Raw genomic sequence first — 54400 nt, 5'->3', positions numbered from 1 at the left:
CTTTTTCTTTTTCAACACACGTATACCCACAGAGAAGTTCCTTCATCTCTGTCTTAAAGCCCCAGTACAGAAAGTGGAAAATTTTCAGTAATGACTCCAATAACATGCTGGGGAAATGGCAGTTAGGAACGTTTCTTTTGAGAAACTCTGAAGGCTTTAGGTCTAAAATCTCATAACTGACAACCTGTGCCAAAGGGTTTAGCATCTGAGATGAGGCTGAAAGCAAATTGCAACAGGCTATTCTAAAGAAAATATGCTTAAAGAAAAGTTGAATTGTTAATAATAGTTTTCATCTGTTATAATTGATAGAACTCATTGGATTGAATTAGGATAACTGGATTCCACAAGGAAAAAAAGCCTAGGGAAAATCATTGGACACCCCTGATTTCAATTTTTTTTTCTTTTTAAAAAATGTTTTTTACTGTGCACATAATAACATTCAAATTTAAGTGTTTTAAATATGGATGTTAAAAACATTCTCGTCAACTAATATATTTATATAGATCCAGAATTTTTCTCTATAATACACACTTTGCTTGTAAAAGCTGGTTTGTACTATGTATACTATTTTGAAAATGTATTGTGGATATATTTTCATATCCATCAACATTATTACTCCCAAATACAACATAGCATGACACAGTATGACCATATGATTCCTATCTTTTGTTGTCTGGGCATTTCTTTGGATAACAAAAGCTTCTCTGTCCTGCAAAGAGCCTGACTAGGTTAGCTGGTGTCCTCCAAAAATTTACATTCACGCAGACCCAGAGAATGTGGCTTCATTTGGAAAGAGGGTCTTTGCAGATGTAATTTGTTAAAATAATATGAGGTCACATAGATTAGAGTGGACTCTAAATCTGACATGACTGGTGTCCTTATAAGAAGAGGGAAATTTGTGCCCAGAGATGGAAGCGCAGACAGAGAGAGCACCATGAGACAACTGAGGCAGAGACTCAGCGATAAGTTTCTACAAACCGAGGAATGCCGGGGACTATCAGAAAGTGGGGAAGGCCTCGAAAGAATATTTCCCTACAGGCTGTGGAGAAGGCATGGCCATGCCAATACTTTGATTTCAGATTTCTAGCCTCCAGAATTGTAAGAATAAATTTCTGTTGTTTTAAGCCACCCAGTTTTGGGTAATTTGTTACAGAAAATTACAGTCCTTGGAAACTATACAGGGCCCATTCTACTTGGTTTGTGTGAGATGTCTTCATCCTCCATTTTCTTTCTCCCAGAGGCCACTGAAGTAAGCACAATGCTGTGTTTGATTTAAAACTGGAATAAAAATTGTTCTTTTTAAACCAAGAGGAAAATGAATAAGCAATTTGTGGTGTATTTATAAAATGCAATGGAATATTACTCACTAATAAAAAGAAGCAAACTATATTGATTCATACAAAATAGGTGAATCTCAAAAAACATGTAGGAGGAAAGACGCCAAAGGCGAAACGGAATATATGGCATGATTTAATTAATGTGAAGTATAAAAATAGACAAAATAAATTCATGGGAGAGAAGAACAGTGGTTGCATGGAATGGCAGAGGAGAAGGGGTTGGAATTAATTGCACAGGATTATGAGGGAAATTTCTGGAAGCATAGAGCAGACGTGTTAGCAATGGTTTTCTATGCTAGGATTTAAGGTTATGAGTTTTGTTTTCTTCTTGTTTTTCCTCTTTATGAAATTTACTGTGTAAGTGGTCTGTAGGAACATTCATTCATGACTGGTGACAATATAAATGGTACAGCTGCTGTGGAAGACAGTTGGCAGTTCCTCAGAAAAATTAAGTGCAGAATTCCCATGTGATTGGGCAATCCCACTTATAAGTTTATATGCAGAAAAACTGAAACAGATATGTACACACCATATCTGTTCATAGCTAAAGATGGAAGCGATCCAGATGACCATCAACTGATAATTGAATAAAGAAAATGTGATATATGCCCACAGTGGAATCTTATTCAGCTGTAAAATGGGATGAAGTTCTCATACATGTGACAACATGGATAAACATTGAAGACATCATTTGAGTGAAATAAGTCAGACACGAAAGGAAAAACCTGTGTGATCTCACTGATAAAGAAATAATTAGAATAAGCAAATTCATAGAGTCAGAGTCTAGAATATCAATTACCAGGGCATGAGATTTAAGTAAGGAATAGGGAGGTAAGGCTTAAAATGTACGGCGTTTCTATTTGGGACAAAGAAAAAGTTCTGGCAATGGGTGGTGGTTCAGCATTGTGAAAATGATTAAGGGCAGTGAATTACGTATTTGAATGTGGTTAAAAGGGAAATTTTTAAGTTGTATATATGCAACTAGAATAAAAATTTTTAAATATCCATGGAAGTGCATAACACAAACAGTAAACCCTATGTTGAACCATGAACTATATCTAATAGTACAAGTGTAAAAAATGTGTTTTCATCAATTGTAGCAAATGAGCCGTACTAAAGCTAGGTGTTACCAATAAGTTGATATACAGGAACCCTATATTTTAAGCATGATTCTTCTTTTAACCCATAGCTTCTCTAATAAAAAATAGTAATAACAACATGGAAGAGAGTCAAACAGAAGCAAAGTGATACAATGTAATATAGACTCACTTTCAAGATGAAGAAAGTGGACCACTCTAGAAACTGCAAAAGACAAGGAAATAGATCGTCTCATAAAGCCTACAGAAAGGAACACAAGCCTACCGACACCTTGATTTTAGACCGATGAGTCTCGTATCAGACTTCTGACCTTAAAATATGTGTTGATTTAAGACATTATAAATTTCTGGTAATTTCTTGAAGCAGCAATAAAAAACTAATAAACAGCCAGGCCACAGTGGCTCAGTGACAGAATTCTCGCCTGCCATGCCGGAGACCCGGTTCGATTCCTGGTGCCTCCCCATGCAAAAAAACTAATACACTCTCTCTGCTGATTTTCTGCCCCTTTCTCTATGCTCATGTAATGGCTAAACCCTATATACTTTGTGTGATCCTAAAATTATGCTATCGTATATCCTATATTCAGGTTTCACACTGAAATAGATTTTTTGAAAAGACATTAATTCTTGGCAATTTATAATTTCATCCTGTAACTTACTTTTTTGTTTGTTTGTTTGCATGGGCATCTTCAGGAATCAAACCTGGATCTCTGGCATGGCAGGCAAGAATTCTGCCACTGAGCCACCGTCACACCGCCCGTAATTTACTTTTAATAGTAGCTCACATCCAATTAACACAGTGCATTAAATTGGAAGTATAATGGGAAAACATTTTAATTCCTCTCTAATTATCAGAAAGAACAAAAGCAAAATTTGCTATTTCCATCATATCTTCCTTAGTTAAAAGAATTTTTTATGATTAGAATAAAAAGAAAAGCAGAATAAAATTATATTCTTCTTTTTTTTTTCTTTGAGGCTTGAGGAGTACATTAGTAAAAAATTCTGTTGACTACCATATAAAATTATCCAGGATGATGTTAAAAATAAACAGCTAGGAAAACTATGCCAGAATAATGCAGGCTTTAATTTTCTGCAGATAGAAAAATTAATATCCAAGTACTTTGTGAATGAAAATTTGATTTTTATAGCTGTAATTGGCCCCATATGTATGGGTTCCTTAACTCTCATAAGAAAGGATCAATGCTATAAGGTATAAGCATATATAATATTTACACACAGTAAGCACCAAAATGCACTATATTTGGTTTCTGGCTTAAGGTTTTAAATCCTGATAGTCTATGATAATAATGTACATGTTTTTCTTAGCATTTTCTTTTAATTTGCATGATAAAATAGTTATTAAATAATTCATGGTTTACTTTCTTAAAATGAAGAATTCTAAGAATTCTAAGTATTCTAGGGAAAATCCTCTCATTATTTTTGCATAAGTTGTAACATACATGAACACCCATATTCCAAGTATGGCATCATCCAGTACAATTTATTGTTCATATCCCCTGCAATAGGCTGAAAACTATAAGAATTGGGGACCTCCTCCAAGAAGAGTCATTCAACTTTAATGATTATTGGAAATATTGTAGTCAGGTGAGTTGATTAAAATGGAATAGTCCCACAAAATGAAGCATTGGGTTGCTTTACCTTTAGTTATTAATATATTTAAAAATCATTAATGTAGTTCTTCTCTATCAAAACATTTTCAAATTTGTCCACCAGAGGGAAGTATAGGTTAGATTGTGACAGTCTCGTGTTATAAAATGCAAAACATCTTTTTTTTAATTTGGGCTACTCGTTTTCTCCAACTCTTCTCTGAAATGACTACAATTTGCCATTTATTGACTTTTTAAAATCTGAAATAGGTTCAAAAACAATTATTATCTTTCTTATATTTCCTATGTTCTCAATCTGATTCTCATTGTGGTATCTGCTTTTCGGTCATTGGATTTTCATTACTTTTTAGACTTTATTATTTGAAATTTATCATTTAATTTTAGAAGTTGAAAGCTTATTACAAAATAAATCCATTTTCAGACTTAAATAGAGAATGTGTTCTTGCCTTAGAATATTCAGGACATAGAAGAATGCTTTACATTCAATGCTACCAACATTGGTGAATATTGCTGAATAAATTCTAAACTGAAGCCATATTATTCTCTTACCCAATGACACAGACATCATTACTAAATCATTAGGCCAAATGGCCTCAAGTTTCTCTAAAATGCTCTAACAATTCTTTGGCTTTATTAAACTTTTTAGGTCACAAAGACCTAGGACTATTTGCCCTGTTATTTTTGAAGACCTTTTTGCAACGAAGAGGCTGAAATGTTTTCCCAATAGGATATTAAATCAATCATTTGTTGTAATTGGATGTTTATTATATATGGATTCTTATGGGATTAACTCTCACTGGTAGACTGGATTAAGGAAGGTGTGTCCCCGATTCCTGTTTCTTGGGTACAGAGCTATGCTTTGTTAGGAAAATATGTGAACTAATGAAAAAGAGCAAATGAGCCTAATGCTTTGTTTCAGTTCTGAAATTACCAGTGGAAAATTTCTACACACACACACACATATATTTCCATGGACAGGGGAAAATTGGGTTGTCTAAAATGCCCAAATCATGAATCTGAGATATTTTCCACAATATTCATTTTTCTTCATTTATATGCTAAAAATCCTCTGGAATTGTGTCCCCTAGCTTAAATTATCTTAATCCTGATGATTCTTGGTCTGAAATATGAAATCATATAACATATATGTGCCTTCTTATATGCAATACAAGAAGACCAGTAGCTTTAATAAGGAAATGTAACATAGTCTTAAATATGAGATAACAAAACATATAAAATTAATGCTCACAATAGATCCCAAAAGATTTGTATGCATTTATTGTTGGGGAGGGAATGGAAGGAAACTTGATACTGTACACTTTCGCATATGAGGAATTTTCTGTAGGACACCAGGCTCTCTCTACCTGCTGTGCTATTTTATGTAAATGTGTCTCTCTTTTCTATTGCTGCTGAAAAAATTCTAAATGTCTAATCATTGCCAACTTAGATGCTTTCTTCATGAGGCCGATTTCTCCTTCTAAAAAGATGTTTCATGATCATAAACCAAATGAAGAAAACGTGGTCATTATCCCTCAATTTTTGAGAGGTTTTCCTGGGTTCTACAATCCCAGCTGTTTGACTTACTATTCATTCAGGCCAAGTTTTCAAATAAGGCTATGAAAAATCTTGCAGGAAGGATCAAAGTGATCCATTCACATGCAGCTACTTGCCCATGAGAGAGAAAAGCACATTGACTTGAGTTGCTATTCCTCTTAGTTGAGTTCAAAAATACATTAAAAGTAAATTCTGTATAGAACGGGATTCTGTTTCCCCCTTTTTAAAATGTTCCTTCTTGTGTCCATTAAATTCTCTCAGGAATGGACAAAGCTTTGGTTTCAAAGAATATTTATTTCTTTTGTTTATACATAAAACAAGTTTGGCTTAAATATAATGAGAAAGGAAGAAAGTTTAAAAATAAAGCCTGTAGTTCTTTGACTCTCTCTCCCAATCTCCCAATTTCTTTCTTTCTTACAACACACACACACAGAGTCTTAGAAATCAAAATGTTGCTGTGAATACCTATGCACATATATTTTTATGCATTTGTTGTATATGTTTGCAAAGGATATTTTTAGAAGTAGAACTGTTTTATCATAGGATAGATACACTTTTGCTTTGGAGGTCAAGATCTATACAAAACCGTATAACTAAATTTCTCCATGAATTTGCGAACTGATTTTCATCAATATTTTAAATATTTCCCAGTGTGAAAGGGTGGCTAAAATAGCATCGAGGAATCTAAGTGTATCTATATATGTGTTATTTTAATTTTTTGAGCAAAAGTAATCCCTTCTTTCTACGTTTCTCTACCCCTGTATTTTTTTTTGTGACCTTCCTTCCTGATTAAATCTCTTGACATTTTTCCGTGAAGTTTTGAGATTTAAAATGATAATTTGTAAGATCTCTTTGTATAATAAAGGAATTAATCCCTTTGCCTGCGGTATAATTTTTGGTAAATATTTTTCCCAGTTTGCTTTTCTTTTTTCTGTTTTGTTGATGATGCCAGTTACCATACAATTAACTTTTTTTCATACAATTAATTTATATGGCCAGATGTATCAAATGCTCCTTTTTAACAGATAGATTTTGGTCATTAACTCAATATAATTGTAATCTCTAATACTTTTCTTAGCATTTTTGTTATTGTATTCCATATTTAAATCTTTAATACATTTGGAATTAGCTTTGGAGTAGACTGAAGAGTCACCTTTTTTTTCTTAAACACCTAATTAGTTATCCTAGCAACATTCATTAACTAATTCTGCTTTTCTTCAGTGTCTTGAAATGTCATCTTTAATGTATGCCACATTCCTACAAGTACTTGAATCATTTTTTGGACATTGTAACCATTTTTTTGTTGTTGTTTGTATGTGTGCTAGGATCTCAGAGTTGTAATTACTGTTTTAATAATGTATCATAAATCTGTTTAGCTTGTCCACTCTCATTACTCTTCTTTTTCAGGTTATTCCAGAGTATTTTCACATGTTCATTTTGCCAGATGAATTTAAAGATTATTAAGTTCCAAACAAATACAACACCAGCAAAACATGTGTTGGTATTTTGATTTGACAATATCTGAATTTATAAATATAATTTAGGGACAACTGGCATCTTTCAAATGTTGTTTTCATATTCAAAAGCACCCAATATCTTTGCACATTCAAATAATGTTACCTCATAGTTTTAAAATTTATTATTATTGTTATTTTAAAGTAATGATTCTTGGGTGCATGGGTAGTTAAGCGGTTAGAATGCCTGCCTTTCATGCAGGAGACCCGAGTTTGATTCTTGGACCATGCACACCACCCCCTCCCCAAAAATAGAAATTAATGATTCTTGATTTTCTTTATCAACTCTGCTTATATAATTACAATTTTTATACTTCTTTTTACCATTTTTAATCCTCCAATTTTACTGTGCCTGAGCTAAATGCTTAATTCATTGAATTTGTTATACTTTTAAAAATATATAATTTAGAAAATTTAGTTAACAATACTTAGGTCTCAATATGTTTATGAATATAGTTTTAGACAAATCACAACAACTCTTAGAGTTTCCATTTTATTTCCTAGATATTCTGCACTATCAGCTTCCATATCCTACTTTACACAAGAATAATTAAGATAGCATTTTAAAATTTCTAGGTGGTTGATGCTTTTAAATTTTTAGTTTTGTGTAATTTCAATTTTTCATATAATTAACATAATCTATATTTATTAGAAATTATTGAAGCTGTTTTGCATACTAATATAGAGTGAATTTCTGTAAATGCTTAATGGAAATTTGAAAATAAGGTATGTTTAACAGAATATACCCATTAAATCAATCTTAATGCTTTTTCCACGTCCTTTAAATTAAGTATTTATTTTTTGATCTATCAGCTAATATTTCCTGTAAGCATTGCTCTTCTAATAATCTCCCTTTGTATCACTGCAGGTTTGCTGCATGAATTCTGGTTTTACATTGCTTAGCGTAGAAAGAATTATTCCAATGAAATCTTCATTACGAAAGGTAAAATTTATTTTATAGCATTACACTCTTTGTCTTTTATTGTGCTTTTCCCCTTAAAATCAGTCACATCTGAAATTAATTTTGCAAGCATGCATTATTTTTATGTATTGGGCTTGGATAGCTTTCCCCATGTTTTTATTTTCAACCTTACTGAATCACTTCACTGTAGATGAATTGCTTGTAAGAAGCATATAATTGAGATTTGGATTTTGATTCAGTGTGAGTCTTTTTATTTAATACATGACTTTATCCTTGTTCTAGTTTGCAAGCTGCCAGAATGCACTATACTTGAAAAAGGACAACTCTTAAAAAGGGGAATTTATAAAGTTGCAAGTTTACATGTTCTAAGGCCATGAAAATGTCCAAATTAAAGCAAGTTTATAGAAATGCCCAATCTAAGGCATCCAGGGAAGGATACTTTGGTTTAAGAAAGCCAATGATGTTCAGGGTTTCTCTCTTAATGGGAGAGGCACATGTTGAACATGGCGACATCTGCTAGCTTTCTCTTCAGGCTTCTTGGCTCATGAAGCTCCCCTGGGGGCATTTTCCTTCATCTCCAAGGGTCTCTGGCTGCATGGGCTCTATAGCTTTTTCCAAAATGGTTCCCTCTTAAAGGGCTCTAGCACTCCACCTTAAATGGGTGGAGACATATCTCCATGGAAACCATCAAAAGTTACCACCCACAATTGGGTAAGTCACATGTCCATGGATAATCAAAAAGCTCCTATCCAGCAATATTGAATGAGGAGTAAAGAACTTGGTTTTTCTGGGGTACACAAGATTGAAACTGGTGCATTCCACTCTTTGGACCCCAAAAAGACATGTTCTTTCCAAATGTAAAATACATTCATTCCATCATAATATCAGAAAGCCATAAATCTTTTCAGTACCAATACAAATACAATACAAAGTCAGAAACGGTACAGAATCTCATCAAAATTATTGCAGGCATGGTCTGTCCTAGGGCAAAATTTTCCTCTGGCTATGGATGTGCAAAACTCAGAACAAGTTATTTGCTGCCTACATACAAAGATGTTAGACAGTTATAGGATAAATACCCCCATTTCCCAGGGAGATATTGGAAGGGATACAGAGGTCACTGGACTTAAGCAGTTTCGAAAACCAACAGGGCAAACTCCATTAGATTTCAAAGTCTGAGAGTCATTTATCTTCAATGTTTAGCAAGCAGCAGTCCTACCCTTTCCAAGGGTCTCTGCAGCAGCCCACTGCCCTCTGAATTCAACCTTGACAGACATTATGGAGACCACCTTTTTCTTAGCTCCACCCTCTCCAAGCATCATGGCCGCACCCAGGCTCTCTGCCATCTCCAGGGCACACACTCACCCCTCCATGTGATGACAGCCAGGTTCTCTCCAATCCCCAAGGAATGTGTTTCACCCCTTCCACTCTTCCACTGCAATGACGTAGAAGGCCCACCTGCTGCCTTCAGGGCAAACTCACCCTCTCCAAGTACTTGGGTGGGTCCGCTCTCCTGGTCCTAGGTCTCCTGACCTCAGACTTCAGCCTCCATGGTTCTGCCTCTGAAGACATCCTACCTGCACTTTGTCCCTCTCCTGAGTCTTTTAGTTCAGAATGGCAGCAGTTCCATTTAAACAGGTCCCACAGCACTCTTGTTGACTTTCTATGTAGTAAGCAAGGATTGTGCCCATCAGACAGCAGGAGTTTCCACAAATCCTTCTCGGATAACTCCATCTCCAATTCTGGTTTTTTCAAAATGACTGACTGGTTCCACATTTGAACATTAATTCCTCACGTGGGGCACTATTCTCTGAGGTCTTCCCTTCTGGAAACCCAGAATTTTCCAGATAATCAGTTTCTGGTTTCTTTGTACCCAAGAGTTCAGTTCTCAATTATCTCTTTCCTCTCACATTTCACTATAAACTACAAGGAGAAACCAGACTGCACTTTCCACATTTAATTTGAAAATCTCTTCTGCTAAATATCCAAGTTCATGGCTTTCAAAATCTACCTTCCAGCCAAAGCCACTAGTCAATTTTGCCAGATTATCTGCCATTTTAAAACAAGGATCACCTTCCTTTCAGTTTGCAACAGCACACACCTCATTTCTCTCCACAACCTCTTCAGAGGTATCTTTAAAGTCCACATTTCTACCAACAGTCTCTTCAAAGCATTCTAGGCCTTCTCTATCAAGCTCCTCACAACCCTTCCAGAATCTTCCTCTTCTCCATTTAAAAAGTCGTTCCAACATGTTTGTATTTGCAAACCGCAATAGCACCTCACTTCTCCAGTTACCAAAATCTGTTCTACCTGCCAGAATGTGATATACCAGAAATAGAAAGGCTTTTTAAAAGGGGAATTTATTAAGTCACAAATTCACAGTTCCAAAGCTGTGAAAATATCCAAATTAAAGCAAGTCTATAGACATGTCCAATCTAAGGCATCCAGGGAAAGATACCTTGGTTCAAGAAGACCGATGACGTTCAGGTTTTTCTTTCAACTGGAAAGGCACATGGTGAACATGGCAATGTTCGCTTGCTTTTTCTCCAGGCTTCTTGTTTCTTGAACGTCCCCCAGGGGTGCTTTCCTTCTTCATCTCCAAAGGTCTCTGGCTGATGCACATGCAGCTGTTTGGAAATGCTTGGAGACAGGCAGAAGCTCAGAGATGAGGCCACTGGAGCCACAAGCTGAAAGCAACAACACCTGGAGCAAAGGGCCAGCAGACATTACCACGGGGGTGAGTCTACCTAAAGACTGAATTCAACCATGTGGGCAATTTAATCAATAAATCAGGCCTTCATAATAAAGCCCATGTGAAGGAGAAACCCCAGATGAGAATCATCTGTTCAAGAGTGAAAGTATCCCTGTGTTGAGGCCTTAATTTGGGCATTTTCATAGCTTTAGAATTATAAATTTGTAACTTAATAAATCCCCTTTGTAAGAGCCATTCCATTTCTGGTATATTGAATTCCAGCAGCGTTAGCAAACTAAAGCAATGCCTCTCATCTAATCCTACCAGTTGTTAAGATTTTGGCCACTTTGCTTTACTTCTCTTTTTTTTTTGTCTTTCTCTAAGATATCTGAAAGTAAGTTGCACCATTCCTGACCTATTACCTCTAACTGCTTCGATTTATTGCTTATGACTAGAATATTCTCCCTTCATGGCAACGATATTAACATATCCAGGAAATTTAATATTAATGAAAAATACATACTATTTGTAGAAGAGAATTACATTAGCCGTCCCAATGAATGTTTCCTCCCCATTATCCAAGGCCATGGGACACCAGCAAAGAATCACGCAACAAAGGCTTGATACACAGCAGCCCGAAACGTAACTCTAACCCCAAACCCAACCCTTTCTCTAACCCTAACCCTAACCCTAACCCTAACCCTAACCCTAGCCCTAGCCCTAGCCCTAACCCTAACCCTAACCCTAACCCTAACCCTAACCCTAGCCCTAGCCCTAGCCCTAACCCTAACCCTAACCCTAACCCTAACCCTAGCCCTAGCCCTAACCCTAACCCTAACCCTAACCCTAACCCTAACCCTAGCCCTAACCCTAGCCCTAGCCCTAACCATAACCCTGACCCAGCAGATGCCCAGTAGGGCCAGCCCCCTTGGAAGGCTGCAGTCACCATGAGGAAACCAGACCTACTCTACTTGAGAATGAAAGAGCACAGGAAGAGAGAGGCCCGGTTATCACAACTGTCACTCCAGCTGCATGCGTGTGTATAAGGGAAAGAAGAACTTCCCAACTAATCCACAGAATCCCGAGAAACATTAATTTATTCTTTAAACCACTTAGTCAGGGTTTGTTGCACAGTAATAGAAAACTGATACATAGCTTATATTTAAATTATCCTGATTGTCAAAATAATGTCTTTTATAGCAGCTTATCTCTTTTTCTCATCCAGGATCCATTCAAGACTCACATGTTGAATTTAGTGCTCATGTTTCTTTAGTCTCTTTTTATTTATAGTTATTCCCTTTCCTAATTTATTTGTCTTTTTCTGACGTTGACTTTCTCCAAAATCCAAGCCAGTTGTCTTATATCCCACAATCTTGATGTGTCTGATTGTTTCCATATAAATAACTTTAGCATAAACATTTTTGACCATAATGCAATAGTTAATGTTTGTGTAATGAGGAATTTGGCCTCCCCTGAAAAAGATCTGGACTTTGGGAGGCAGCTTCCAAAGGCTTGAAATCTCCCAAGGGATAAGAATGTCTTTATTTTGCAATTGATAGATTGTGCTAATGAGGTGACTCAGGGTGAGGCCAACCATTCCTGATAGTATTAGGGTAAAATCTACATATGATTTAGGGTGGAAGCTCAATCCATCTAGGAGACTGAATTCAACTCAATTCAAATTCAGACTGAATTCAGACCCAATTCAAATGGTCACTTAATCAATCAATCACGCCTACATAATAAAGCCCCAATAAAATCTCTGGAGATCCAAGCTTGGGTGAGGTTCCCAGGTAAACAATATTCTGTGTGTTTTGTCACATATCATGTCCAGGAGGAGGAAATACCATCAAGACTCCATGGGAGAGGATGATGGGTTTCTCAGCATTTAGACCAGTCCTAGAATCTGTCCTTTGTGTCTCTTTCCTTGGCTAGTTTTAGTTTGTATCCTTTTGTGCAATGAAACTGTTAATTCTAAGTATAGCCCTTTCCTGAGTTCTGTTAGTTGTTTTAGCAAACTATCGAAACTGAGACTGACTGTGGGGAATCCCCAAACCTTTTAGCCCACTGGTCTGAAGTGATGGTGTTCCTGGGGACCTCTGAACTTGTGGCTGGTATCTGAAGTGGGGGCAGTCTTGTGGGGACTGTTCCCTGAAATTTGCAGTTTGGCTAACTCCAGGTAATGTTGTATACTTCACATTGCATCACATCAGGTGGTATATGAATTTGATATACTATTTGATTCATTTGGTTTTGTTTTCAGTTTTAGGGTCTGTTTTTCTCAATCTTTTAAAATATACTTTTACTTTTTGAATATTTCAGATATTCCCATTCTTAATTTAAAAGGCAAAGCAATATTAAAAGGTGCTAAGAAGTTTCTCCCTCATTCCCCAACCCCCATAGAAAACCATTTTGTTACTGTCTACTTTATCCTTGCTTTTTCTCCTTTTGAAAAAAATAAACATTTTCTCCTTTCTTTTTATATCAAGACAGTATATTAATACATGCTGTTTGGAAAATTTTTAACCCCAAAATATATCTTAGAAATCCGTCCATATCAGTTGTAGAGGTTATAGCTACATAGTACTCCAATGTGATAAACAAGCTTTGAGAAGCTCTGTTCTTGTGGTAGCTTTTACGTATTTAATAGTACATTTAAAACTTTTTCCTATTTATATAACCTAAAGTACCTACTGATGTCCTACTATAAAAAGTAAGGAAATTAGAACAAAAACCCTCCACTAATTTCCCCCTTCCACGTACCAAATAATTAGTTACATGATTCTATTTTCATGGTCAACATTTATAGTTCTTTCCTTATCCTTGATTCACACCATCATGTAGTAGTGTCTGTGATCCTTTAAAATGCTCACTGCCTGTCTTTTCATAACTGAACTTCCTCACTCCTGGGCTCTATATTAATCCTTGATTGAATGGATTTAGTAAGTAGTGATTTTTAAGAAATCTTTGCATATATGAAAATATTTTTAGTTACCTGTATACATGAAAGACAACTTAGCTAAATGTAAATTTCTCAGGTTACACTTTTATTCCATCAGAATTCTATAGACATTGTTTTCTTGTCTTCTGGAAGTAAAGTTTGCAGTAAAAAGGTCTAATGCCATTTTATTAGTCCCCTTTCTTTTAGGATCTGATCATTAAAGATTCTTTATACTTGAAATTTAGTATCTTCACCAGAATATATCTTGGTTTTGCGGTTCTGTAATCAATTTTAATAGAACAAAATGTGCTCCTTTCATGCAGATTTGGTGCTGCTTTAATTTCATAAGTTTTTCCATTATGTTATTGAATATTTTTTCTTTTTTTCCAATTTTTTCTCTATTCCTCTACTTGCAAGTCCATTCATAAGTAATGTCTCGCTTCTCTATTTTTCACCTTTTCTCTAAGTAGTATTTCTTCTATATAAATGTCTAAACTTTCTCTGTCATAGCAGCAGAACCTATTCTCACTCTTGCTGTTTCTGATGTAAGTAGTGTTTCCACAGCAGCCATACTGTCATCTTTAATTTCTTTCCTGAGCTTTGGTAGTTTCTTAACTTTCTGTTGAGTTACTACCTTTTTTTATTTAATGACTATCTCCTCAGATGCCTTTTCCCCCCAAGTGAGTCCTTGTACATTTAAATTTCTGACTATAAAGCAATGTCTCATTCTCTTGTTCACTGAAGAAAGTTTTCTACTTATATATTCTTAATTTGCCATTTACTTGCTATCCTTTTTGCATTTTTTTAGTATTAAGGTAAAGGTCAAATGTTGGACCTTTCTGAATATTACATTTTAAAATGGGATTGATAGGGTGGTGCAATGGTGGCAGAGTTCTCGCCTGCCATGCCAGAGACCCGGGTTCGATTCCCGGTGCCTGCCTATGTAAAAAAAAAGGATTAATAAATTTGGGTATGCAGTATCTACTAAAGTGTAGCTTTAATTCCAGTAATTTTTTTCACAGTCCTTTTAAATTCAATCTACTTTGTTCCTATCCAATGGATTGTGTCCCTTCAATTTTTGTTGTTTTCCTTTCAAAAAAAAATACTCTCCGTGAAAGAAGGACATGGCTCCAAGAGAAACCATGTAACTCATAGGTCATCATTTGGTTATATCTGTTCTGATTTTGTTAAGCAGCCTTCTTTTCTGCATTGCGAATCTAGTTGAGATACAATAAAGGTGAAAGGTCTATACTTTTCCTTGCTCTTCCATGATAAAGAATCCTTAAGTAGTGATGTTTCCAGCTTCCCCCAAATCTTCTTCCACCCATCCCTCCCTCTTCCTATAGTATAGAAGTAATGTTGAATTATGAAGACAAGATATTATAAAGTCCCCTTTTATATTCAGAAAAGAGCATAAAATCAGAAATATGAGTCTCCCATTCAAATGGGAGTCATCTACAATTTTAAAAGGAAAAAAAATATGAAGAGTAGCACTGGGATTGGATATTGTACAGAATTTGCCACTCAGGTCATCCTCTGGCCCAGCTTCTATAGCTATACCCTTGAGCTTATAGGAGAGAAAAGAATAAATAAAATATTAAAGTCTTTCTAGTAACATCTCAGTCAGACATTGGAATGGCAGTACTTCTCTGAAATTTGCATTATATAAAGTTGAGGGGAGAAAGATAGTCCCCAACTTTACCAAAAGCACAATGAGATTTTGACAAGTCACAGGTTCTGCTGCATTTGTAGTGTGATAGTTTGAATCTGTTATGTACCCCAGAAAAGCCTATGTTCTTTTAATCCATATGTGTAAGAGCAGATTTATTGTGGGTGGGACTTTGGGTTAAGCTGTTTTCATGGATATGTGATCTAGCCATTCAAGGTGGAATTTATCCCCTTGCCTGGACTCCTTTAAGAGAGAGACATTATTGGAGAAAGCTCATAACCCAGAGAGTTTAGGGAAAGAAAACGCTGCAGGAGAAGTTAAAAAGACCCACAGGAGCTGAGAGAGCCATTTGAAACCAGAATCCAGGAGAGAAGGACCAGTACACATTGCCATATGTCTCCCCATGTGACAGAGAAACCCTGGATGCCAGTAGCCTTCCCTGAGAGGGCCTTTAGCAAACTGAAACATGTAGTATCACAAGTATTACAAATGTGCTGCAATAGCATTCTTCTGAATGGCTTTTCTTTAGTATTAAATAGGTATCTTGACTTCAAGGAATGAAAACCTGACAAAAACCAACTTAAGGTAAATATAAATAACATAGTTTGTATAATAGGGAAGAAAGTGGGTGGAGTAGTATTCAGGTATGACTAAGTTCAGAGTTGGTGGGTGCCCTGTCTCTCTCCCTCTGTTCTCTCATCTGACACTTTTCCACCTCTACTCTCCAAAATTCTGTCCTACCTGTCTTTGCTTAGTTCACTCTCTCTGCTCAGACACAGGCTAACTCCACATGCTAGTAAAACCCTTCACAAGCACCACAAAGCTAGTAAAAAAAAAAACCCTTCCAACTACTTACACTTTTAGCTTCGACATATATAAGAAAAATACCTTCTATATCAGCTAGAAGTTGACAAGTCCAAGAAGAGGATGTTAGCTACATGATCACCTGAAGACAAATCACTTGACCTAGGGGAATGGGGCACCGTGAATGAGTAGGCTTAAGTCTACTCCTGTGTTAGAAAACAGGATTCAATGAGTGGGACCCCAATAGAACAACATGACTGAAGAGAGGGCAAGACCACTTCACAAAAGAAGGGAGGATTCTCACCAAGCAAAAAACAGTGCATATCCTCTACAGCTCAGCTTCCACAGTAGCCGTATCTTTGGTCCAGAAGAGGTCAGGCAGGCCATTTGGGCATTGTTGTAGCAATTTCAAACATTGCAGCAGCAGCTATTCCAACATACCACATATAGCAATGGCTTGTTTTTTTTTTTTTAAACGCCATTCTAACCTTCATGGCATCAAAGCTGATCATAACAAAGCTGAAATAAAAGAGAAGGAAATGGGAAGTACTCTGTGGAAATTGTAGCATTCAGCTTATATTAAGTCATACTGCCTTAACAAATGACCATAGAATTGCACTGGCATACTCACAAAGTTCTATGCCTTGCTTTGGCTACTTGTCCTTTGAGGTTTGACTGTGGCTTTTCCCTGCATTCTCTATATTCCTGTGACCAAGGCTGAATGACTAACCTTAGTCTGCGACATTCTGTTGTTGTAGCAGAGGGAAACTGAAAAGACAGAACCATGTGACGGTGTTTAAAACTTTTATTCTGAAGTGGCACCATTTCACTGGCTAATGCAAGTATCATGGTCCACCCCAAAATCAATATGATAAAAAGTATATGCACTCTACAGGGACAGATGAGTTGAAAGATGCCTGGTAAGAAGTGATTCATTAGAGAGGGGAAGCAATTATTTTGGCAATAATACAATTTATCACAATAATTAAAAGACCTCTTTTCTAGCCAATTGAGTTATTCCTAGATACTCCTAGAAATAGATTGCCAGTGAATTTAAGAGGTGCTCAGGGCTAGAGATTCTTTGAAATACCATCCACCAGAGACAAAGAGATACTGTTTACGTAATCAGCCTGGAAGAATACTGAATATCCCTGGGCTAAGCCAATGTGAAGAGGGCAAGGAACTATGCATATCTTACCAATTTCAATAAAGAATGACTTATTCTTTGGTTAATCATATTATTTATCTCATGAACTGGGACATTTCTGAGGATAAAGGGATGTTCTTCATATCTACACTGAAGCCAGCTAGTAAGTCTTGGCAGATCAATACTTATAGTCATTCTACTTACTTATACCTCATGATTGCCATAGATTGTGTTAATAACTTCTTATATTCTAAATTATGTATTACCAAATATGGGTCCCAAATATGGGTCCCTTCATTGGATTCATCAGAATCATAGAGAGAACTGTTCAAAGTGCACCTTCTTGGGGCCTTATCTATAAAATGAAAATCTCTCTAGGGTTGGATGTGGCAGAATATATTAACATGAAAGTCCTCAATGATCACCTGGACCAATTACCTCTCCTACTTTACTGCTGGCCTCCTCTGTAGAAATATTGGACTTTCTGCCTTCTGATGTCAGGCTTAATCATGTGACTTGCTTTGACCAATGAAATGTAAAGTGAAGTATGCCCCATCATAGCAGAAGCATTAAGAGCCAGTATAGGCACCACCATCTCTCTTCTCTGTATGCCAGGAAGATCAGTAATGTTCCAGTTATCAGATGCTCTCTTAGCCTTGGTTACCAAGTGAAAAGGAATGGATCACAAGTCACAGCCAACCCTCAAGGGGCATATAAAATGAATAAAAATAGACATTTGTTATAAGTCACTGTGATTTGAGAGAAGCATGTTGTGGTAGTTAGATTCAGTTGTTAACTTGGCCAGGTGAAGGTATCTAGTTCTGTTGCTGTGAACATGAGCCAATGGTACGTGAACTTTATCTGTTGCTGATTACATCTGCAGTTGGCTAGGAGGCATGCCTGCTGCAATGAATGATGTTTGACTTAATTGACCCAAGCAGCTCAGCATTCCTCATCTCAGCACTTGCAGCTCAGCCCAGGCCTTTGGAGATGCAGAAAGGAATCACCTCGGGGCAAGTTGTTGGAACCCAGAGGCCTGGAGAGAAGGCCAGCAGAGATTACCCTGTGCCTTCCCGCATAAGAAAGAACCTCAGATGAAAGTTAGCTGCCTTTCCTCTGAAGAACTAACAAAATAAATCCCCTTTTATTAAAAGCCAATCCACCTCTAGTGTGTTGCATTCCTCCAGCTAGCAAACTAGAACACATATAGATATATGTCTATATCGCATTTATATAGCCTAATCTGACTTTTTTGGGGGAAGGGGGGCGTGTCACAAGGAAGGTCTAAGAATCAAACCTGGGTCTCCTTCATGGAAGGCGAGCATTCTACCTCTGAACCACCTAATCTGACTTTTCATTCATGTTCAGTTCATTCTATTCAATGTTTCAATTTCATTTTTAAACCTAAGCATCTCACACAGGATACATTACTATTTATCAAAAGTTGTTGAATGTCTTTCTTCATCTGAGCAGTGTTGTTATAGTACTATTAAATTCACAATTTATCAACAATCTTCATTAAATGCAAGTTTTGGTGTACTTCTGCATTTACTTTTCTCCTTGGTAATAGAAGGATTACATGCACACTGTAGACAAGCTGAAGATATAAAGAAGTATAAAAAAGAAAGAAATCACATACTATCCCACAAAACTTATATATAACTATTAATATTTTATTTTTTCCTAAGCTCTTCTTAACAATAGTTTATTTATTGGTATTATGCACTATTTAATATTGTTTTCCCATTTTTTACATGAATATTACCTATGTTTTGAAACATGCTGCAAAAAACACATTTAATGAATATATAGTGTTCCAATATACCAAAAAAAATCATAATTAGCTTAACCTTTCTCAACTGTAAAACACTTAGTTTGTTTCCAAGTGTCATTATAATTAATGCTTTATGAGTACCTTTGTACTAAATCTTGGAAACCTCTCTAATTAGTTTCTTTGATTAAATGTCCTGAAAGGTGAATAACAGCATCAAAGCATACAGTTTTAAGACTTCTAATATGCATTGCCAAATTGTTTTACAGATACATTTTTCCAAGTTATATACCCAGTAATGCTTTGCTTCACTACATACTCCCTATCCTTGTATATGATCATTATTTTAATCTTTCCTACTGGAAAAGCAAAACTAAACTCATTATTTAATGTCTCCTTGTAGTGTAATTGAACATCTTCCTATGTTTGTTAGCCATTTGTCTCTGCATATGTTTTGTGTGGCCATGCTTTTAATATAATTGGGCCATAGGGAGCTTTATTCAAAATCCTCATCAACTTATAAATCACGTTTTAGGATGCAGCATTAGTAAGCTGCCAGATTGCAATATACCAGAACTACAATGGATTTTTAAAACGGGAATTTATTAAGTGGCAAGTTTATGATTCCAAGGAAGTGATAGTATCAAAATTATGCACCAATAAAAGGTTTCCTTTATCAGGAGAGGCCAGTGGATCAGGAACACCTTTGTCAGCTGGGAAGTTACATGGTTGACATCTACTGGTTCCTTGTTCCTAGACTCTGTTGCTTTCAGCCTCTGTTCTTGTGGGAGTTCATTACTTTGCTTCTCTGGGGATGGTTTTCATCTCGTGGCTTCTCTTGGTCCTCTCCAGGTTCTGACTTGCTGAACATATCATGGTTATGTTTCCTGGGCTCCAATTATCTCCAAACATCCTTGTTTCTGTTCTCTGAAGCAACCCTTCTCCAAGCATTTATCTGCTCTCTTTATCAACTCTGAGGCTTCTGACGTTTCTGGCTCTCTCCATAATGTGTCCTCTTTTAAAGGATTCTAGTAAACTACTCAAGACCCACTAAGAATGGGTGGAGTTACATCTCTATCTAATCAAAATGTCACACCCACAATTGGGTGTGTCACATCTCCATGAAATAAATCTAATCAAACGTTTCTAGCCTACAGTACAGAATCAAGATTTTGAAAACAACAGCTGCTTCCACAAAATTGAATCAAGATCAAAACATGGCTTTTCTGGGGTTCACAATACTTTCAAACTATCACAATCTCATTTGTAAATTAGAAACTGTTTATACTAGATTTATGTTTGGATGGAACAAGAGAGAGAAAACAGCACCAAACCTTCTATCAGCACTATTCAATAGAACTTTCTGCAAAGCTGAAAATGCTTCGTAGGTCTGCACCACCCAATAATGGTAGTCACTAGCCATGTGTGGCTATTAAATACTTGAAATATGACTAGTGTTACTGGAGAACTGAATTTTTACTTTTTTTCCATTTTAATTAATGTGAATTTTAATTTTCATAGCCACATGTAGCTAGTGATTTATCATATATAGTAGGGTTATCATGGTATAGCTCTAAGCAATTTTCCCATCTTTTGGAAGGGTCAGCTTATGAGATGAAGACACATAAACCCAAAGGCTTCATACCTAGTCTACTAAATCTATAAACAAGAAGAAAGAAACAAGACCAAGGGGCAAATTACAGAGTGTGAGGCTAGTGCAACAGCAATTAACACCTTTTGAGCGCTTATCATGTACCAGGCATCGCTCCAAATGCTTCTCACATATAAATACACAATCCTCACATAATATAGTTACTATCATTTCCTCCACTTTACAGATTTAAAAGTGAAGGCACAAAGAGAAAACTTTCCTAGGGACACAACACTATTAAGTGCCAGTGCTAGAATTCAAGCCCAACTAGTCTGGCTCCAGAATCCATGCTTTTAACCATTGCATTAAATCACCCTTTCATGAATAATCACTATGGGTACAATAAATCAACTGTACCTAATAAGATCAAATAGGCTATTAACTGAAAAACCTTTAGCAAGGGACAAACCTTTCACTTTGCAATTGAGAATCAACAGAGCTACAATCAAATGTCTGGCTGGAATCAAGAGTTTCTATACATGACAAATTTCACTTCAGGAAAGTCAAGTCAACCTGTTCCTAGACAGAACTTGCTATCATCCTTTCCCAAAGTGTTTGTTTCCACAGAAAGCAAATCTAAATGATTTCACAATCTGGCCAAACAATGGCCTCGTTTAGCTTTTGCTGGGTGAGGCAGATCAAAGCAGAGCCTGTGATATGTCTTGCTGTAGCAATTTAGCTCCCCATGATTTGTGAAAGTCGTATTTGTCCAACATTTAGCAGTTTTGCTGTCGGGGTTGTTCGATGACGGCTGTGTGACCGACCGTCTTATACGATATGTGTTTTTAGTGACTAGAAAAATTATTGACTGCCCTTTTCACTTTATTGTTTTCCAAAGCACAAAATAAACTACACTAAATTTTTTCAACATGGAGCCAATTGTGAATGATATCAAAGTTTTAGAAAGGGGATCAAATTTCTTTTTAATGAAGAAAATAAAGTAATAAATACTTTTCTTTATTATATAAGTCCAAAAATGCCAACATTTTTAAACGTTGAGATGTCATAGAAGGCTGAACAAAAATAAAGTGTCAAAGGAAATTAATAGAATTGATTTGCAGTTTGTTTCACTGTCATCACTCATACCTATAATTGTAGATCTGCCTTGCTATATGTTCTACATGCAAATGTCTTAGGTAGGCAAAACTTTAAAATAGTTCATGCTCAGATAAATGTTCCAAATTCAAGAAAAACTAATGAGGATGCAAATTTTCCTTGAATCTGATTTAGAATGTTGCTTAGACAATTGACTAAACCCTATTGTTCTCTGTCCTCAGATGGGAAAAATATGTAGTTGAGGATTTGCTTGAGCTCTGCAAGCATCACTGTTAGAATTAATACGAAGTGTTGAGCAGATAGTCATGTTTAAGGGTAACTTGCTATTTAGTTACTGGGAAAAGTATACAGTTTGATACCAGAAACACACAGGTTAAAATCCCAACCCTATCACTACTAGCAGTGTAGCACTAGATTATTTAATTAACCTCTCTGAGCATTTGTTGCTTTGTCTATGAAAACACACCATCTTGACAGACTGCTGAAAAGAACAGAAGTGGAATAAGCAAAGTTCCAGAGACTTATAAGAAAAAGCAGTAGAGAATGAGCATGTAAGTAAGGAGTCCAGAAGACAAAACGGTATGGGCAATCATTAGAACAGGGGTTAATTCAGAAAAAGGCCTGATTTCCTAAATTGGGTTAACCAGGGTGCAGAGACAAAGCAAAAAGCAATAGCTTGTAAGATAATGTGAGGTCATAATCAGATAAATGTCAAAGACACACTAGAAGAAAGATAATGTACTTGTCAGTACTCAAAACAAAAATGTTGTTTGCCTTGTGCCAGTTTACACATCCAGGATTATTTAAAGGATCTAAAAACCACTTCCAACAATCTGACATTCAGTGTTCGCAATGTAAAATGAAAATAAAGAATAGCAATACTGCCTAACACATAGAGTTATTTGGGGGAACAAGGACATAATGCAAATGAAAAGCATTATTATGTAAACTAATGTGCTGTAACTTGAAGTGCTCATTACTACACTCTCATCAAGTGTACTTAGGATTGCTCATTATTGTGTTCTCATCAAGTATACCTAGGAGAAAAACTTTACTCCTGGAAAAATATAAATGTAAGTCATAGTCTGATTAATGGTTATTGTAATCTTATATGTTTACTTCGTATGTTAGACAAAATGAAGACATAAAAAAAATTGCATCTTTTGTATTGTTTAGGATTTTTGTTTTCTGTGTTCTCTGATGGATATTTATTTTTATTTGTTTCATATTATATAGCAAATAAATTGTCTATACTAGATAGAGGATCAACAATTACGTTATGTGACATAACATAACACCACCGACAAGGTTGGCCACATGGAATAATCATTTTTAGTGAATTTAGGCAGTACGCTGCTTCTATACACCTCAGCACAGCTTATGAAAAAGTGTAGAAATGTAGTGATTGATGAGAATATGTTCTGGCATTTCGCAGACCTGGGTTAAAGTCCAGCTCTGCCACTTGTCATGTGAGCAAACTTTGGCATGGTACTCTTTCTACATTTCCATTTCTTTGTCTACAAAATGCAGAACATAATATCAATGGAAGTTCTAAGATTGAGTGAAATAAAAGAAAGTGGGTATGGCCAGGTCAGTCCTGGCTATAGGCTCTATCAGGTGTCCATAGGTATTGCCCGCATAGATTCCACCACTGTTGGATTCTGGCCTTCAGAAAGTTAAGAAACTCAAAATCATAGTGGTCCCAGAGTGGACTGGCCTCAGCAATCTGACTCAAGCTATCAAAACAGAAGAGATGGGTATAAATTATTGTGTATTAGTTTTAATGAGAGCTATTGTCATGTGAACCTGTTTAATACATCCTCTCCCTAAAAGTAAGTGAACTGAAAAGCCAACTGAATAGAAAGGTTCTTGCTATGTGGGCAATTAGAACAAGGAAAACTGGTTATTTGATTTGGGTATATAATTTAACTGCAATGTATCTTATGCACCATATGGCTAAATTTTTCAGGCTGACGTAATGCTTCAGCCTGTCCAGAAGGCCCCTGATTTATACCTAGATAAGGAGTCTCAAAAATTGCCTCCACTTTTGTGTCTTTCTCTAAACTTCCGTTACTCATCAGTTTCCCTTTTGATTGATACAGTATATGAAGAAAGGTATGTTATCTTTCAATTACTTTATAACAAAATATATTTTTTCTGATTTTGTACGTTAGTTTTCACAAGGCAACCTTACTTATTTTCCTTTACGGATTTTGGTGCACTTCTCAGGTGGCATGATCAAGCAGTTGCAAAAATACCTACTTCACATTACCTGACATTTAATAAACATTCAGTAAATGTTTACCATCAACATAAATTTATCGTCACCCATCTCCCTAAACGTTAAATTTTGTCTACAATCTTATTTCTTCTGAGATAACCAAATAAATGTTACAATCTCACAACTGATGGTATTTGCTACTAAAACTGCCCTTATTGCTTTTGCAAATGCAGCTGTCCAATCAGCCTATCAAATTAACTTCCTCAATACGGAAAGCATATTGAGATGTTTCCACTGGTTATAGGATTAGGAATGTGGACAGGAATTTTTTAATAAGTTTTGTTTTGGAGGAACAGTAGGAGAGAAATCAGGAGCAGCTATATTCACAGTAATTAATAGCATGTTTCTTCTATATTATTGCTTATATTGAAAAGAGGGTAAAAAAACAATGGGAAATGGGAAAGACTTAGAAGGGAAGGGCATTTTTTTTAATTTCAAAATTGTACGTAAAGAATACATAACAGGGCGGGTGCAAGAGTAGCTCGGTGTAGAATTCTTGCCGGCCACATGGGAGACCCGGGTTCATTTCCTAGCCCATACACTTCTCAAACAAACAAACAAATGAAAAACAAAACAAAAAAAAATTCAGCAAATGGTGCTGCAATAAGGGGATACTCATATGGAGAAAGAATGAAATGTGTGACCCCTGCCATATAGCATACAAAAAAAAAAAGAATACATAACACTTTTCCTCTGGCAACATTCTCCCAAGCAGTAACTAATAATGGTTTCCATTGCCACTTCCACCCACCTGAGCAGCTGCTTTACCACCTTTGCCACCTGCTGTGATAAACACAAACCGTGTCATTCAACTTCTTCAATTTTCAACATCGGAACATTTTCTTTTTACAGCCTTCAATATAAAAATTAATTAATTAATCTTAACTTCTTAAGAACCTATAAAGAAACTGTTGTTCACCTGTGATACAAGCATCAGATCAAGAATCTAATGGGGCTACCAAATTCTATGCCACTGGAATTTTATCCTACAATGTTGGAAAGAATTACATGATTGACTGGAGCATAGAAATCTTCATATTGTGTAGGGATATACTTACTGCTTAATACTTGTGGCATATATCCTGTCAGCTCTGCTTTTCTGGATTGCCCTGCCTAATAAAGATTTCAGTATCAGGAGTGAATATCACTTAAGAATCTCATCCTTAAGATTCAGTTTCTCAAGAACACAGAATCTCAAGAAGAAGAATAAGAAACAATCTTGAGCATGAGATTTCTGAGTTAGTTCTGGGGGGTTGGGAATTGATTCTTTAATCTTATTAGATTAAAAGGTGCTAATGACTATTTCCAATGGGCATGAAGACACTGACAGTCCATGATGTGAACTGGCAATAGAAATACCCAAAATATCACTATTGGATACTGCTACTCAAATGCTTTAAAAAGGCATGGCTATGGGTGACAGTGTATTTGATACCTTAACAGAGTTTTGTGAAGTTAAAAAATAAGATGTCTCATTGCTCCTAAATATTCTGGGTAAAGTTGTTTTAAAAAGCGAGGAGCGTAGGGCTTCAAATTCCCAGCTCAAGAGTCACATGAAGAAAATGAAAGCTTGTATATGTGCCCAGAAAGAAACCCTTGTTTTTTGTAGTTACGAAAAGCAAGATTTATGAAAACCAGTCATAGAGTCTTATTGAGCAAGTATCTGAATTACAACACAAATTGAATTTCCAATATTGCAGGGTATCTGCTGTTAAAGCGAAGCCAATGATTGGGAAGGAATGAGATCCTGAAAACTGGAATGGGGGCATATGGACTAATAATAATGAGGGTTAAGGACATCAAAACCACAAGTTCTGCTGAGCTTTCTTTGTCAGATAAACCTGTAACTGTCTGCTTTGAGGAATCAGCTATCCCACTTTTCATCAAATGGGTTTACCTCTGTTTTGCCTGATAAAAGTGTAAATGCTTCCCCTGAGGAATCATGCCTCACACCTCCAACAGATGAGTTCAACCCAATTTCACCAGAAAACAGTCATGGAATTCCCTGAGGTAGGTGGCTTGCAGGCACAGCTAAATCTTCTCATGACCCACCACCACTACCCGTCTTTCCTTCCAGATCTATAAATAGACTAAACTCCCAACAGGTTCCAAAACGTGAGGTGCAAGACATGTCCCATGATGAAGGGCACTATATTCCAAAAGAACTGCATGATTTCAAAATTTACAGACAAATCATTCTGATGCATGGGAATGGATACGAAGAGTATGGGGAGATTATGAAGGAATATGAAGTTGGATCTCACTGAATCTATTGATATGAGTCCACCAAGCAGAGATTCTGGAGTCAATGCTGTAGCTCAAAGGGTTAGAGAGGTCTCAAACAACTTGTTCAAGTAGTTGGCTGAACTTGGACAAAACGTTGACTCTGTTGACTGAAGTGGAAATGCTAGAGCTGCCCTGGTATAATGTGGATGAGGGGATTCAAAGGCTTAGAGAGATTACAAGGAGATTACAAGGTTAGAGTGAATTTATCATGGATGACCTGTTTACTACTCCAGGAATTTTCAAAGGACACACCTGTGAGGAATGAATGCATGAGAGCAGACCATTATCCCTGAAGAATGCTGTGGTTGGTCTTCTCTGTAGGTAAGATATTACCAGGGAAATGTGCCACTAGACTTGCATTCTTAACTACATGGGCATGATTAGATTCCACATTGGCAGAAATCATATGGCATTACTTAATTGCCAAAGACAAGGTGGGCATGGCTACTGTAATGGACAGCAGAGTCAAAGCAGTATAACCTGAATAGTCTGACTTGAAGAGACCTATGACACTGGCTCATCAATCACGGGGTGCCTAGAAGTTACATAGATGGATGGTCTACAGCATTTTTACTTGATCTGTATGAACAGAAGTAAATTGAAAGTCTGACTTGAACCACAATAACAGTCACAGGCCTCAATCAATTCCTAGACCTGAGGGCAATTATAAACTGAGAACCTCTAAAATGAAGAAAAGTCTAGATCCCCTTGGGAAAGGACCCTGCTACATTGCCAAAACTTTATACTGTTAATCTTCCTCTAAGCCTTCCCCAGAGGGATCTATGGCTTTCACCAGGGTGACTTTGCATGGGGGATGAAGAAATGATCAGATATTTTGGAGATTACAGGACACACTCTGAACATTAAGTGCCAGAAGACCCAACATCACTGTGGTCCAACAGTCAGAGTAGGGACTTATGGAGGTCAGGTAATCAATGTAGAATTAGCTCAGGTCTATCTCACAGTGGGTCCAGTGCATTTCCAGACCCATTCAGTGGCTATTTCTCCAGTTATAAAAAGCATAATTGAATAGAAACATTCAGCAATTGGCAGACCCTACACTGGTTTTCTGACCTGTGGAGTAAGGGCTATTACGGTAGTAGAGGCCAAGTGGAAATCACTAGAACTGACATTACTTATCAGAATTGTAAATCGAGGTAATACCAGATATTGGTATCAGTATTGGAAGGGTTGCAGAGATTAGTGCCGCCATCAAGAACTGAAGGATGCAGGGGTAGGATTCTCACCACATCCTCACTTTACTTTCTTATTTGGCCTGTGCAGATGATAGATGGATCCTGGAGAATGGTGGTGATTATTGTAGACATTTATGAGGGTGGTGATACCAATTGCAGCTGCTCTACTAGATATGCTATTATTGCATGAGAAAATCAGCACATCTCTTGGTATAGTATGCAGTTATTCCTGTTATTGATATCTGTTGGTAAAGACTGCCAGAAACAGTTTGCTTTCTGCTGGCAAGGCCAGCCATACACCTTTATTCTTCCATCTCAGGGGGATATGAACTCTGCAGCCCTATGACATAATGCAGTCTGCAGGTAGCTTGATTGTCTTTCTCTTCCACAAGACATCTCACTGTCCCATTAAATTGACGATGTCATGCTGACTGGCTGGTTAGCAAGAAATAGCAACTACTTTAGATTTATTGGTAAGAGTTGGTAAGAGATTTGCATGCAGATGGGGGTAGAGAAATCCAACAGAAATCCAGGGGCCTTCCATCTTAGAGAAATTTCTAGATGTCCTATGGTATGCAGCTTGTCAAGGTATTCCCTCTAAGATAAAGGATAAGCTGTTGCATCTGGCCCCTCCTACAACCAAAAATGAGGCACAATGCCTAGTTGGCTTCTTTTTTTTTTTTTGCATGGGCAGGCTCTGGGAATCCTTCTTTGGATTTCTGAGGCAACATATTCCTCACTTAAATGTGCTATTCTGACCCATTTAATGAGTGAACCAAAAAGCTTCTCATTTTGAGTGAGGACCAGAATAAAAGGAACCTCTGCAATAGGTTCAAGCTGCTCCATGAGTGGCTCTGCCATTTGGGCCATATGATCTAGGAGATCCAATGGAACTAGAAGGCTCAGTGGCAAATAAATTTGCTGTCTGTAAGCTTTGGCAGGCCGCTATAGAAGAATCACACTGGCGACCCTTAAGATTTTGGAGCTAAGCATTGCCATCCCTCTGTAGATAACTACTGGAGACGTTCGTTCAGATTTCTTACTGGTAAGAACTAAGAGGTCTTCCTCTTTTCTTCCCAAGTGGAATTTATTTATACTAGGGAGATTCCAAGTATAGGACTGTCTATCTGACTCTCACCACATCAACACAGAAATGAAAAAACTGGTGCAAAGAGAAACCAATGAGGTTACTGCTCTAAGTAATAATAATCTTCCCTGATCAAGAAATGCATAATATGAAGAAATATAGTTAAATATATAATAAAAGCTTATCACATATATCCTAGCATGTTAGTTTGAAGCTGTTATAGCCTCCAGAAAAAGACATGTTCTTTTAATCCATTCCTGTGGATGCAGGCCTTTTGTGGATAGAATCTTTGATTAAGTTATTTTATTTAAGGTATTTTCCCAAGGTAGGTCCTAATCCTCACACTGGAGTCCTTCATAAAAGGATAAGAAAGTACACACAGAAAAAGCCCAGGGAGCTCAGAAAAGCCCCAGAAGCTAAGAATTGAAATTAAGAGAAGATAATAGAGATAAGCCCCAGAGAAGCTAAGAGAGGACCCACAGATGCTCAGAGAGGAAGTTACTGGAACCAGAAGCTGAAAGCAATGAAACCTGGGTGCAAAGGACCGGTAGACACCAGCTTTGTCTCTTCCCTTTCCAGGAGGTCAGCAGCCTGTCTTCAGAGTTGGTCTCATCCAATTGATGCTTTAATTGGGACATTTTCACTGCCTTAGAACTAGAAATGTGTAAGTTAATAAATCCCCATAGTAAAATCCAGCCCATTTCAGGTATATTGCATTCTGGCAGTTTTAGCAAACTGAAACACAAATAGATAGGTAGATAGAGAGATAGGTAGGTAGGTAGATAGATAGATAGATAGATAGATAGATAGATAGATAGATAGATAGATAGATAGATAAAAAGAAAAGACAGAAAAAAGAGAAAAAGAAAGAAAGAAGGAAGGAAAGAAGGGAGGAAGGAAGGAAAAAAGGGAGGGAGGAAGAAAGGAGATATTTGCATATATCATGGTAATATCTCTTATTCATGGTACGTAAATATGTGGAATTTTTGGTTACTGAACTTTCTACCATGACTGTTTGAAAGTAGGATAGTATATAGATATCAGGAACTGCTTGTAGATATTGTTGCTGGTAATAAAATTCATGAGACACAATAACAACCTGGACACCTACTACATTTTGATACTGCTAAAGCCATTATGGGTACAAAAACAGGGCTTGATCCATTTTTACATACTTTTGCACTAGAAACAAAACCTACTTAAGTCTAGTCTATCCAAGGAAGCCCTCATCACCCACGAATATTCTTGAATATTTAGGTTCTTCATTTGTAACAGATTGAGTTATATACTCCCTCCCACTCCCCACCCACCAAAATAGAAACCACGTTCTTAATTTTAACCCTTATTCCTATGGGTATGAACACATAAGACCTCTGGAAGATGTTATGTTTAGTTAAGGCAGGGGTCAACTGAAAGAGGGTGAGTTTTAATCTGAATCACTGAAAGCCTTATAAAGAGAATTTGAAAGCATGAAAGCAAAAAAGGAGAGGACTTCACTATGTGATGGGAGGCAGAGGTAGAAGCTAAGGAACCTCAAGGATTGCTGGCAGCCAGCAACAGAAACTACAGACTTTGGAGAGAAAGCAACACTTGCTGACACCTTCATTTTGGACTTCTTCTAGCCTTAAAGCCATGAGTCAACAAATTCCAATTGTTAAGCCGCAATCTGATTTTGGCATTTGTGACAGAAGCCCTGGAAAAGTAAGACATTCATGACATTATTAAAATTGCCAATCGTGATGTGCATAGGACACTGAATTCTAACTTTTTCCTTAGCTTTTTATAATACAGACAGTGTTACAAACAATTATTGTTCCAACCTGGCTTTTTGCACAAAAAGTTCACACCAGCTTGATGAAATATCACTACCTTCAAGATTTCTGTACAAAATCTTCAATGTGAGAGATCACACTCAAGTGATTCAGACTGCCTTTATTCATAAATAAACAGATTTATTTTTCCGGTTGACCAATCAAAGCTTCAAGTGCATCAATTTCCTTTGAACTCTAGAAAGTCAATGTGATAACACAATTGGAACTATGGATGCGCATTCTGCTGGTGGTATGTTGGATTCCTTTTGCTTTGTGAATGACCTGGTCACGAACAGCCTCAGGGGACTGCCTGAAAACATTTTCAATATTATGAAGAGACATGAGAGAGCCTTAATAACAGATCTTTATCAGGTATTTCCTTTAACTGAAAGGCAGCAGTGAGTAGAAAATGAACATGTTTTCCTTTTTTTTTTTTGAGGACAATACCAAATAAATTGATAATTTCAGAACATTTAATTATGGACCACAGTTCAGCAAGCATCTTGAAACAAGTTTGTTGAATAAAAATCATTGAAAGCTTTGTTTGGGAATAATATAAGTTGGGATTCTCTGTTCTAGTTAGTGTTTTAAAACTACTGGAATTATCTTATTGAGTTGAATCTAATATTCCTCTGAAATTAGGAAACATTAAACTGAGTATCTTTTTATTATTGACAGCTCATAAAGTCCACTCTCTCATTCTAGTATGAATTATACATTGTTAAGATTTAGCATTATTTTATGTTGATGGTTTTAATTGTAAAATTTACTAAAATTGTTTTTGCTTTTGTCATGTTTATTTCTGTAGTTACTGCCTGTAGCAGGTGATGATGGTTTTCCATTTATGGTAGTGAGGTAATGTTTCCTTTTCAAAACATGATTAAATTAAATTCTACAATGGTTTGAAGAGATTTCCCTTATTATGAAGCCCAGATGAACCCGTGAGCATTTAATATGGAACCCCTGTCTTAAAGTATGTGAAAGTGGAGGAAAACCATTATTTTAACAATAGCTATAAACTATTTCCATTGCTGCTCCTTTGACCTGAGACTTCCTTTCCATGCAGCATAATCCTGTTCATTCTCTAAGGACAATTTCTGAGGGAAACTCTCCCTTGGCTCTGCAGAATGAATTAATTACCCCTCCAGTTATGATTGATTCTGACCAGGCACTTAACTCACTGTATAGATAATTATGTAAAAAGATGGCTGCAGCCTAGACTGGGCACTTTTCAGTTATCTTTCTTATAACTGGAATATGGCTGATGTTTATTAGTTTTGAAAAAAATGTAAACACAAATATTTCCCACATGTGTATTTTTACCTTTGAGAAAAACAATCTTGGACAGTGTTAGGCACATTTCAAAAATCTTGATCTTTATAAATCACAAAAGTACAAATTAATTTGAGGATAGAAAGTTCACGGTGTAGACCCTGAAGCCATTTCAGGAACATTCTAACCAACCCCAATAGCTTTTTTTCCTCCACAATATACTCTCCATGGTTATAGTTTTATATATTGTCTTTCCTATCTTTTTCTCCATGAATCCTGATATTTGTTCACAGAGAAAAGTATCTCATTGTTAGCACTCAAAGCCACATGTTTCTGAATCCTGACTTAGAGTTAGCACTGATCTAAAAGAGTTAATAAGAGTTAATCAGAAGCGAATTAGATGTTAGAGAGACTATTACTGAATATTGCCTGTGAGATTTCTATTTCTCTAAAAATCTGGCCTACCCAACTATAATTCATTACCGTGTGCAATGTTCACTTTGACAAAATATTTGAAACTGGTTTTTAGTCTGATATTGAAAAATATTTTCTTTGAAAAGTTTTATGATTATAACCAATCTGTACAATTTAGTTTCTTCCAAAAAGCATCACTGATGATCTATAGGGAACCTTGCATAGAAGCAATTCTAATGTTTGAAGAGTGTTTTTGTTTGTTTTTGGTTTTTTGGGGGTTTTTTTGGCGTGGGCAGGCTCTGGGAATCAAACCCGTGTCTCTGGCATGGCAGGCAAGAATTCCGCCACTGAGCCACCGTGGCCCACCCAAGCCATTGTTGCCTGCCCTGAAGAGTGTTTGATGAGACATTTTTGAGTGGAGATTTTTATATCGTGTTTTTAATTTTATTCTCAGTAATTTGAACAAGAAGCAAGCAGTCAGTCTGTCAACATTTAGACAGGCAAAGGGAGCTATCAAAACACAGTGACAAAGCAGTGCATAAAAACAGAATGCATTATGAATAATTACTGTGCTTCGTTATATTTGACAATAATTAAGCTGCTGCATGGATTGAAACTGGGGCTAGTCTGAAGATAAACAATTATGCTCTGGCTGGAAAATTTCAGCTCAAACACAGGAGATGCATATGCTGAGTATTTGGGGATAAGGAAGGAATATTTAGGCTGAAAGAAATTCAGTATTTTAAACTTTAATATTGTATTTGTTTCCTAGGTGTCCATAACAAATTGCCACAAATTTGGTGGCTTAAAACAAAATAAATTTATTGTCTCACAATTCTGGAGGCCAGAAGTCTGAAATCAAGGTGGACAGGGAGCCATGCTCTTTCTAATACCTATAAGAAAGAATCCTCCCTTGCCCCTTCCAAGCTTCTGGCAATCTTTGGAATTACTTGGCTTATAGCCATAGCACTTCGATCTCTGCCTCCACTGTCACATGGTGTTCTTTCTCTTATGCATCTATCCCTGTGTGAAAATTTCCCTCTTATAAGGACAGTGGTCAGGAATTCAGCTTTTCCAGTTTGGCCTTGTTTTGGTTTGCCAAAGTTGCTGAAATGCAATATACCAGAAACAGGTTGGCTCTTACTATGGAGAATCTATTAGCTTACAAATTTACAGTTCTAAGTCCCTGATAATGACCCAATTAAGGCATCAACAGGGTGATACCTTCTCTGAGGACCGGTTGCTGGCATCCAGGGTTCCTCTGTCAGATAGCAAGGCACATGGCTGGTGTCTGCTGTCCTTTGCACCCAGCTTTGGGTTCCAGTGGCATCATTTGTAAGTCCTCTCTTAGCTCTTCAGAGGCTTTTTACTCTCTATGCTCTCCCTCAGCTTTTCTGCCTTTTTCCGCTCATACAGGACTCCGGTAAAGGATTAAGACCTCCCTTGAATTGTGTGGGTCACCTCTCCATTGAAAGAACCTAAGCAAAAGGCATCACCCACAATACCTGCACCCACAGGAATGAATTTAAAGAACGTGGCATTTTCTAGGGTTCATAACAGCTTTAAACCAGCACAGGCCTCATCTTAACTAATCACATCTTCAAAGACCTTATTTCCAAATAAGATCACATTCATGGTACTTGAACATATCTTTAGGAGGCTACCAATCAACCCATAACTAGAAGCATTTGACAAAACAGAGGGAAAATGTGATTTATTTTAATTACCAACAAAACTTCAAAAAATGGTTTATATTGACCAGAATTTTGTGTTTAGTTCAGTTTCAATATTTTTAAAAGGTAGATATATTGTCATTAGAGTTTTTTTTATGTTGAAGTTACCCTAATTACATCTTTAAAATAATGTTTAAATTAATTCTATTGTAATCAATCAAGGAAGCCAGACAAACTTGCTCCCCTCCCTGCCATAAAAAAGAACACACAATTAAAATTCAGGGGTGGGGGAAAAAAGAGTGAGAAACAAGGAGTAAAGATGTGCTAAGTACTTTTCTCTAAAGGTCCCAGGGAACAAAATAAACACGAAATCTATTCACTTACAGTGGTGTTTCCATTTAACAAACAGTTTCAGGCTGTTTTTTAAGGTATAACTGATTCCATAGACAAGCAAGAACAGACAAATAGATAACAGGAAACAATGGGCCTTGAATCTCAGACCCAGTAAAGACATCACTAGTACTTCATGGAACTTTACATTAGAAGGTGATCTCCATTTATCCAAAATAAAGCATGAAGATTTTTGCACATAATCACCATAGAAACCTATTTAGATAAATAAATTACAGTGGAACTCTCACTTTAGGAGAAAGCAGGAAAAAAAGCTGAAAAGTAGCTTGAGTTATATACTGAGAGATATTTCATTTCTCCTGAGAAGCCCAGTTAAAAGCTGAATCTACACTGAAAAAAAAAATAGATGAGACTAAAATTTCGGTTAGATACTTGCCTGAAACAGGTTCTCATGACTCTTTAGTTGGCATGAAATTTGAAAGTTGGAAGACAGACACAAAACAAAATGTTCTCTCTCTTTTCTCCCTCTCTCTCTCTCTTTCTCTTTCTCTCTCTCTCTGTCTGGCAAAGGAGAAGTTGTAAAATCATTCTAATGATGATAGATGTAAAAGAGTATTTTTTAAATTGAGGGAACAATAACCTGTAAAACACAGACCACGTCCAGTGTTTTATATGGAACTTCTTCACACATCATTTGTCGTGCAGCATTAGTAATCTTTTTCTAGTATTCATCATTTCCCTGTGAGTTTATCAGCTACTACCTAATTCAAATCTATTTAATGTCCTAATGCAAAATTTTCTGATTTTCTCTTAACATTGATTCTATCACTGGAAGCTGCTGGTCATCAAATCTGATATGCTACATTCCTTTGGCCTAATTTTTTAAATGTTTGTTTTGACTCTTCTGGTCTTGGAGCTATCATCAGTCATAAAAAAGAACCTTCTCAAACCACTTCATCATCAAACAACTTCTCTACAGCTGTACTAAGTGAATATTCTTATACTACAAAATTGTTTTGAATACCTGTGTATATTCAAAGGCTTCAAAGAGTTTAAAAGATTCAGGTGGAGTTTTAGCAATAATAACCAAATGATTACTGAATGCAGAAAATGACTAAAATGATTGGCAAGCAAGATTCATAAGATGTCATTCAAACTATTTAGCTTTAGATCGTAAAAGAAAATAAGTAAACAAAGAACAATGGAAGAGAAGGAAAGTTAGAATTAGGAAACAAAATGTTACACAGTAAACTGATTTTGACAGTCATCTTCTTGATTTTGAACTTTAAGATTACTTCAGACATTTTTCAGAAGTTAAGAGTTGATGATTTGCTTAACAAAGCTGCATCTCAGCTTCATATACAAATATGAATAAACTGGACTAGACCATATCTGAGGCCCTCCAAATTGCTCAGAGTGGTGCCAGCAAGGAAGGCAGGTGAGTTGATGAGCCATTGAAATATGGCTCCAGATCCCCCTTTTCATCCCAGGGTCTGGGGCTGGTTAAAGTCAGGGAAGATCGAGTATCCTTCACACAGATCACACTGGAAGAAAGTCAAGGACATTTTCACATGTGCTCTGTACTCCATAATTAAAGTCAGGACTTAGCTGACTAAATTTGAAAATACATTTTGGGAGAAATCTGAGATTTACCTTTGCCAAAAATACACACTTGAAAAGTGAATCTGTTCTTTTGTATGTCTAAACAGATGTCAAAGATGTTGTGAACCGCATTAGCATAATCACACTTCTCAAAAATTTCAAAGCATCAGTCTCGCATAGAAATACAATGATGAAAAAAGATGTTTAGGCAACAAATATAAATGGAATGAGAAAATCTTGCCTGCCAATTTTAATTATCAAAGGTTTATCTTTATTAAGTTGGTAGATTGTTTTGCACATATTAATGTAGAATAAATTGGAATTGGCAATTACTTTAGAAGCAAATATATATATTTATATTGTCCTTGAAACTTGACCTGAACTTTCTCAGTGATGGAAAAAGTAAGCTGTGCCATTTGTGTCCCTGATAAGTTAGTCACAACGCAACAAAAGAAAATATAGGACTAAGCTATAGTGATTTAAAATAAGATTTATAAATGTAAAATGCCATTATTTGGGGCAGTGTGACAGTGGCTCAATGGCAGAATTCTTGCCTGCCATGCTGGAAACCTCTGGTACCTACTCATGTAAAAAAAATAATAAATGCTCTTATTTTATGGATCACTTTAAAAACTACTAATAATTATATAGAATATTTTTAAGGTTCTCTTAGAGTTTATGTCACATTGGGAAATGTGCAAGGAAAGTAAATGTGAGATCAATCATGTACAGTAATTCTAAAATCAAAGTAACAGTTTTGAACTAATGACTGATAGCCACAAGACAATTTATGAGTATCATTTTCCACATTACCATTAGTTATTAACACAGTGGCTGATCTGGTGCTGAGCCAGAGAAAGCACCAGATGAACTTTGACCAGCTTGTGCCAGAGAGAGAAGAAATTCTCAAGAATAGTGGGAACCTGTCAGATGGACCCAGGAGACAGTTTGAAGACGTTTTAACTGACCAAATTTAGACAGCCTGAGAATCAAATTAAATAAAGACATAAAATAAGAATCCATGATCCCATACTTATATAAAAAAATAAATGCATGAACAAATAAATAAATGAGAGAGAGAAATTCTATCTTAGCACTGTAGTAATAAATATTAAAAGAATGATGGAGTTAGAAAATAACCATTTGGCAACCATTATAGTAATAACTGATTCATGTGAGAAGTATCAATGGATAAACGTTAAGTGAGGAACAAGATATTTCATACAAACACAAACATACTTATGTACAAAGAGAAAGAGAAGGAGATTGTTACCAGGATGAAGTGTTACCCTTGGATTAGCACTTATAAAAATTTCTTTCCAGCTTTTGTCTAAACTATGCTTGCTCTTAAAAACTAAGCACAGGAAGCCATTCCACCTAATCTTTGTCTGAGCTATGCTTGCTTTCAGAAATTGCTTTTAAGAACTTCTTAAAAAAGAAATTGCTTTTAAGAACTAAGCATAGGAGGTCATTAACCACAAAAGCAGCCCACACGTCCACAGCTAAATATCAGATGCAACCGAAAAGTGCAGGAATGCGGACTGCAAATAGTAAGTGCCATGTGGGACCACTTGCCTGTACCAACCCATGCCCCTTCATCCCTTATAAAAAAAATCCCACTCACCTCTCTTCTTGGAGAAGGTGTCTTTTGGTCGCAAGTCCACCCTTCTCCATTCTTTGGCCCAAGAATAAAGTGCTACTTTGCTTTATCAAACCTGGTTTCACGCTATTGGGGCCAGCAACACCAAACAGGAGCTTTGTTTTGGAGGGTTTGACCCATGGAGGGTTGTTAACAAGATTAGCATGTCAAATAAGATAGAATGTTAATTGAGGAATTTGAGTAAAGGGCATACAGATTTCTATGTACTCTTCTTTTCAGCTTTTCTGCAAATATACTATGTCAAAACTTAAAAAAATTACCTAAACTCTTACCAATTCAGAACCTATTAGTCAGCCATCACTATAGTATTTTCATTTGTTAACCATGCTTTATTCTCAAATGTATTTTATTCAAGAATTCTGTGGCCTTCCCCTGGCTATATTTGAAATTCAAAGGAAGAATTTTTTTTACTCTTAATTTCCAATTTATTATGAGGTTTACAAGAGCCATTTTTTTTCCAAAGATTACAAATTAAAAAAAAAAACAAACGTGTATAAAGTAAAATGGGAAGGATATTAAATGAATTTTTAGTTATTTAAAAATTTAAAAATTAACCATGCTAATCTGATACCTTAACACAAACAACTTGTTGTAACATCACTTACAAAACCCTATTCAAAGTGGTCCCGAAATATATGCCATGGTTACTTTTGCTGTGGATTGGCAAGGCTCTAGTGCTCAGTCATTCAACATATGCTAATCTAGCTGTTTCTGTAGCATTGGGTTCCAAATGAGGTTTGTCAGAAAGAAATGGCTGAGTGGCCCGTGGATTCCCTGAGAAAAAACACTGCATGCTTGCAGTTACTGGAGAAGAACCAGCCCTTTCTTCCATGCACACTGTAGTTCCATCTGCCATTTAATTTACCAGACATCTTTGCTGAACATCTTTAGTGGGCAAAGCCTGTTCTTGGACTCTGTTTGAAGGACAATGCAAAAAACCCAAAGACTTGTTTTTCTAGGAACTCATAGTTAAGGAGAGGACATGAAAAGGGAGGAAAAAAAGTGTGTATATATATATATATATATATATATATATATATATATATATGCATGTATATACATACATATATATACACACAATTAGGGCTAATATAGAACATGCTTTGATGGAGACAAAAAAAGTGGAGCTACAGAAACATAAGGAATAAAAGATGAATTCTCACTGAGGGACCTAGGATGGGTTCATGAAGAAGGAAATATGATCTGGCCCTTTAAATATGGTGCCTCCACTATGGACAGTTAGGAAGATGCAGATAGGTTGGTCTAGAGATACAAGTAGCAGCTTTAGAAAAGAAAAAAAGACCTAGTAAAGACAGATTATATCTTGAGAAAAGTGAGTAAACAAATCCGGAGTGTGTACATTTGTGGCTAGGTTGAAGAAAAATGAGAGATGACTGAAGTGGAAGGGGAAAAGTAATTACGAAAAGAAAATCAAACGGTCAGTTTGTGAAATTCAGCAGATCAGGTATTCTCTCCCTGCCTTGCCATTCTTTGATAGCCAAGAACCTGTGAACTTATTGGGTCTCCTTTCAGCCTCTGGAAGGGTGCAATTTCAGACATCTTTAAAAATTAGTATGAAATAATTTATATTTTCAAAAAAATCCAAGTTTAGAGTCATGGATGCATTAATGAGACTATAAAGATTAAACCCTGGTGATCATTCTCATAATAAAAAGTGAATTTTATTAGTCATGAACTAGAAGTTATATCTGGAATTCAAAATAAGTGTTGGCATCAGTGTTAAGGAAATGATATTTCAGTTAACTTTATGTGAATAATACATACATATCTCATCTGTATTAATATAACATTAACTGCAGGGATAATGTTTCATAAGATTACTGTTTGCCTCACTGAAATGTAAAGTGATTTCTGATTTTGGTAGCTGTCATTTACAATAATCAACCATAACAAACTGTTTTATTGTGTGAAGCTCTAAAATATCTAAGTATAGCTATGGGCTGGCAAAGAGAAGTAATGTGGCAGGAGGGGCACCATGGGCATTTTGGCCATTTCCTCATGCATGTGCCTACAGAATTTGTACAAGCTCTATTTCATATATACCACTTCCATTTTATGATGAAGTGCTGCTGAGCACTCCCAACTTTGTGGCTTGCCATATCAGGCAATGCCCAGCTCATGATAGGCAACTCAGGCCTCATGGTAACTTGGTGGCCCATGGTTAAACATTAGGCCCAGTAGCAGGCCAAAAGCTGTTTCTCGAAAGGAGAGTAGTTATCTACGCTGTATGACAAGGCTTTGCTCCAAGATCTAAGGGTCTGCATTATGATTCTCCTATAGGAGCCTGCCAAAGGCTTCAGATAGCATCACTATTTGCTAGTAACATTTCTAGCTCTATTGGATCTGCTAGACCCTATGGCTCAATATATATTTTATGGCTCACACAGCAGTCTGGACCTGTTGCAGAGACTCTTCTTGTTGCAGTCCCCACTCAAAACTAGCAGCTTTTTAGGTCATTCAGTAAATGAACTGGAGTAGCACACCCAAATGAGGAATATGTGTCTGCAAAAATTCAAAGAGGCCAGTGTGGCATTGTGCCCTTTTTTTGGATGTAAGAGGGGCCAGATGCAACACTTCATCCTTCACCTTAGGGTAAATATCTCAACATACCCCATAACACAGAACATCTAGAAATTTCACTGAGGTGACAGGCCTCTGAATTTTTGTTGGATTTATCTCCCATCCTCTGACATGCACATGCATTACTAATAAATCTAGAGTAGTTGCAACTTCTTGCTCACCAGATCCAATCAACATGAAATCATCAATATATTGAACCAGTGTGATGTCTTGTGGGAGGGCGAGATAATGAGATTTCCTGTGGACTAGATTATGACACAAGGCTGCAGAGTTTATATATGCCCTCTGAGGTGGGACCGTGAATGTGTATTGCTTGCCTTACCAGCTGAAAGAAAAGTATTTCTGGTGGCCATTAGTAACAACTATTGAGAAGAAAGCATTTGTCAAATCAATAGCTGCTTAACAGGTACTAAGGGATATGTTGATTTTATCAAGCAATAATACAATATCTGGAACAGCAACTGCAAATGGAGTCTCACCTGGTTAAATTTATGGAAATCAACTGTCTTCCTCCAAGATCCATCTGTTTTCTGCACAGACCAAGCAGAAAAGTCAAATGAGGATTTGATGGGAATCACCACCCCTGCATCCTTCAAGTCCCTGATATTACACTAATTTCTGCAATCCCTTAAGAAATCCGATATCACTTTTGATTTCCAAGTTTACTAGGTAGAGGCAGTTCTATTGGCTTTCACTTGTATCTCTGCTACCATAATACCCCTCATCCCACAAAACAGGGAACCTATATGGGAATTCTGCCAGTTTCTGAGTATGTCTATTCCAGCTTTGCCTTCTAGAATTGGAGAAGCTAGAGGAACTGTTATTCCTGGGTCTGCGTACCCACTGTGAACTTGGGTCTGGGTCTGGGGCCCAATGTGAGATGACCTGAGCTAAAAACTCCATTGATAACCTGATCTCCATAAGTCCCTATTCTGACTGGTGGACTCGAAGTGACATTTGGGTCTCTTGGGATTAATGTCACTTCTGAGCCAGTGTCTCATAATCCCCCAAATGTCTGATTATTTCCTTTCCCCAGCGCACTGTCACCATGGTAAAAGTCTATAGGTCTCTTAGGGGAAGGCTGGGGGGAAGATTAATGTACAGATTTTTGGCAATGTAGTAGGGTCTTTCCCATAGGGTACCTGGCCTTCCCTTCATTCTAGGGGCTCTTGGTTTGTATACTGTCTCAAGTCTGGGAATTGACTGAAGGGCTGTGACTCTGTTTTTGTGATTCATGTTAGACTTTTGTCTAGAACTTTTCTGCTTGCACAGAAAAGTAAGAATTTAGTAGACTGCTCATCTCTTTTATTTCTAGGTATGCCATGTACTACTGGCCAACACCTTAAGTCTCTAAGAGTCAAACTATTCAGATAACTACTTTGACTCTGCTGTCTCTCCATTATCGTAGGCATGCCCATTTTGTCTTTGACAATTAAATGCTTCCACTTGGCTTCTACTAACCTAGGATCCAGTCATGTCCATTGTGTTTAAGGATCCAAAGTTCAGTGAAAACAATTCCCGTAACAATATCGGACCAACAGAAAAAAAAAAAACCACAGAACTCTTAGGAATGACAGAGTTCTGTCTCACAAACTTATTCCTCAGAGTCTTGGTGAAAGGTCTACCCTGTGGACATTCTTAGGGGGGTGGGAGCAGGTCTTACATGATAAATTAATGTCAAAATTCTGAAAAAACAAAATGGCTTAAAGCAGTTTGACATAAAAATTCTTTTACTTAAATCATTTTTTTGCTAGACATGGAAACAATGAAATGTTTGAAACTATTTATATTGTTCCAATGACGCCTAGAGTGGCATGGCATTAAGTGCTTATGGATGGCAGGCAAAAGACTAAAGGCCTGGGATGCCAAGTAGAGCTCTAACGGTAAAGATTATCAAAGAATTTATGGTTTAGTGGAGGAAATAAATGTCTAAGTACATTAAGTACAACATAATGAGATTAGTTTAAAGACAGAGATAATAGGATTAGGAGTGGGATGGAGAGATCTTAAGACAGAGAACAGATTCCCGGATTAAATAATACCTGATTAGGGTCTTCAAAGAAAAATAAATTTAGCAGTGAAGAGGCAGGTAGTAGAGGAAGGGTTTATAGTGGCAAAGTTACATATGAGAAAAATAGCATATTGTTATATTTTTTTATTTTTTTATTGTATAATGTAAGATATATACAAAGCAAAGAAAGAAAAAAGCCATCGTTTTCAAAGCACTCTTCAATAAGTAGTTACAGGGCAGATCCCAGAGTTTATCATGGGCTACTACTATACCATTAGCTCAGATTTTTCCTTCTAGCTGTTCCAGAATATAGGAGGCTAGGAGGAATAAATATTTTTCTATCATAACAATAGACTTTTTGTGTGAAAAATAATATGCACAAAAAAGCAATACATTTCTAAGCACAGCAAAATAATTAATTTTAGAATAGATTTCAGAGTTTAGTATGGGTTACAATTCCAAAGTTTTAGATTTTTACTTCTACCTGCTCTAAGATACTGCAGACTAAAAGAAAGATCAATTTAATGATTTAGCATTCATATTCATTTGTTAACCCCCCAAACTTCTCTGTATAACTCCACCATCACCTTTAATCTTTCTATCCCACTTTTGGGGGTATTTGGGCTATGGTCATTCTAACTTTTTCATGTTGGAAGGAGCTGTGTAAGGAAATGAAACTAGCTGATGTCCTGGAGAGGCTTGGCCCTCTAGGTTTCAGAACTTACCTTGTCCAGACCTGGAGGTTGTAGGTTCTGGAGAGTTACCCTTGTGCATGAAATCTTTGTAGAAGCTTATATATTGCCATAGGTGTTCCTTAGGATTGGCTGGAATGGTTTTGGTTAGGGTTTGGCAAGTTATGATAGGTAGCAATGTCTAGCGAAGCTTGTGTAAGAGTGACCTTCAGAGTAGCCTCTCAACTCTATTTGAACTCTCTCTGCCACTGATACTTTATTAATTACACTTCTTTTCTCCCTTGTGGTTAGGATGGAATTGATGATCCCATGGAGCCAGGGATGGACTCATCCCTGGAGTCATCTCCCACACTGCCAGGGAGACTTTCACCCCTGGATGTCATGTCCCACGTAGGGGGAAAGGCAATGATTTCACTCACAGAGTTGGGTTTAGAGAGAGAGTGAGGCCATATCTGAACAATAAAAGAGGTCCTCCAGAAGTAACAATTAGGCATACCTATAGGAAGACTAAGCCTCTCCACCTCCTACATAAACTTCACAAGAGTAAGCCTCAGGATCAAGGGGTTGGCCTATTGATTTGGATGTCCCTAATGTTTGACATCCAGCAGGTCGGGATTCCCTGATGGTGAAGTTTAATAGTTCCATATTTTTTTCTCCCAATGTTCAAGGGACTTTGCCAATACTTTTTGATTATCTGCTTAATATATTCTAGGATGTATCCAAGCATTATATTAGGCTATACAGGAATAAAGGCCCTCATTCTTATTATGGGCTCCCTGTGTTGCACCGCAGGTATAGCACAGGTTGGGGATGCTACACTGGTTCCTGTAAGCATGAGCACCCAGCAGCAGAGAGACTGTGACTGTGCAGTTGCTCAGGTCTGAGGGACAGAGCCCTAGTGTGCACTGGTCTAGGGTGCATGGCCCTTTGGGCACAGACACAGAGTTCAGGGCAGTAGGGCAGTATTGTGAGCTGGGGGCGGATGTAACCAGGCTTTGCATGTCAGGGCTTGTCCAGAGCTGGGGTGCGTGACTGGGGACCATTCATATGCTCCCATCTGGGGGGCCATAAACTGATATACACATGCACAGAACTCGGGGCAGGTGGGGTGGGGTTGTGGGACTATATGGGCTGGGGGCGGGTATACACTGGGAATGAAGATAAGTGTCCACAGCCTTTATGCACTGTCGATTGCCTGCAGGGGGCAGAGATGGGGAAGTAGGGCTTGGGTGGGTCAAGACTGCACTTTTGCAGGAGAGGTGGGTTGGGCTAGGACAGGTGTGCACGGGCATGGAGTGGGGTTTTAGGATGGGTATGCATGAGAGACGTTAGCTGAGCAGGGGCATTTGGAGTTTGGGGAGTGGGGGCAGGCGCTGGGGTTCAGGTACATGGTGTGTGGGGTGGGTCATGGATCGTGGGGCTGTCCTGGTGAGGGTTACGTTTTCAATGAACGCGTATTGGCTTACTCTCTAATCCGGTCTCTCCATTTATGCACTCCTAAGGGCTCCGGGCTTCCTGTCAAGCTGTTTGCACTAGCTGGATGCTCTCAAGTTCTCTGCTTCTCCGTTCCTCCGCTTTTTTTTTTTTTTTAATGTTTTTAGCTATTCGATGTCTCTGTCCCTTCCAAATAAGTTTGATAACTACATTTTCCAGTCTTCAAAGTAGGTTGTTAGAATTTTGATTGCTATTGCTTTGAATCTTTGAATCTTTAGATCATTTGGGGTAGAACTGACTGCTTAATGACTTTAACCTTCCTATCCATCAGCATGGAATGTCTTTTGACCTATTTTGATCTTCTTTGACTTCTTTTTTTTAAAACTTTTTTTTATTGTATAGTGTAACATATATACAAAGCAAAGAAATAAAAAAGCAATAGTTTTCAAAGCACTCTTCAAAAAGTGGTTACAGGATAGATCCCAGAGTTTGTCATAGGCTACCATAGGATCCTCTCAGATTTTTCCTTCTAGGTGCTCCAGAATATGGAGGCTAGAGGGCTTAAATCCTTTTTTATCATCACAATCAATTTTTTTTCCTTCTTTTTTTATGAACAATAGCATACATACAAAAAAGCTATAAATTTTTCCAAGCACTGCACCACAATTAGTTGTAGAACATATTTCAGACTTTGACATGGGTTATAATTTCACAATTTCAGGTTTTTACTCCTAGCTGCTCTAAAATACTGGAGACTCAATTTAATGATTTAGCATTCATATTCATTTGTGAATATGAATCTTCTATGTATAATTCCACTATCACCTTTGATCTTTCCATACCTCTCATTGGGGCTGTTTGGGCTATGGCAATTCTAAATTTTTGATATTGGAAGGGTCTGTCACTGATATATGAGGTAGGGAGATGGAACTATCTGATGTTCTGGAGAGGCTGGGCTAGGTGTCAGGACTTCTCTGGTCCAGGGACCCATCTGGAGGCTGTAGATTTCTGGAAAGTTACTCTAGTGCCTGGAACCCTTGTGGAATCTTATAAATTGCCCTAGGTGTTCATTAGGCTTGGCTGGAATGATCCTGGTTGGCAGTTGGCAGGTTATGATAGATAGCAAGGTCTACCTGTAGCTTGCATAAGAGCAACCTCCAAGGTAGCCTCTAGACTCTATTTGAAGTCTCTCTGCCACTGATACTTTATTAATTACACATCTTTTCCCTCATTTGGTCAGGATGTAATTGCTAATCCCACAGTGCCAGGTCTGGATTCATCACTAGGAGTCCTCTCCATGTCACCAGGTAGACTTTCACCCCTGGATGTCATGTCCCATGTAGGGGGAAGGACAATGATTTTGCTTGCAGAGTTGGGCTTAGAGAGACTGAGACCACATCTGAGCAACAACAGAGGTCCTCCAGAAGTAACTCTTAACCATGCTTATATGTAGTCTAAGCTTCTCCACTACCTACATAAGCTTCACAAGAGTAAGCCTCATGATCAAAGGCATGGCCTATTGATTTGGGTGTCCCTAAAGTTTGACACAGTATCAGGGGATTCCCCGATGGTAAGGTTTAATAGTTCCATAGTCTTTCTCCCCTTCCTCAGGGGACTTTGTCAATACTTTTTGATTATCTGGTTAATATACTCCAGGATGCTTCCAGGCATTACAATAATCTTTACAGGATTAAAGAACCTCTTTCTCATTCTTTGCTCTCTGTGTTTCAGTTGTTCAAATGAGCTATGCCGATAGGTTGAATTGGATTATGCACTAGAGAAAATTTCAGTTCCAGATCAAATAAAACTTTCTTCCATTGGTCTCAAAGAGTATGTGTAGTTCTAAAATATAGACACTGTCTTCCTTACCCCTATGTTCTGAATTACTTTAACCCCAACCTGTTTGGCTTCATTTTTATCTCTAAATATCAGGTTATATATATAAAATAGCATCTCAGAATCCAGAAATAATAATCACCACTCCAGATTTAATATGACTTCTCTAAAAGTTTACAATCTAGGTCCCTGTTTTCTTATAAGCATTTTCTAAAGGCGACCATACCATTGTTTTTTGTTGACGGCTTATTTTGTCTCACCAAATATCCCACATATTCATTCACATCGTTGCATGCCTCACAACTTTGTTCTTTTTAGTAGCTGCACAGCCTTCATTCATAAGTATATGCTATCATTAGCCAATCTACTTCTCCATCAGTGCATCCTTCAGCCATCTGCATTCATCGGGCATCATGTAGATATCCCAAAGTCCACAATCCATCAACATTCTCAATTTTAGATAATTTCATTGTTCCCAAAAGACAGAAAACCAATAAACATATCCTTACCAAATGGGAGCTGTAAACCTCCTCTTAAATCTTGTCCCTCACCCTATTATTTACCTCTGCTGTTGCTGTGGTAGTGCTGATGGTTTCCTTTTGAACATAGCTCATAGCATGCAATAGCAGTTTTCCCCCTGTACTGTGGGCTTAAACACTCTTTATACAAGAATCTTATCTTTGAAGTAATTCTTACAAGAACTCAGTCATATTTCTAGTGTGAGTCAGTGGGACACATAGGTCTATACAACCCCTTTCAATCTTGTTCATTTTCAATAAAGTAATATTACTTCTAGACTCACTAGAGAATCACCTTCGCTCCTATTTATTCCCTTACATTGGAGTTCACCTCATTAGCTAATAGTTCACCCATCTCTAGCTTCTATGTATCTTTAAGTCCCCTGTATTCTGTATCATAAGTCTCTGATTATACCTTTATGCTGGCCATAAAAGAGGAATCATGTAGTATCTGTCCTTTTGTGTCTGGCTAATTTCACTCAGCGTTATGTTCTCATGGCTCATCCATCTTGTCATGCGCTTCAGGATGTCATTTTGTCTTACTACTACATAATATTCCATCGTATATATGTATGCCACATTTTGGTGACCCACTCGTCTGTTGGTGGGCATTTGGTTTGTTCCATCTTTTGGCAATTGTGAATAATGCTGCTATGAACATCGGTGTGCAAATGTCTGTTTGTGTCATTGCTTTCAACTTTTGGGTATATACCAAGTAGTGCTATAGCTGGGTCATAGGGCAGCTTGATATGTGGTTTCCTAAAGAGCCACCAAATAGTCTTCCATAGTGGCTGCACCATAATACATTCCCACCAGCAGTGCCTTAGTGCCCCAGTTTCTCCACATCCTCTCCAACATTTATAGTTCCTCAGCCTTTGCAACCAGAGCCTCCCTATGTGGTGCAGAAGACTCTCCCAGGTCACTTATGCCCTGGAACCACCATCACAGTCACCCTCCCATCCCTTCTCTAGCTGTTCCTTGGAGTAGGGTTGAACTTGACCCATCCTATTCCGCCATCTTCCCAGAACTTATGCTCCAAGTGTTAAAATTTAACTACAGAATTAACTGTTGCTGAATTACAAAATACCAGGTAGATGGTTATGAAAAAGAACCTGGATAGGTAGCTAGGAGCCATAGGATTCTGATTACGGAGTCCTATAAGACCATCCTAAGAAGCTTGGAATTTAGTCAAAAATCATTATCAATTTTTCAAATATCAGGATCCTTTTCCAACCCTGATGAATTTTAGTCCTCTGTGTGATAGTAACTGTTCTTTTACTATTTTCATACTAAAAAATAACATCAAAAAACTACCACAGATTCATTAAAATTTACAAAATTATTCTGAATATTATTAATAATAACCTATTTCTACATACCATTTTTGGAAAATCATCACGTATGTATGTGTAAGACATTATCCATCTATAATCAAAGTTTCAGCCAGTATGTTTTTGGAAGCATTACCCAAAACTTCAAAATAACATCAAGTGTTAGCCCACAAGCTGGGTACCACACTGTAGCCCTTGAAAAGTCAGTGAAGCTTTAGTCAAGTAAGATGGTGAAAATTGCATTGTGGAACCATCAACCTAGAGGGCTGTAACTCTGAGGGATTTGAGAAGAGTAAGACCAGAGCTGGGGAAAGCATAAGGAGAGTGGAACTGTTCTTTATTTGAGAGATCCTTAATCAGGGCAGAGGCATTGTGACTGGAGAAAAGAAGAAAAGGAAAAATGCTAAAGACGCAACTGATTGGTTATAATGAGAAGGGAAATGGAAGAATCGAGGCTTACCTCAAGGGTGCTTGGGGGGCATTGACAAATAGGAGGAGATATAGAACGGAAGTGATAAATACATTTTGAATACACTGATTTAAGCTGAAATCAAGTAAGAAGGTGTATAGCAGGTGGTTATATAAATGCATCTAAAGCAAGAGGATTCAACAGCAGATAGGTAAGTGAAAGTTTATGAGGTTTATGAGATTACTCAGGAAGTGTATATAGAATGAAAAAAGAAGTATAATAGTATGAATTATGGGGAACATCTAGGTTTAAAGGGTAAGAAAAGGAAAAGAAATCTAAATAAGACAGAAGGGATAAAGGTATAGGCAAACCAGGGAAGTTTAGGGATCAAAGCATTGGAAGTAGAAAGGATTGATGATATGTTAAATGCAGTTCATGCAGAATCATGTATGTAGTGACCTGATAATATGAAGTAAGAAAGGAAGAATGCTAGAACTGGAAGCAGATTTAGAGATCACCTACTCTAGACTCAACATCTCAATTTGTAGATAGGGTACTGAAGTGCAGAGAGATAGAGAGTCAAATGTGTAATTGAACTTCTAATAGCCAGATCAGAACTGATTCCACCACACCATGAACCCACACACAATAATAACTGCTATTGAAGTCTGACAGCTAAAATGACCTTATCCGGGTTGTCTTAAGATAACAAATAAAGTGAGTATGTTTTTTACAAAGCAACTTTAAGTTCTAGGGATGTGTTGGCCTGGACCTCTTATCCCCTTCTACTTATTGCTGTCTAATTTGCAAATCTGCAAAACCTGCAGTGAGATGGGTGAATTAGCAGAACTAACACATAACCTAATCATATCTGGAGTCAAAACATTAGGTTGATCTGGTTTATACAGAGATAGTCACGGCAAGGGTAGGAATATGGACACTCCTAGCAAACCAGTCCCACAAAGGAAGTTTTCCACTACAGAGTTCAGTACTCTGAGTGTGCACATGGCATTTTATCCCACCACAGGGGTGAAATCTGTCCCTCCGCTATCCTATCCTTGAGGGCCCAGACTCTAGGATTAGACACTAGACGTGGCTCTGCCATCAGATATAACTCACAGTGAGAGTCTAAGTCACTGCCAAGGAAAGAGACATTTGTACCTATGAAATGACTAATGGATTCACCTAATCATTAAGATTCTTTTTATCCCCACCCCCAAAGAAATGCGTGTGTGTATGTATATGTGTGTATCCTATATGTATTAATAGCAATGCTTTATCTAGACATATTGAATAATTTAATACTGGATAAATTCTTAGGTTGAATAATCCTTTAATAGATAGAAACTACCATAAAGGTTATGCCAAGTTGATTTCCACTTTTTTTTATGGCCAGTGGAATAAATGTATTGCAGTCACTGTAAACTTGAACCTTCGATAGTTTTGAAAGATATTGTACAAACCTAACATTTTAATTTAAAAAGTTTGAGTATCATAAGTTTCATACAATTAAAACATTTTAAGGTCTTACTTTTGGAATAGTGTCTATCCTTTTTTAAAGGGGAGTGTATAAGCTTTATTTTTAATCTAGAGTAGAAATTAAAGGAATAGACTATATACTGAGGGTTCTGCATGAAATAAATGATCCTTACAGAAAAAAGTCCATCCTTAGCCTATAGATTCTGAAAATTTTTGGAACATATTCCATGAGGACAAGGAATATGGTAATTTCAGGGAAAGGTAGTATAAAGGATGTTCTGCTTTTATTTTTCACTGGTATAGTGGATGAAGCAAGAGGGAAGGGTGCATTCTACCTTTCAAAAGTGGGAACTGAGTGGTGATGTGATATTGAGTGGAAGGAAAGTTCTTTTTGGTTTTTATTCAATGTGAAGTAGTAGTAATAAATGTTTTGCTGAAGTTGCTCAAATTCTATTAGGTAGTCCAGAAATCTATTATTATTATTATTATTACATATTAAAATAACCATTAAATAATAAAGCACATTTTAAGTATGAAGTTCTATAAACGCACAACTTTCTCTCCCTCCAGGTTTTTAGGCTTAGTAAAAAATAGTTTTAATTCAGTCAAGGAGGAGAAAGATGTCAAAACACTGTACCAATGTCGACCTGGATTTAGTTAGGCTTCGAAATGTATTAAAGACACCTACTTGATTTCCATATGTTGAAATCCTTAAGGTCTAAAATCATGATCAACTTTTTTAGAGGAATCTGTGTGTATTTTCCTTGTACTTTCCTTGTACAAGGAAAGGCAAGGCAGTGGTTTTGAAAATTGGATAAAATGCACAGATCACATCAGGTATCTCAAAAATTAATAGTTCTGTTTTTGCACTGATGATACTACATGCTTGGCATAAAGTGAAATTAAGTGCCAGAAATAAATGATCAATTATATTGATCAAGAGATAGGTGTTACTCTAGAAAAATTCTCTGTATTACATAGAAAGAGCAACTCTTGGCCATTTACTCTAAAAAAGGCTAGATGCTGAGGGGTACAAGAACCCTACCTGTGCTTACGAGAGGAGCAGCAGTGTCTCAAGGGAGCTAAGCCGTAATTTGAGTCCAACCATTGTTCTCACTGATGACCTGATACTGATGTACCAGTTCAAATCACTTTCCTTATTCATTCATTATCTTAAAAAAAATCAATAACAGTCCATTACTGCTGCAACTACCCCAAATTTAACTCTAATTTCCTGAGAAAGGTACAAATACAAGTTCTCCTGGAACTGGTCCTCTAGGAGAAATGTTCTAAGCCAATGTTATGAAAGATAATTTCCTTAAGAATTGCTAGAAAGATTGCTTCCAAGCAATTGCTTGCAAGAACTGGAGATTTATTTGAAAGTTTAGGCTAACGTTTCTTTCTGAAGACATTTCACGCATACTTTAAAAAATATAAGGCATTCCTTATTATATTTGAAAAGACAGAGTTAGCCAAACTAGCATGATGTCTTCAGTTTGGAGCCATCTATAAAATTTGGAGAGGGATTTAGCCATTTATTTTTTTTTTTTAGTATAAACTCAAACATCTAAGTTAAAGAAATGCAGTTACGTTTTTATAATGCCATGAGTTGGGATAGACAATAGCAATTAATTATCATTGTGATTTCCTAAAATGAAAATAAAATAACTTTTAGTGAAAAAATTTAGTTTCCTTGGAAGAAGCTTAAATCTTATTCAGAAGTAGAAATGATTGCCAATCTTTCTTAGAAATAGAAATTATTTGCTGCTCACATAATAATGTCTACTTGGTATTCGACGGTTTAGTGCACTGCCTATATCCTCTAATAGTCTGGGATTCTCTCATTCCTTTTGCTACAAAGGAGACTAGTTCTGTAACAACTCCTACTGTTAATGCCAACTTGAGAGAATAACCATGATTGGTCTTCTCGATGGTCTGGTGATCCCTCACCAGTGGGTTTCTTGTGGACTTGGTGAACAGAATGTCCTCTTGGCCTTCCTGAGAAAATTATTAGTAGACTATATTCCCAAGTCTCAGAATGTAGTAATCCCTTGTCCTCAGCCTGCATCACTAGTTCTGCATCTTTACTTTTTTTACTACAGGTCATGACTTTCCAGGCTTCTGGGAGACAATCTTAATAGAGTGTTACTACTGTTCATGCCACAGTGTTAAAACATGATACACAGGAGAATGCTCCCATGTTGGCAAATTTTCTCCTATCATTCAGGGGCCTCAACATACATTCTCACCCATTTTCTCTTGGTTCCTGAAAATACAAGTTAACTAGGTTCTACAGTTCCTTTGGCCCGTAGTCTTTCCTCCTTTGACAAACCCATCACTTTCCTCTTTAAACTACACTAATATTTGACTCTCAGTCTGTGGTGAGGCAATGGGATGAAGGCAGACCCTGAAAAGGACAATATTGTTTTTGAAGCTTTAAAAATAATAAGACACTCCTTATTATATTTGAAAAGACATATTTAGCCAAACCAACATGATGAATTGTCTGGGGAGGGATTTAGCTATTTATTTCTTTTGAGATATAAACTCAAATATCTAAGCTAAAAAAATACAGTTACAGGAGGAAATGGAACATTTCTATAGAAACTTCAGGGGTATCTTAAATGCATCTACTCAGAAGTACCCATCTCAAGTCTCGAGTCTCACTCCCTTCTTAGCAGAGCCCTGGCTTTAGCATAACATCTACCTAGGCTGAGAATTTCACTTCTTTTTTTACATGGGCAGGCACCAGGAATCAAACCCAGGTCCTCTGGCATGGCAGGTGAGCATTCTTGCCTGCTGAGCCACTGTGGCCTGCCCTTCACTTCTTTGTAAGTGTCGTTCACTCCTAAAATTAAGTCAGATGCCTAGTCATCAACTGTGTCGGCCCTCTAGCTGCAGAGATGAGGGTGTCTTAAAAAACAGTCAGAGAGACGGGCTGGCAGGGTGAACGCGGGTCGCCGAGCAAGCCTCAGGGAGGACCTCCTGATGCAGTCGAGGAAAGAGCTTTTGTGCACAGACCTCCCTGAAGATTTTCTAAGGAGCAAAGTTCCTCCTCCAGAACAGCTACTAGAGAAGTAGAAATGATACAGAACAGCTTCCCGAGCCATGACAGAGACCAAGAAGACAGCGTACCCCATTCTGGAATGGCTGACTGGCTGGGAGAACCCGCTGCGGTGAGATCGCCGAGGGGCGCGTGCTTCCCCGGGCCGGGGCAGCAGGCGGCCGGAGTCCCTCCCTCCCTCCTTCCCAGGCCGGCTGGGAGAATTGGACAGGCGGTCCCCTCAAGCCGTGGCGGCTGGCAACCCCGCCACGCGCGGCCCCCCGGACCAGCTGGGAGAATTGGATCAGAGATCCCCAAGCCGCAGAGAACGGTGACCGGGGTCCCTTCCAAACACATGGCTTCCTGGTCCGGCTGGGAACGGTGGATAGACATTCCCCCAAACTGCGGCGGCTGGCGCCCCCCCACCACGCTTGGCGCCCCGGGCTGGCTGGGAAATTTGGACAGGTGCTCCCCCAAGCCATGGAGGCTGGCAACCCTCCCCGCACGCGGATTCCCGGGCCGGCTGGGAGATTCGGATTGGCACTCCCCCAAGCCACTTCGGCTGGTGACCCCCCCCCCCCCGCCTACAGCGAGAGTTTTCCAAAGTTAAAGGAGCCACAGCATCTTTTACTGGTGGGACCCGCAGACAGATGAGCACGACAAGTGCTACCTACTGGGCAGGATAAGAGAAACAGAGCCCAGAGATTTCACAGAAAAATCTTTCAACCTGCGGGGTCTTACACCCAGGGAAATCTGATTAAATGCCCAGATGCCAGCAGAAGATAATGGATCACGCTCAGAAAATTGAAAATATGGCCCAGTCAAAGGAACAAACCAATAGTTCAAATGAGATGCAAGAGCTGAGACAACTAATGCTGAATATACGAACAGAAATGGAAAACCCCTTCAAAAACCAAATCAATAAATTGAGGGAGGACATGAAGAAGACATGGGCTGAAAAAAAGAAGAAATAGCAAAACTGAAAAAACAAATCACAGAACTTATGGGAGTGAAGGACAAAGTAGAAAAGATGGAAAAAAAAATGGATACCTACAATGGTAGATTTAAAGAGACAGAAGCTAGAATTAGTGAATTGGAGGAAGGAACACCTGAATTCCAAAAAGAAACAGAAACTATCCGAAAAAGCATGGAAAAATTTGAACAGGGGATCAGGGAACTGAATGACAATATGAAGCACACAAATATATGTGTTGTGGGTGTCCCAGAAGGAGAAGAGAAGGGAAATGGAGGAAAAAAACTAATGGAAGAAATTATCACTGAAAATTTCCCAACTCTTATGAAAGACCTAAAATTACAGATCCAAGAAGTGCAGCACACCCCAAAGAGAATAGACCCAAATAGGCATTCTCCAAGACACTTACTAGTTAGAATGTCAGAGGTCAAAGAGAAAGAGAGGATCTTGAAAGCAGCAAGAGAAAACCAATCCTTCACATACAAGGGAAACCCAATAAGACTATGTGTAGATTTCTCAGCAGAAACCATGGAAACTAGAAGACAGTGGGATGATGTATTTAAATTACTAAAAGGGAAAAACTGCCAACCAAGACTCCTATATCCAGCAAAATTGTCCTTCAAAAATGAGGGAGAAATTAAAACATTCTCAGACAAA

The 54400-nt window shown here is 37.5% G+C and overlaps 2 long non-coding RNA genes across 2 annotated transcripts; one reads left to right on the top strand and one right to left on the bottom strand.

The window, feature by feature from the left end:
* Positions 1 to 3813: 3813 nt before the first annotated feature.
* LOC143666029 (uncharacterized) lies at positions 3814 to 11024 on the top strand. Its single transcript, XR_013167321.1, has 3 exons — positions 3814 to 4039; positions 7999 to 8073; positions 10657 to 11024. It is a non-coding gene; the product is annotated as an uncharacterized LOC143666029 (long non-coding RNA).
* A 5140-nt stretch (positions 11025 to 16164) lies between these two features.
* Positions 16165 to 40536, bottom strand: LOC143666199 (uncharacterized). Its single transcript, XR_013167458.1, has 4 exons — positions 40497 to 40536; positions 18737 to 18902; positions 16790 to 16926; positions 16165 to 16677 (listed from the first exon to the last, which is right to left on the bottom strand). It is a non-coding gene; the product is annotated as an uncharacterized LOC143666199 (long non-coding RNA).
* Positions 40537 to 54400: the final 13864 nt, after the last annotated feature.

This window comes from Tamandua tetradactyla, chromosome 22 (genome assembly GCF_023851605.1).
Source record: "Tamandua tetradactyla isolate mTamTet1 chromosome 22, mTamTet1.pri, whole genome shotgun sequence".
In the NCBI taxonomy this organism is placed as follows: domain Eukaryota; kingdom Metazoa; phylum Chordata; class Mammalia; order Pilosa; family Myrmecophagidae; genus Tamandua; species Tamandua tetradactyla.
The sequence above is the reverse complement of the archived record's forward strand: the minus strand, read 5'-3'. Positions and strand labels throughout refer to the sequence as shown.